This window comes from Delphinus delphis, chromosome 16, assembly GCF_949987515.2.
Source record: "Delphinus delphis chromosome 16, mDelDel1.2, whole genome shotgun sequence".
In the NCBI taxonomy this organism is placed as follows: Eukaryota; Metazoa; Chordata; class Mammalia; order Artiodactyla; family Delphinidae; genus Delphinus; species Delphinus delphis.
In genome coordinates, this window is record NC_082698.1 from 74,618,256 (window position 1) to 74,683,554 (window position 65,299).

At 39.5% G+C, this 65,299-nt stretch overlaps 1 protein-coding gene across 1 annotated transcript; it reads right to left on the minus strand.

The window, feature by feature from the left end:
• Positions 1 to 9,700: 9,700 nt before the first annotated feature.
• Positions 9,701 to 59,704, minus strand: LOC132440023 (zinc finger protein 37A-like). The gene is given in 7 exon segments (XM_060034999.2): positions 9,701 to 10,530; positions 10,533 to 11,930; positions 22,658 to 22,684; positions 23,055 to 23,150; positions 23,434 to 23,560; positions 57,664 to 57,722; positions 59,444 to 59,704. Coding segments are annotated over 6 exon segments (1,695 nt in total). The 5' UTR covers positions 57,679 to 57,722; positions 59,444 to 59,704; the 3' UTR covers positions 9,701 to 10,498.
• Positions 59,705 to 65,299: the final 5,595 nt, after the last annotated feature.

Below are 65,299 nucleotides of genomic sequence, written 5' to 3' on the forward strand. Positions count from 1 at the left end.
GGATCAAATTAGGCAGAAATATGTACCAAGTTCCGTGACCGGACAGACCACTGTCCTAGCTCTGTCAAATGGGTAGGGCCACTGGATGGGCTCTCTACTCAAGTGCTGCTGTCATCAGAGTTGCAGGATGGGCTACACAGATTCCCAGGAGATCTGGCTGGGTTTCTTGGTCAAGCCAGGCTGGAAGCTGTATTCACTTTGGGTGTGGCTATAAACGAGCATCCTTGCCCAGTTGGGGCTGCAGATCAGCCCCCAAGACTGGCAGGGCTCTTTGTTTGGGGATCAGGTTAGACAGAACTGTGCACTAAGCTCCCTGGACAAATGGGGCCACTGTCTCTGTTCTGCAGACGCAGAGCTGCTGGCCAAACTCTCTGCTCAAGTGCCACTGCAATCAGGGCTGCAGGGTGAGCTACTGAGATTCCCAGGAGTTCTGGTTAGGTTTCCTGATTGGTAGTGTTGGAGGTTGTATTCAGCAATGGGTAGAGCTATGGAGTAGCTTCCCTGCCCAGGCAGGACCACAGAACTGGATTGAGGTAAGACCACAAAAAAAATAGCCTTGCAAGGCTTGGTGGAGCTGTTCCCCCCACTCCAGCCAGGCAGGGGAGCTAATACATAGCCCCACCCTACCAGGAAGCCTGACCCGAGCGCCTGGAAAGCTGCTTAACCCAACAGCACTTCAGAGAGCATGGCCAGCAGCACTGCACATCTGCAGAACCAGGACACTGGGCCATGTCTGGCCAAGGAACTTGGGGCACAGTTCTCCCTGATTAACTCCCCAAACAAGAGTCTTGCCAGCCTTGGGGGCTGTTCTGTGGCCCTGCCTGGGCAGGGAAGCTACTCTGAGTTCTGCCCACTGCTGAGTACAGCCTCCGACTATCCTCACTGCAGAACAGTTAAAGAGCTGAATGACATCCTCATGAATCCAGATCTGTTCACTCTCTGCTCTACCACCCTCAGTCTTCACCTACTGCTCAGAGATGCAGGATATAACTAAGGGTCATGTCCAGACATGAAAAATTTCAGCTGCACAAGAAAGAAGCCTTTCCAGAAGTTTTCAGAACACCTCTGCAAACAGCTCTGGCCAGAATGAGGACATGTGCCAATCCCAAACAAATCCCCGAGGAGAAACTTTTCCATGACTGGCTTAATCTAACCAAGGTTTACTCTGAGCATTCTAAGACTAAGGTAAAAAAATACAAATCAAGGCTATGCTACCAAGGGAAAAAAGTGAGTATAGGGAATGAAGAGTTTGTAAGAATCTTTCAATTGTTTGAAAGCTAATTCAAGAAATAACAGCTAATGCATGCATAAATAGTTCATAAATTATTCTGAGCACCGCTATGAAGTAGGCACTACTAATGTCCCCATTTTATAGATGAGGGTCTGAGTACAGATAGTTAATTTGTCACAAATCTTTTAAGAGCCAAAGCCAGAGAGCATATAAACTCAAGCAATCTGGTATCTAACTCTGTATTCTCCTGTTTATTGGGAAGAAAGGAATAGGAAAAAATATATACACAACATCATAATACAGATGTAAGTATTTCCTGTTTAGCTTGGATTATACAACTTATACCTAGATGTCTCATCTGAACATTTTAACAGGATATTTTCTTCATATAATGGAAAACAATACTGTGTTGAATTGAAGTAGTTCAAATCTGCTTTCTTTAATCAACATGATAATGCTTATTTTGTTTAATTAGTATTTTCATGATACCCACTGGTAGATGCTGAGGCCATGAAAACTTAATAAACACAATGTTTAAATTCTTTATTAAAGAGTTAATAGAAAACACTGGCCATATGCACTTATATATGCCAGGAAACCATAAGAGAACGTATACTAGGTAAGGTAAACTTGACAACTGTAAAATATTATTTGCCTTAAAATGTATATTAAGAGAAATTGGTTAGCATTTAACGTGAAAAATCTTTGTCACATAGCTAAGGGGACAAAATATGTTATGTAATATATTCACATACCTTTAGCACAACACACGGGGATTCTTCACATACATACTTACTGCTGTCATCCTAATGGATCATCTTATTTGTGTTGTGTGTTTTTTAAGAACTGAGAAACTATTGGAGGGATTTCAGAGAGCCAACATTTCAGACTTTCTGTTTTTTATTAAGGAACAGTTATACTAAACTATGAGTATATATATAAATATTCACAATAACTTTTGCCAAGTGAATACACCTACAATCAATATGCAGATAAAAAACCAGAACACTGTTAACACCAGAGGAGCTCCCTCAAGTCAATCCTTGCAACTTGTCACCATCCAGGAAACTACCATCCCAACTTCCAACACCACATATTAAATTTGCCTTTTTGAGTGAAATACAGTATATACTCCTCTGTGCTGTTTCTTTTGTATGCATGCAGTTGTGGTTGGTTCATTCTCAATCCTGTAGAGTGTATCACTGAGTGAATAGAGCACATTTATATATCCATTCTAGTGTTGGTGGACATTTGTGCTGTTGTCTGTATCCGGGCTATTGAGAATAGTACTACTGTGAATACTCTTTCAGTAAAAATATTTTTATTTATCTGTTGGATATATGCCTAGAAGTACAATTACACATCCAAAATATAGGGGAATTCCCTGGCAGTCCAGTGGTTAGGACTCCATGCTTAAGATCCCGCATGCTGCGCAGCACGGCCAAAAACGACAACAAAAAACTAGCAAAACAAACAAAAAACAAAAAAAACCCCGAAATTAACATGCATGCTCAGCTTTAGTAGAAAAAGCCTGTTTCCCAAAGTGTACAATTTAGATTTCCACCAAACTTGTATGAATCCCAGTTGCTTCATATCTTCATCAGTTTTTAAAAAATCATTTTAGCCATTCTGGTGTGTAGTGGTATTAAATTTTTGTTATAATTTACCTTTCCTTGATGGCTACTGAAGCTGATCAAGTTTTCACATGTTTACTTGCCAGTTAAATATACTCTTTGTAAATTATGTTCAATTTACGTTTTTCTGCTAACTTTTCTGACTTTTTTTGATTTATAGGAGCTCTTCACACATTTTGTGTAAGAATCCTTGGTTAGAAACATGCACTGCAGTTGTCTCCTCCCAGTATGCCACTGCCTTTTTTTTTTTTTGGCGGTTCGCAGGCCTCTCACTGTTGTGGCCTCTCCCGTTGTGGAGCACAGGCTCTGGACACGCAGGCTCAGCGGCTATGGCTCACGGGCCTAGCCGCTCTGCGGCATGTGGGATCTTCCCAGACTGGGGCATGAACCCGTGTCCCCTGCATCGGCAGGCAGACTCTCAACCACTGTGCCACCAGGGAAGCCCTAAACATAACTTTTATATGCACTGAGAAAGCAGTGTGACTCGCTTTATTACAATATTTACTTTATTGCTGTGGTCCGGAACCAAGCCAATAACTCTGAGGTCTGCCTGTAACAGTCTAGTTATGTAGCAATCTGAGTCCTGCAGCTTTACTTTGCTATTTTCAGACTGTGTCAGCTATTGTTGGTCACTGCATCTGCAAATACATTTTAAATTCATAATTTCCAACAACAAAACCTGCTGTTGGATGGCAGTTAGGGTTGCATTGAATTACTCATTCAATTTAGGGAGAAATCAGTCTTCAAAGTCATCAACACTAAGTAAATCCTTTCATTTATTTTTGTTAACTGTTTTGGATTTGTTTTTGTAGGTGTTTTTTCTTCCCTTCCTTTTTTTGTTCTCTTGTGATCTGACGACTAACTTTAGTGTTGTGTTTGGATTCCTTTTTCTTTTTTGTGTGTATCTATTGTAGATTTTCAGTTGCAGTTACTATGAGGTTTTGATATAGCAGTCTATATCAAAAAAATAAGATTGTATTAAGTTGCTGATCTTTAATTTCAAATGCATTTCCAATATCCTGCACTTGTGCTCTCCTCACAACTGCTGGTTTTGATATCATATTTGTGTGCAGATAATTTACTATCTTTACTGTATGTTTGCCTTTACTGGTGAGCTCTTCCATTCATAATTTTCTTGTTTCTAGTTGTGGTCTTTTCTTTCCCACCTAGAGAAGTTCCTTTAACATTTGTTGCAAAGCTGGTCTGGTGGTGCTGAATTCTTAGCTTCTGCTTGTCAGAAAAGCTTTTGATTTCTCTGTTGAATCTGAATGAGAAGCTTGCTGTGTATTCTTGGTTGTAGGTTCTTCCCTTTCATAACTTTAAATACATTGTGCCACCCCCTTCTGGCCTGCAGAGTTTTTGCTGAGAAATCAGCTGATAACCTTATGGGAGAGTTTCCTTGTACGTTATCTGTTGCCTTTCCCTTGTTGCTTTTAATATTTTTTCTTCATCCTTGATTTTTGTCAATTTGATTACTATGTGTCTTGGTGTGTTTCTCCTTGGGTTTATCCTGCCTGGGACTCTCTGCCCTTCCTGGACTTGGGTGACTATTTTCTTTCCCATGGTAGGGAAGTTTTCAGCTATTATCTCTTCGTGTATTTTCTCAGGTCCTTTCTCTTACTCCTTCTGGGACCCCTATAATGAAAATGTTTGTGTGTTTAATGTTGTCCCCAAGGTCTCTTAGACTGTTGTCATTTCTTTTCATTCTTTTTTCTTTATTCTGTTCCATGGTAGTGATTTCCACCATTCTGTCTTCCAGCTCACTTATCCATTCTTCTGCCTCAGTTATTCTATTGATTCCTTCTAGTGTATTTTTCATTTCAGTTATTGTATTGTTCATCTGTATGTTCTTTAGTTCTTCTAGGTTTTTGTTAAACACTTCTTGTATCCTCTCCATCTATGTCTCCATTTTTTCCCCACGATCTTGGATCATCTTTACTATCATTACTCTGAATTCTTTTTCAGGTAGATTGCCTATCTCCACTTCACTTAGGTGGTGTTCTGGGGTTGTATCTTTTTCCTTCATCTGGGACGTATTCCTCCGCTGTCTCATTTTGTCTAATTTTCTGTGATTGCAGTTTCCATTCTGAAGGCTGCAGGGTTGTAGTTCCTTCTGGCTTCTGCTACCTGCCCCCTGGTGGATGAGGCTGGCTAAGAGACTTATGCAGGCTTCCTGGTGGGAAAGACTGGTACCTGCGCACTGGTGGGTGGAACTGGGTCTTGTCGTTCTGGTAGGCAGGGCCATGTTGGGGTGTTTATCAGGCAGCAGTTTATTCAGGAGGACTTTAAGCAGCCAGTGTGCTGTTAGGTGGGGCTGTGTTCCTGCCCTGTTGGTTGTTTGGTCTGAGGTGTCCCAGCACTGAGCCTGTAGGCTGTTGGGTGGGGCCAGGTCTTGGTGAGAAAATGGCAGCCTCCAAGAGGGCTTAGGCCAGTAAGTACTTGCCAGAACTGCTGCCACCAATGTCCTTGTCCCTGCAGTGAGCCACAGCCAACCCTGCCTCTGCAGGAGACCCTCCAACACGAGCAGGTAAGTCTAGCCCAGTCTCTCATGAGGTCACCACTTTTTTCCCTGGGTCCTGGTACACATAAGACCCTTGTGCGTCCTCCAAGAGTGGAGTTTCTGTTTACCCCAGTCCTGCGGAATTCCTGTGATGAAACCCCGCTGGCCTTCAAAGCCAGACTCTCTGGGGGCTCCTCCTTCTGTTGTCAGACCCCCAGGCTGGGAGCTCAGAACTTTCACTCCTGTGGGAGAACTGTGGTATAACTGTTTTCAAGTTTGTCAGTCGCCCACCCGGCATATATGAGATTTGATTTTATTGTGATTGTGCTCCTCCTACTGTCTCTTGGTTGCTTCTTCTTTGTCTTTGGATGTAGGGTATCTTTTTTGGTAGGTTCTAGCATTATTTATTTATTTATTTTTTGGCAGTGGTTGTTCAGCAGTTCATTGTGATTTTGATGGTTCCGTAAGGAGTGAGTTCACTTCCTTCTACTCTGCCATCTTGTCTTCTCCCCACAAGTCATTCTTAACACCCTTTCATTTATTTTTGTCTTTGAACTTCTCTTAATTTTGTGATGCACTTTTTGGATTTCTGGAACTGTTTTAGGGCTATTGTATGTCCAGTGACTTGAACATAATTATTTCCTTTATTTTTCTGTTTCCCCTTTCCCCAATTATGCCAGGCAGGAGAATAAATCTGTTCTTTGCCACCCTATCCAGGAAGGATGCAATTCTCCTGGCATCATTTAATTTTTCTATTGGTTGTTTATACATAAAAATATAATTTTTATATAGCCAGTTTGCTAAATTCACATATTTCTAATAATTTTTCCATAGACTTTTAAATGTAAACAATGGTATTACCTGCAAATAATGAGTTTTACTTCAATCCTCCCAGTTTTTAGGTCTTATTTTTGTTTTTATTTGGCCTTACTGACCTGACCTAGCTAAAACCTTCAGTCCACTGTTAGATAGTAGTGGTGGCAGTAACAAGCATTCTTGTCTCATTATTATTTTTTTTAATTTATTTATTTTTGGCTGCATTGGGTCTTCATTGCTGCGTGCGGGCTTTCTCTAGTTGTGGCAAGTGGGGGCTACTCTTTGTTGTGATGTGCGGGCTTCTCATTGCAGTGGCTTCTCTTGTGGAGCACGGGCTCTAGGCACGCGGGCTTCAGTAGTTGTGGCACGCAGGCTTAGTTGCTCAGTGGCATGTGGCAATCTTCCTGGACCAGGGTTTGAACCCGTGCCCCCTGCACTGGCAGGCTGATTCTTAACCACTGCACCACCAGGGAGATCCTTGTCCCATTATTAATATCAGGAAGAAATATTCCAGTATTCGTCTACTTAATTTGATGTTTGTTGTATATTAGCTTTTTACTTGTTTTTAATGAAGTTTCCTTCTATTCCTAGTGTAGTTTTTTAATCATGAATGTGTGTAAAGTTCTATCAAATGTTTTCCACACCTACTGAGACACTAATATTGTTTAACTTATTTTTTTTTTAATGTGGTAGGCTACATCAATTAACTTAAACTTTTAAGTATTGCTTGGATATGATTTCAAACTTACTAAAGTCACTAGTAGAAAAAACTCATTCCCATTTCCCCCTGTGCACTGCATTTCCTCCATCTGTCCCTTGAGCACATACTTGAACTCTGTGTCTACACACACACACTCATTACTCTTTTTCTAAAGCATTTGAAAATAACCTGCAGACACGAGACTTCGTTTCCCCTATGTACTTGAGTGTGTATTTTCCTGAAACAAAACACTTACTTACCTATGGACCCAAGTCTGGAAATAAACACTACCATCGAATTTACACACTCTTTATTGTCCCAACTATTCTATTTTTCCTTTTTGTTTTTATTTTAAAACATCTTCAGTCTAGTCCAACCTGGAACAGTCTCCCAGTCTTTTCCTTTTATGTCCTTGACAATTTAAATACAGGCTTTACATTCTATAATATAACCTTTCAAGGGGGTTCATCTGATATTTCCGCATTAGCATACTCTGGCTATGCTTTCTTGGTAAGAATGCAGCACAAATGTGTTGGCTCTTCTCAGAGCATCTCACCAGGGAGTACATTACGTTGACCTGTCCTACCATTGGTGAAGTGAACTTTGATCACTTATGTTGGTGTCTGCCAGGTTTATCATAAAAATCACCATTTTCACCTTGGTAGTTGATTAGTATTTTGTGGCGAAATATTTGGAGATAATGCCAATACCTGTTCTTCATTAAACTTCTACCCACAAACTCTAGCCTATGTTGGCACCTACTTACTGAATCAACCACCAGTATGATGGTTGCCAAATAGTGTTTCTTCTATTGCCATTATTCCTCCTACATTTATTAGTTGGCTTATAAAGAAAGCTTTCCCTCCTCTATGTATTTATTCACTTATTTATATCTGTACAAATTATTGGATTCACATTTTTAAGTCACTTATATTATGATGCTATTTTTATTTGTTTTGATCAAACTGTCTCAAATTTGGCCACTGGAACCTGTCCAAGGTGGTTCTTTTGACATGTTTCCATAATTCTTAGAACATTTTCTTATTGTCTGGTAGATATTTCTCCCCATCTCTGACTTGGAATAAGCTATCACTCCAGAGACCTCCTCCATTTTTGGTGGGAGGATAGTATTTAGTAATTAATAACCTGGTAATTGGTGTGCTCAGTGCTACTGAGCTGTCAGTAGACAGATCCATAAAATACATACAAACACACACACAATGACTACTATAATTATTTCTGTGTAGTTAAAATGAGTATCATTCCAGTCCAACACTCCAGGTGGTTTTCTACCTTCCCCCCTTTCCATTTTTACAGATACCTTTTCTAACAGTGAGGAACCTGGCTTTCATCATCTTCAATACATTTACTTATCTGCTCAATGTTACCAGTATCTCAGCCATGCTAACCATCTCTTCCATTTGCCCCCAGCACTCTTGATGCAGGTTGGCACATCACCACAACACCTTTCTCATCCCTCACGGCAGGCCTATTCTGCCTCTTCAACGCTAGGAAGGGAAGGCAGAAGAGAAATATACAAAGTGCAAAGGGAGAAAGGAGAATGAGAGAGAGGAGTAGAAGGCCAAATGGATTGAATTTGAAATACTAAATCTATCCTTTGATTCCTCTAGTGAACATCATTTAGTCAAGATATATTGTCCTTTGATATGGCTGGAATTTTTTTAATTTTAGGATTTTGTATCTAAATTCATAAGATAGTGGTCTGTAACTTTACTTTCCTGAAATGTCTTAAAGGTTTTGGTATCAAAGTTGTACTGGCCTCATAAAGTGAATAGGGAAGTTCCTATCTTCCTATCTCTGGAAAAGTTTATAAAAGTTTGGTATTATGTCTTTTTTTAATATTTAGAACAAGTGCAGTGAAGCCATCTGTTCCTATGAGTTTTCTTTCTGGTAGATTTTTAAATATGACTCAGATTGTTTGCAGTTTGGGTAAGGTACAATCTACCTCTGGTATGACCTTGTGCTTTTATTGATAGCATGCTATGTTTGCCAGGGGCCCATCCTCCTGGCAGTTCCTGAATTCTATTCATTTTTTTCTCAGTACTGAAAAAGAAAATCTACTTGTGTTTTTGAGATTAGATTTTCAAGTTCCTGCCCTGTGTCAGTATTCTCAAAATTTTGAGAAACTGGCTATGTGTTTGAAGCCTCTCATGTTTCAGAATTTTTCACTCCAGCCTTGACAGGCAAAGGTCACCATTCCCTGGCTTCTGGTCTCCCTGCACCCTAACCCCCCTTGCCCCACCAAGCTATAGCCCTCTGCCTGAGCCAAGCCCAATATTCAGGTTCCTCCCTGTAGCCAGAATTGGCAAGTGCTCCCAGGAAAAACAGCTATATTTTCCCATATACTTTCTGTCATTCACTCCCTTCCTGAATATTACCATTCTAGCCCTCTTTGCTTCTGCAATAGGTTGCAAGTAAATAGATGCTTTTTGTGAACTGCTTTTCTAGTTGTTCTTAGTGAGTGCACTGGTCTGCTGCAAACTACTGTATCTTACTCAGTAGTAAAATCTATTTGTGCTTTTTAAAGTTCCATACTTAACAATGTATATGTTTGTACATGAATGTTCTGCTTTTTAAAGAAACATGTTAAGTTGGTTGCAGTAAGTCACTTCACAGCAGGATGGCATCTGGTCAAACTGTTAAACACTGGTAAGGCAGAAACTACCTATATTTCATACCACTTCCACTACACCAGGTAGCTGCATTCAAGGAACCTACATTGCCCCTTTGATCCACCATTTCAGGACAGGCCACTCAAAATTAGTCAGCCTCACAATTAATCAGAAATCCTGCTGGCAAGCTCCTGTCCTATGTATATCACCAAGACCAGGGTATCTCTCTCTACCTGGACATCAGAAAATCTTCTTGCAGGTGGGTCCCCTTGCTAAAAATCTTCCCTTGCTTTCCATATGCCTCAGCAATAAACATGTGAGTTGCTTATAACCCCCTGGTTCCAGCTGATATCCAGTACCTTAAAGTGGAAGGAATAGCACACCCAGCAATAGGCCAAATTGTATAAATGCTATGTCTAAATGCAAACATTCTCCACATTTCCTAAATGCTAGACACTTCAGTTCAAAATTTCTGATGTATGATAAGCTTAGGTTTAACTTAAAGCTTCTACCCACTTAAATTACTATCTGATATCCACTGAAATGCTACTTCAAACATTTCACACAAGTCCAATAAAACACCAACTCATAGTAAATGCTTTCCTATAATTTGCTATATAGTTTGTGCCTTTTCTCTGGCCTGTGGATGAAGTCTTCTTTATGAATACTGATAGAGGTTTCTACCCTGTGTGATTTCTCTGATGTTTAGTGAGGTGTGGCTTTGGGCAGAAGGTTCCCTGTATTCATTCACCAATAGGTTTTCTGTACTCTGAGCTTTCTGATGCACTGTATGGTTCAAATTCCAGTAGAAAATTTTCCTATGTCCAGAATATCTTCATATTATTTTCTTCCCTCTGTAAGTTCTCTGCTGTATTACGAGAACTGACTTTAGACCAAAGATGTTCTCAAAATCTTAATAGATTTTTCTCCCTGCTTTGTGTTCTTTGTTATATAAACTCTTGACTTCACCCAGAGTGACTTCCCTCATTTATTATATTTATAGGGTTTCTTCCCAAATGTGTTCTCTGATGTACAGTAAGTTTTGACTTCACATAGAATGATTTCCTGCAAACATTACATTCATAGGGCTTCTCCCCTGTGTGTGTTCTATGATGTGCAGTGAGTTTTGACTTCACGCAGAATGACTTTCCACATTCATTACATTCATAGGGTTTCTGTCTTACATGAGTTCTCTGATGAACAATTAGGGCTGATTTCTGACGGAAGTTTTTCCCACATTCATTACATCCAAAAGGTTTCTCTCCTGTATGTCTCCTCTGATGTTCTGTGAAACCTGAGTAGTAGCAGAAAAATTTTCCACATTCAGTACATTCATAGGGCTTCTCGCCTGTATGAGTTCTCAAATGTTTAGTGAGCGTTGACTTCTCAGAGAAGGATTTCCTACATTCATTACATTCATAAGGTTTTTCTCCTGTGTGAGTTCTTTGATGTTTAATGAGGTCTGATTTTCTGAGAAAGGCCTTCCCACATTCATAGCATTCATAGGGCTTCTCCCCTGTGTGTGTTTTCTGATGTACAGTAAGGACTGACTTAAATGAGAAGGATTTTCCACATTCATGACATTCATATGGTTTCTCCCCTGTGTGTGTTCTATGATGTTGGGTGAGGGTTGACTTTTCACTGAAGGATTTTCCACATTCTTGACATTCATAAGGTTTCTCCCCTGTATGAATTCTCTGATGTTTAATGAGGTCTGAATTCTTGCAGAAAGTTTTCCCACATTCATGACATTCACAGGATTTTTCCCCAGTGTGGGTTCTCCGATGTCTTGTGTGGGCTGACTTCTTGTTGAAGGTTTTTCCACATTCATGACATTCATAGGGTTTTTCTCCTGTTTGTATGCTCTGTTGTATGCCAAAGACTAATTTTTCATTGAAAAAGTTTCCGCATTCATTATATCCAATAATACTGTCAATTGAGTGGCTTCTCTGAATTGGAATGAGATCTGACTTCTGGCTCAAAGGGTGAACATTATGTTCAAAGAGAATGGATTCCTCAAAGAAATTTTCTCCACATTCATTAAATTCATAATGATTCTCTTTTGGATGTGTTCTCTGATGAGCAAAGAGAGATGACATATCACAGAAGGTTTTTCTGTATTCAGTGTATTCACAGGTGTTCTGTCCTGTGTAAGGATTCTTATGTATAACAAAGAGTGAATTCTCTTGGAAAGCTTTCCTACATTCACTGTATTCAAAAGGTTGCTCCAAAATTTGAATTTTTTGATGCTGAACAGAGTCTTCATTAAGACAGAGGCCATTCCCATTTTTATTATATTCATAAAGTTTCTCTTCAGAGTGAATTCCTTCATGCTTTTCATCATGGAACCATTTTCTACCTTTGTTAAACTCATCAAACTTCTTTCTTGAATAGTTTCTACTGCTATTAATTAATTCTGAAATAAAGTGACAAGAAAGATTAGTTCACAAGGATATTTGGAGGAAATAGTTAGCATTAGGTTTCGGGGAGTTGATCAGTTTAGGTCTTATCTCTTCCATACCTAGAATATGACAAGAGTGTATATGTCCAGTCTTCTCTCTCTTTTCCATTCTACCCAGCAGCAAGAAATCAATATTCTAAGAGCCCTAACTCATAAAGGAACAGTACTTCTTTTCTAGCTCTGATTCATGAGGAATAAAAATAAGCAACAAAAGAGCAAACCTGCCACAGATTCAGACTTACAGCTCTATTGTAGGTATGGTATGTTCCCTTTACATCAGAGTTGGTCAGCAGTGGACCTCTCCTGACCATCAAACCCTGTTTCAATCCCTTCTGGCTTTCCCCCAGATTTCACCTTCGTATCAGTTTTCAATCCTGCTTTCATATCCATGTTTCAACATCTCTGTATACCATGAAAACCGTAAGGAATAAAATTCTAAACCTGGTCCTAGAAATTTCTTTTACCTTTACCTTATGATTATGTGTGGTTGTTTTTACTCCTCTGCTATCTACAGTATTCTATATCCTTGAGTTTAATGTCCAAAAACTGACAGTATATATTTAAAAATTTACTTTATTGAAGTATAGTTGATTTACAATGTTGTTAGTTTCTGGTATACAGAAAAGTGACTCAGTTATTTTTTTTATCATTTACATATTCATTTCCATTATAGTTAATTACAGGATATTAAATCTAGTTCCCTGTGCTGTACAGGAGGACCTTGTTGTTTATCCACTCTTATATATCCTAGTTTACATCTGCTAATCCCAAACACCCACTCCATCCCTCCCCCTTGGCAACCACCAGTCTGTACTCTATATCCGTGAGTCTATTTCTGTTTCATATGTAAGTTCGTTTGTGTCATATTTTATATTCCACATATAAGTGATGTGGTATATGTCTTTCTCCTTCTGAATTATTTCACTTAGTATGATAATCTCTAGGTCCATCCATGTTGTTGCAAATGGTATTATTTCATTCTTTTTTTTATAGCTGAGTAAGATTCCATTGTATATATGTACCACATCTTCTTTATCCATTCCTCGGTCAGTGGACATTTAGGTTGCTTCCATGTCTTGGCTATTGTAAGTAGTGCTGCTATGAACATTGGGGTGCATGTATCTTAGAGTTTTGTCTGGATATATGCCTAGGAGTGGGATTGTGGGATCATATGTCAATTCTATTTTTAGTTTTTTGAGGAACCTCCACCTCCATAGAGTTCTCCATAGTGGCTGTATCAATTTACATTCCCACCAACACTGTAGGAGGGTTCCGTTTTCTCCACACCCTCTACAGCATGTTATTTGTAGACATTTTAATGATGGCCACTCTGACCAGTGTGAGGTGGTACCTCATTGTAGTTTTGATTTGCGTTTCTCTAATAATTAGTGATGTTGAGCATCTTTTCATGTGCCTATTGACTATCATCATCTTTGTGTTCTTTGGAGCAACGTCTATTTAGGTCTTCTGCCCATTTTCTTGCTGTTTTTGAGTTGTATGAGCTGTTTGTATACTTGGGAAATTAAGCCCTTGAGAACTGAATATATATATATATATAATTTTTTTTTTTTTTTGTGGTACGCAGGCCTCTCACTGTTGTGGCCATGGCTCATGGGCCCAGCCGCGTTGTGGCATGCAGGATCTTCCCGGATCAGGGCATGAACCCATGTCCCCTGCATCGGCAGGTGGACTCTCAACCACTGTGCCACCAGGGAAGCCCGACAATATATTTTTTTAAAGTATCACTGAGACAAACATATTTTTTAGCCATCATTTTACAAATCTAGAATGACTATATTTTTCTTTGGGTAAGCCCAGCTGTTAATCCCCTATAAATTGCTCATTTTCATCTACTGTCATCTACTCCTTGCTGTTCCCCTGGTTCTGTCTCCTCTGTGTTCATCCACCCACCTGTAGATGTAATGATGTATGGAACTCTTTCTTTGGTGTCCTGGTGTGTTGGGCAGAGGATTTCTTGAGTTACAGATGGTTGAAGGGGAGTGACAAAATGAATATCTCAAACTGCCATGATGCTGACATCATTCACAAGGGTAATTTTTAAAAAACAGCTTTGTGTTATTTTGTGGCTACTACATCAGAATATGTGTGTGATTTGCACATAGGGATAGTTATCAGAAATGTTCAAGTATTTGTGCAAACACCTGGTAGTGTAAGAAAGAGACCTCAGACTCTCAGTCTGTGAGGAGTTTTACCTATAGTGCTGTTATTCCACTAGAAAGAGGTGTGGAATTTTTTCCTAAATTTAGCTGAAATGATACATGATCTCGCCTCAGCCTGGAAGGCATTTAAATCAGCTTCAACTGACTGGCCAGAGTTGTATGGATGGCAAAATGTGCCACAGACTTCTTCCTTGCAGACCAAGGCAAAGTGTAGGCAAAATATTAGTATACCCTGCTGCACCTGGGTACAGCTGGGCCAGGCAAAAGGCTAAGAGAAGAATTTGAAGAGGAAACTATCCAGCTTTCTACCACAGACCTTCATTGTTAAAAGGCTAAAACAAAATGAGGAATAGCACATAGGTAGAAAAACCGGCCAGAAGTCACCTATGGAGAAGTAAAATGAGTAGCACTGTGGGACTCTGGAAAATAATGTTACTTTTCTACACAGTTAGGCCTTTGTGAGCAAATGTTAATGAAACTTGGAACCTAAGGTCAAAGAATGAGATTGGGAGAGTAATTACTAAGGGTAGAACTCTAGAGAGATTTACATTTCAGTGCAGGTGCTGAAACCTGGGAGCCCTGATGACATCCTAGGTGTGAAGCTGGAGACAGTGGTCTTTTTTTTCCCCTGAAGAAATTTATATACCAAAAGGTTAAAGAAAGAATTCAGGATCCTCCCCAAGGGAGCAAAGGTTTTTCTTTCTCCTTTTAAAAGAGTGGGACAGCTACCTCTCCCTTCTACAGGAGCAAGCCCAGATTCATTTTATCAGTGTTCTTCACCTGCAATACCAACTTTGTGTGTATGTGTAGGACACCTAGCTTCTGTCTCACTGCACCAAGAGTAAGATATTAAGGTACGTTGGAACTACACAGTTGTTATTTGGTTTTACGTAAATAATATTTCACCATGTGTTCTGTTCCAGAAACTACATGTATTGTATTTATGATATTAATCAAGGTAAAAAATTTAACTCTGAAATTTTAAATCTCCATAAAAATAACTTCAGACTGAAATGGCTTTTTGAATTTGCAAATAAATAACTCATCTTACGAAAATAGGACAGTCTCCAACCCCAAACCTGGAAAGATTACAACAAAGGATAGCTACAGAATACACACAGAAAAACTCAGAAAAACTCAGTGATTATAAAAACTGAATACATTCTGATCAAGGATGATGTATTTCAGAAATATGAGATTGGTTTAATCAAGACTACTCACCAGTACGAACAGAATAAGTAGGAGAAGCCATATGATTTATCTCATACAGAGATAGATAGCATTTGACAAAACTGAATTCATGTTTTTTTTTTAAAAACTCGAGGACTAGAAGAGAACGTCCTTAAAATGATAAAGGGCATTTACAGAAATCCTTAACATCAAAATTAATGGTAACATACTGAACAGTATCTCCCTGAGGTCAGAACTTATGTACGACACTCTACGGGCTAGGAATGCCAGTACAAAAGGCAAAAAAGTCTGTATTCATAAATGACAGAATTGTTTACATAGAAAATTTTTACAAATCTACAAAACAACTACCAGAAAAAGTGAATTCATCAGCAAGGTTGCAGGATACAAGGTAAATGTGCAAACAAAGTTTTTCTATATACTATTTGTACTGTTTTTTCTATAATTGTTTAATGCTAGTATAAAGACAAAAATAATATAAAATATTTAGGAATATATTTAAAGAAAAATCAGCAAAACTGCTCAACTGAGAATTTAAAGACCTAAGTAGAGGTATACCCTGGTCAAGATGTCAGTTCTCCCCCAAATGAGTGATGCAATCCCAAATAACGTCCTAACAGGTGTGTCTGTATTTATGGAAATTAAATTTTAGAATCACCTTGTTAATGAAAATACAAAAGACCTATAACAGTATAGAATTGTCCAGAATGTCTAAAAACATAGATATTATTTTAATACATTGTGTAGACTAAAGATGTTCTTGGCAACATTCATGCTGTAGAATACCCAAGAATCTTGAAGAAAACAGCAAACCTAGAAGGTTAACTCTGCCAGATGTCAAGACTTATAATATTATAATAAAAGACAGTGTGGTATTGTCATAAAGATGGATAAATCAGTCAATGGAACAGTAAAGAAAGCCCAGAAACATACATATATGATCACCTGATAGATGACAAAGATAAAACTGCAATTCACATGTAAGGCCGGATGCTATAAAACTCTTAGAGGAAAACATAGGCAGAACATGCTCTGACATAAATCACAGCAAGATCTTTTTTGATACATCTCCTAGAGTAATGAAAATAATAACAGAAATAAACAGGACCTAATGAAACTTAAAAGCTTTTGCACAGCAAAGGAAACCTGTAAACAAGACCAAAAGACTGTAAACAAGACCAAAAGACAACCCTCAGAATGGGAGAAAGTATTTGCAAACGAAGCAACTGACAAAGGATTAATCTCCAAAATTTACAAGCAGCTCATGCAGCTCAATATCAAAAAAACAACCCAATCCAAAAATGGGCAGAAGACCTAAATAGACATCTCTCCAAAGAAGATATACAGATTGCCAACAAACACATGAAAGGATGCTTAACATCACTAATCATTAGAGAAATGCAAATCAAAAACCACAATGAGGTATCACCTCACACTGGTCAGAGTGGCTATCATCAAAAAAATCTAGAAACAATAAATGCTGGAGAGGGTGTGGAGAAAAGGGAACCCTCCTGCACTGTTGGTGAGAATGTAAATTGATACAGCCACTATGGAGAACAGTATGGAGGTTCCTTAAAAAACTACAAATAGAACTACCCTACGACCCAGCAGTCCCACTACTGGGCATATACTTAGAGAAAACCATACTTCGAAAAGATACACACACACACACCCTGCCCCGGCCATGTTCATAGCAGTACTATTTACAATACCCAACAGATGGAAGCAACATAAACATCCATCAACAGAGGAATGGATAAAGAAGATGTGGTACATATATATACCATGGAATATTAGCCATAAAAAGGAATGAAATAATGCCATTTGCAGCAACATGGATGGACCTAGAGGTTATCATATACTAAGCCAAGTAAGTCAGAATGAGAAAGACAAATATCGTATGATATCACTTATATGTAGAATCTAATTTTACAATGAAATGGATGAACTTATTTGCAGAACAGAAAGAGATTCACAGATCTCGACATCAAACCTATGGTTACCAAAGGGGAAATATGGGGGCAAGTGATAAATTAGGAGATTGGGATTGACATATACACACTACTATGTAGCTAATAAGGACCTACCTTACAGCACAAGGAACTCTACTCAATATTCTGTAATAAGCTATATGGGAAAAGAATCTGGAAAAGAATGGATACATATATATATTTAAAACTGATTCACTTTGCTGTATACCTGAAACTAACACAACATTGTTAATCAACTATACTCCAATAAAAAATTTAAAAAAAACTCAGCTATTGGCTTCCAGCCCACCTGATGTGAAATTATTCCTCTTCATACTCCGTGCCTGGCCCCAGTTCCCCTCTGTTCCACAATTTGTATGTGGATGAAAAGATGATGATATTTTAGAGTAGGAAGTACCTCTGCAGTGAAGTAGAAAATACAATACGTTCTTCAACTCAAAAGGAACAGTTCTTACTTCCTGGGGAATTCTGGAAATCATTCTTTGTATTTTTAAAAGCTGGAGAAATATTTTTTTAACAGTTTCACTTAGCTCCACCATGTGAAAAGAGGTAATAAGTAATTGGGGCCCATGCCCACCTCACCATCTTATATGATTATCATACAAGCACTCTTAGGCTGCCCAAACATAGAAACGTCAACTGTTTAAAACTGCCCAGCTCTACAGCAAACCTCCAACGTTGGGGAACACAGTGTGTTAACTCTGGATGTCTGACTGAACTCCCTTCATTCTCTAAGGGGGCTGTCTGTCACGGTTATCTCTTCATCCACAAACTTGGGTTCTAGTTACATAGTCGTAAAAAAAAAGGAAATAAAAGGTGAATTGCAAAAAAACCCACAATTCAGTGGAAGGAAGGACAGTCTTTTTAATAAGCTTCTGTTTATGAGAAGATATCATTAAGAAAGTGATAAGATGTAACTGAGAAGCTACTTTTCAATACATGAAATTTGACAAAAGATTCATACCCAGAATATATATATTGTTAAACATTTCTAAATCAGTAAGAGACCAACAACCTAGTAATATAAAAAAAGTAAATGACCTGAATAATCACTTCACTAAAGGAGATATCCAAATAAGCAACAAACATATGAAAAGATGCTCAACATCATTAGTCATCAGAGAAATGGAAATTAAAACTTAGTAACACACCACAATGACTAGAATGAATAAAATTAATTAGACTGACTATCAAGTTCTCAGAAGGATGTAATGTAACTGGAACTCTTACATAGCTGGTGGAAAACAGTTTAAATATTACTTTGGAAAACAGTTTAAATATTACTAAAGCTAAGTATATTTCTGGCTCTACAGCTAACAAAAATAAGACTTTAGGTCCTCCAAAAGACATACACAAGAATACTTACAGAAGAGGAAATCAAGATGGCAGCAGTAGAGGACACTTAGCTCACCTGCCCCCAGGAACCATCTATTTTGGAGCAGGTCTCACTGAAAACAATGTGGAGACTGGCAGAAAGACTCTTACACAACTGAGGCTATTAAAAAGATTCATAGATTTGGAAAGGAAGGGAAGAGAAACAATCAGTTCAGGACCTGTGCCCCTAGGAGGGGACACAGAAGAGGAGGCTCAAAGATCCTCCCTGGGGGGGGGGGGGGGGGGGGGCGGGCCGGGAAGCAGTTCCAACCCCTTATTGGGCAGCCTAGCCCTGGGATCCGACACCAGGAAGATAAGGCCTCTTGGCTGGTATGAAGACCAGTGGGACCTGCGGTGTGGGGAGCTGTGAGAAACTTGGACTCTGCTCTTGAAGTGCACACACTTGCTTGCTCAGGGAACAGGCAGAGGAAGCAGACTGAGACTGCAGAATTTGGGCTGGTTCCTGCAACTGACCCAGCACGTGCCCCAGCCCACACAAAGCACCCGCTCCAGCCCTTCTTGCTCCACAGTGCAGCTCCCCACTAGGGCAAAGGCTGTTGCTACTGAGGAGCCCATGCAGTTCGGGGCATGGAGCTAGGTTGGACCTGACACTACCTCTGAATGGTATGAGGGGGGGCCACTACCAGTGCAGGGAGGGGCAGCAGATCAGGAGTGTCCTAGAACACTGACTTGTGGGCCAGGACAAGTCAGTGTTCTGGCTCGCACTGGGCACACGCGCCAGTCCCTCTTGCTCCAACCACTGCTGCCTTCTGGGGAACGGAACCAGCTCTGACCCAACCCTCCAGGCTTCTGCTCCACTAACTTAAGACCTGACACCGGCCCTGGCCCTGGTAGGCAGTGTCGACCACTGAGCATAGGAGGAGCCCTGGCTGACACCTGGCTTCTAGCCCCTCCACCTCCAGCCCTAGCCCTCAGCAAGGCGTAGGTGCCAGAATACCCTGGGGGGAGATACTCCCACCAAAGCCACTGGGCACACATAGACCATATAGGGACCCACCCAAGGACACCACTCCAAGACCAGGATAGGTAACTGTTTCCCCTAATTTCACAAAGACAGAGAAAGTTAAGAAAAATGAGAAGACAAAGGAATTTGTTTCAAACAAAAGAACAAGAAGAAAACCCTAACAAAATCAACTAATGAAACAGATATAATTTACTAAAGATAGTAAAGCATTAGTAATAAGCATGATAACTGAACTAGTGAAAAGAATATATGAACACAGTAAGAATTTTAACAAGGAACTAGAAAACAGAAAAAAAACACTTGGAGGTGAAAAACACAATTAGTGAAATGAAAAATACACTAGATGGAATTAACAGCAGAATAGGTGATAGAGAAGGATGCAGAAGTGATCTGGAAGATAAAATAATGGAAATCTAATCAGATTAGCAAAAAGAAAAACTTAAAAAAAGAAGGATAGTTTATAAAGGACCACTGGGACAACATCAAGCATACTAATGCTCTCATTATAGGGGTACCAGAAGGAGAAGAAATAAAAAACAGGTAGAAAACATATTTGATGAAATTATGGCTCAAAACCCTGAACCTAAAGAATAGATATTCAGGTCCAGGAAGCACAGAGGGTCCCAAACAAGAAAAACCCAGAGACTTACACCAAGACATATCATAATTAAAATGGCAAACATTAAAGATAAAGAGAATTCTAAAGGCAGCAAGAAAGAGTCACGTGTAAGAAACCCCAATAAGGGTATCAGCTGATTTGTCTGCAGAAATTTTTCAGGCCAGAAGGGAGTGGCATGAGATATTTAAAGTGTTAAAAGGGAAAACCTTCCAACATAGGATACTCCACCCAGCAAGATTATCATTCAGAATTGAAGAAGAGATAAAGAACTTCTCAGACAAGCAAAAACTATAACAGTCATCAATACTAAACTGACCTTATAAGAAGTGTTAAAGGATCTTCCTTAAGTGAAAAAAGGTGGGAGGAAGGTACAACAAGAAATAAGAAACTATAGAATGGAGAAAATCCCACCAGAAAAGGCAAAAATGTAGTAAAATAAGCTACTGTGAAAGTTAAAAGACAACATTTGTAAAATAAACTACAATAAACAGTTAAGAGATAGACATGAAGATGTAAAATATGTTAAAAACCAAAACGTGGGGGAATGTAGATCTTCTAGAATGTGCCTGAATTTAAATGACTATAAGTTTAAAATAAATACAGTTCTAGGTCAACATATATGAACCATATGGTAACTACAAATCAAAAACCCACAATAGTTTGTTTTTCTAATAAAACTCCCAGCAAACAAAGGTCCAGGACTGGGTGGCTCACAGGGGAATTCTACCAAACACATAACAAACTACTAATACCTACCCTTCTCAAACTATTTGAAAAAACTGAAGAGAATGGAACACTCCCAAATTCAGTCTACAAGGTGACAATTACCCTGATACCAAAACCAGACACAAGTACAGACCAATATCTCTGAGGAAAATAGATACAGAAATCCTCAATAAAACATTAGCAAACCAAATTCAACATTATATAAAAAGGATCATATGCCATGATCAAGTGGGTAGATTTATTCAAGGGATGCAAGGATGGATCAATATCTGCAAATCAATGTGACACACCACATTAATGAAAGAAAAAATGCTTTTTCTAGACACAGAAAAAGCATTTGACCAAATTCAACATTCTTTCACGATAAAAACTCTCATCACAGTGGGTATAGAGGGAGCATATCTCAACATAATAAAGGCCATTTATGGCAAACCCATAGCCAACATCATACTCAATGGTGAAAAGCTGAAAGCCTTCCTGTTATTTCCAGGAACAAGACAAAGATGCAGACCATTGCCACTTCTATTTAAACACGGTATCAGAAGTCCTATCCACAGCAATCACAGACACAAAGAAAAAATAAAAGGTATCCAAATTGGAAGGGAAGAGGTATAACTGTCACTATTTGCAGATAATGCTCCTGGGTATATATCCGGAGAAAATGAAAACACTAATTTTAAAGGATACATGCACCCCAATGTTCACAGCAGCATTTACAATAGCCAAGACACGGAAGCAACATAGGTGCCCATTGACAGACAACTGGATAAAGAAAATTATATATACACACACACATGCACACACACACATATATATACACACATACAACAGAAGAGTACTCAGTCATAAAAAAAAAGTAAATTCTGTCATTTGCAGGAATGTGGATGGACCTAGAGGATATCATGCTTAGTGAAATAAGCCAGAAAAAGACAAATACTGTATATCAATTACATATAGAATCTAAAAAGATAGTGCAAATGAATGTATATGCAAAACAGAAACAGACTCACAGATACAGAAAAAAAACATGGTTACTGAAGGGGTTACTGAAGGGGAGACTGAAGGTGGAGGGACAAATTAGGTGTTTGGTTTAACAGATACAAACTACTATGTATAAAATAGATATGCAACAAGGATATATTGTACAGCACAGGGAATTATAGCCATTATCTTGTAATAACTTATAATGGAGTATAATCTGCAAAAATACTGAATCACTGTTGTATACCTGAAACTAATGTAATATTGTAAATCAACTATACTTCAATTAAAAAATATAACACCATTTTTCAAATACCCCCAAATGCAAAATAAATGTATTTTAAAACAAGTATGTTTCAAATATGTACCCCAATTATATTTCAATAATAGAATGGACAGATAAATTCTGGGATAGTCACGATGGAACGCTGCACAGCAATATAAAGCAATAAACAAACTACTAATGTATATGACATATATATCTCACAGACATAGTACTGATCCAAAGGCGGCAGACACTACACACACACACACACACACACACACACACATAGTATATATACACATTTACATATTGTGTGTATGTATATACATAGTGCACATATATACATAGTACCTACTGTATGACTAGTTACCTGAAGTGGAAAACAGGCAAACTTGATCTATGATAATAGAAGGGGGAGATGTTATTTACTGGGAGGAGGACACCAGGGAGCCTTCTGGGGTGCTAAAAAAATGTTCACCTTGACAATGGCTATATGGGTGTATGCATATACAAAACTTTATTTACTTGAACACTTAAACATCTGTTAAAAAAAAAGGATACCATTTGTGTATAAGAGTGACACTGGGGAGACACTGCACGATTCAATGACACTGGATATTTGAGTCATGTTAACATGCTACTTCCAAAGGTCCAGAGCCACTAAAACATGATTCCTGAAGACCATTTCAATGGCCTTAATCTCTGAACTACCCCTTTGTGATCTGGTTTCCTCCTAAACTCCGTCTGGCTCATACTCCCGGACTCACCTGGGACACTCTGGCTTGGGGACTCTTCCTCCAATATCCATGGCTCCTCTCCTTGCTCCAACTTGAGGATCACTTCTGGTTTAGGGATGCAAAACCCTGTGAATCAGAATTATATGACATGAGACAAATTGGATGAATGTCAGGGTCTTTGATACACTGTTCTCAAAGAGTATACAATAAAAAAAAAAAAAAGCTCATCTCATCCTGTTATGGGGCAGAGGACAACACATTCTTTCTGGTACCCAAAAGGGATAAATTGTCCTTGACCTGTAAATCCCAAACCTAAATATTATTATATACTACAAAAATTCCACAGGTTTCTATAAATAAAAAAGGACATGTATACTGGGAGTCTACATGGGAAATAAGCGCTACCTACCTACTGAGATGAGGTGGCTGTAGTTCTCCAGCATCACATCCCTGTACAGCGTCCTCTGAGCAGGGTCCAGGTGCTGCCACTCCTCCTGGGTGAAGCCCACAGTCACATCCCTGAATGACAGTGATCCCTAGAAAAACACACTTCGGCTCAATCTGCAGTGGTCAGAGTCAGGTGATGTGGAAAAAGAATTTTAAAGACTAATTCTTACCATTTATCCTGGTGAAAATTGACCAGAACATGTTACAAAGGACCTCTACTATATAGCTTGTTTTGTGTTATACTTTGTGATTAAACAAGAAACCATGGTAGAAATACCATTGGTGGATTAATTTATTACTTAATGGAAAAATATCTGCATGCCTTTATGTGCCTATAAGTGTCCTAGTTTTTGAGAATTCCAAGTTGAAAAATATACTCTTCCTGGCCTCAAAGAGCTTATTCTCATAAGGAAAGATATAAAGATATACCTACCATAGGACTTAAAGGACCCATATCACAAATATGTACAATGCAGACAGATCATAAAGGGGTTCTGTGCAAGTTCATGTGAGAGTATCAGCACCCTGGATTTCACTGAGCAGATAAAACTTTCAGTGCTTAAATATAAATAGTAGTTTCTTTGCAAATATGCGTCAAAACTGCAAGAAATGTTAAGAAGACCTGAAAAAACATGTGGCAAGTCAATGGACTGTACAACAGGACAGGAGAGCAGGTCTGAACCTGTGATGAGATAGAGGCTGCAGAGGCAGGGGCAAAACGTTCCGGGGAGGAAACTAGGGAGTATATTTGGCTTAAATTCTGTTGGTGATATCCAAATATTTCATCACTCATCTAATCCATAAAATTCTTGAGGAACCACCAGTTTTATTTATATTTATCTATAAATTAAATACTGTCAATTCACATATGAGGAGAGCTTAATTCTGTTCTTCTCAGATAAAAATATAAATAAGCTAATATTTTCTTCCCATGCCCTAAAGGACTGACAGTATATGATGTATGCAGAATTATCTTGCACACTCCCTTAGGGCACAGTCTCTCTCTCTTCCCCCATCTCCACTCACCCTAGGTCATTGCTGTGAACAGTATGAAGCCAATAGTGAAATGGAAATACACACTTCCGTCCTAGTTATATAAACTAATTGTTGCCGAGGAAGCAATGATCCCAAAGTTGGTTTGTTGTTTTTTTTTCAAGTGAATCATTCAATGTGTGAGGCTCAGTTTGATATTACCATAAGTATTAACAGAAGAAAATGGGAAAGTATAAACATTTCCCCTTCTATCAAAAATGGGTTTGATGCCAGGATAAACTAGCCTGTTGATTTAACATAGCTGATTAAAAAGACTAGAGAATCTGGAAGTAAAAAATGTACTTGGAAGCAATGTCCTCTGAGGCTTCATTCTCCTGAGGGCAACAAAATGCTGAAAAATTTAACTGGCTCAAAAATTATATTGAGAGATCAAAAAGAAGAGCTAGTCACAGCTTGGGAAAAAAATTTGGAGAACAGATGACACTAAATGTAGTTAGATTAATAATTCTAAAGTTTCCCTGGAGTTATAGCACTCTGAGCTAACCAAAGGGGCTATAAACTCATGCTCCTTTGAACAGAGTGGTCCTAAATGATAGATTCTGTAGTGCACCCAGCTGTATTTTCAAGTATAATTCTAGTATTTGTACCTAGCAATACAGAAGAAAAAGCAGCAGGGAGGAAGTGTCAAGTATATAGGACATGAAAGGATTTGGCAGCCCTAGAATTCCCAGTTTGAATCTTTGTCATCAGGACAATCCCATTCCAGCTCAGTCCAAGGTGAGGCTGGAGGTGGTGCTGTGGATGGCCTGTGACAAGCAGGAGGCAACAGTGTAAGTGCTAAACTCTGGCTTTCTTCCTTCATCTGCTAAAGAAACTCAAAATAAGGCTGTATGAAGAAAACGTGGGATAATACACTGCTTGCTGATGGCCTTTTCTCAGGGTCTTGTTGCAGACAGAGCTGTACCAAGCTAAGGAAGACAGGAGAGAATGTTTTTGAGGGCAGTGTTTGCAATCTGTCACTATTTACTGTGCGAGTTCCACTGGAGATGTGTACACTTTCTCCACTCCCAGAGTCTACACCTGATCGGGAACTTTTCATTCTGGATTCTGATTGAGGGAAAATACTGATATCCAGTGGGCTCTAAGGAGGACCTTTCTGTAACAATATCTGAGTCCTGTGCATGTCCTGGAAAGGTACCTGCCCACTGGCCAATTCACATGCTGTAATCCCAACGCTGTAAATATCTGTGCTGGATCGCCTCTATTAAGAGGGGAGTCGCCTATATTATTAGCAGAGATGCTAAACAGGGAACTTGCTGAGCAAAGGAAGAGAGGAAGAGTTACTCCCAGAGGGTCTGCATGATCTGCCTTGGAGGTTCTGGAAACCTCTTGTCAAGTTTGGGGAAACAGGAGGAAGAGCAGGGTAGATGCACAGTGACAATGAAACAGACGCTAGACATACAGTATGCCAGATATCTTCAGAACATGGAAGTAGAAATATCAACTGGAAGTTTGGATAGATGAATCTGGAATTTAGAAGTGTAGTATGAAAATAAGGATTTGGGTGAAAATTGCAACTCTGTCACTGGAGTCACCAGAGTGAATCAGATGGTCACAGAGGAGACAAATTGAGGAAAGAAAAAATACCAGCACAGAATTTAAGGGATCACCAATATTTGAGAGGCTGGCAGAAAAAAGAAAAATAGGCTTTGAAGGCTGAGAAGAAATTTTCTGAAATGTAAGAACAGAACCAGATGACAAGAGAATAGTGGGAAATAACAACACAGTTTCACAAATAACTGACACTTCCAATTAAAGATGGTGGACTTAAAACACACATCTATCTCTGATGCCTCCAACAATATAAGTGGAAGAAACAATAAAACAAAAGTAAAACAAACAAATGTGCCAATAACAGAATACACCAGAAAGACAATTTTGTGCAACTTCTGGATGATATAAGTGGATAGTATCAGACAAAAGAAACTAGAAGCATGGTACCTACAATTTATACAAGCACAGAAGTGGGCAGAAGCAGCAGCTTCCAGCCACAGCCAAAGACTACCAATCTCTAAGCCCTCCAACCAGGGCCAGCGGTCAGCATAGGTGCTAAGATGAATGACTGGTAAAGTAAATCACTGACAAAGTAACTGACTCCTAGGGCACATTGGTGGACCTCCACTCTGTGGAGATCCAGCAGTTAATGAAAACCAAAGCTGAAGTGCAGCCATTCTATAAAGTCAGGACACTTTTTTTTTTAAACATATCTATATACAGTTGGCCCTCCATATGCACAGGTTCCACATCCACAGATTCAACCAACCACAGAATTAAAATATTTGGGGGAAGAAAAACTCCAGAAAGTTCCAAAAAGCAAAATTGAATTTGCCACATAACAGCAATTATTTATATAGAATTTACATTGTATTTACAACTATTTACATGGCATTTACATGGTATTAGGTATTATAAGTAATCTAGAGACAATTTAAAGTGTATGAGATGATCTACCACAAAGGAGGTGAGAATATACAATGGGGAAAAGACAGCTTCTTGCTGGGAAAACTGGACTACTTTCTCACACCATAAAAAATAAAATGAATTAAAAACTTAAATGTAAGACCTGAAACCATAAAACTTCTATAAGAAAACATATGCAGGGGGGACTTGCTGGTTCAAGCCCTGGTCCGGGAAGATCCCACATGCCTTGGAGCAACTAGGCCCACGTGCCACAACTACTGAGACTGTGCTCTACAGCCTGCGAGCCACAACTACTAAAGCCTGTGTGCCTAGAGCCCATGCTCCACAACAATAGAAGCCACCACAACAAGAAGCCCTCACACTGCAACAAAGAGTAGCCCCTGCTCAACGCAACTAGAGAAAGTCTGCACGCAGCAATGAAGACCCAATCAGCCAAAAATAAATAAATAAAATAAATTAAAAAAAAAAAAGAAAACATACACAGCGTATTTCCCTGGCAGTACAGTGGTTAGGACTCTGCATTTCCATTGCAGGGGCCATGAGTTCAATCCCTGGTCAGGGAACTAACATCCTGTAAGCTGTGCTGTGTGGCAAAAACAAACAAACAAAAAATAGGCTCTCAACAAATGTGTGGACACCAAGGGGGGAAAGTGGCAGGGGGTGGTGGTGGTGTGATTAATTGGGAGATTGGGATTGACATGTATACATTAATATGTATAAAATGGATAACTATTAAGAACCTGCTGTATAAAAAAATAAAATTCAAAAATAAATAGGCTCTCTGACATCAATCTTAGCAATGGTTTGGATATTCTGCTCAGGCAAGGGAAACAAAAGCAAAAACTACCCAGTGGGACTACGTCAGACTAACAAGCTTTGTACAATGAAGGAAACTATCAACAAAATGAAAAGGCCGCCTAATGAATGGGAGAAGACATTTGCAAATGGTTATCTCCAACAAGGGGTTAACATCCAAAATATACAAAGAACTCATACAATTTGACATCAGAAAAACAATCTGATTAAACCCAGGCAAGGAACTGAACAGACATTGATCTAAAGAAGATATACAGATGACCAATAGACACATAAAAAGATGCTCAGCATCACTGATCATCAGGGAAATGCAAATCAAAACCACAATGAGATATCACCTCACATCTGTCAGAATGGCCATTACCGAAAAGAAAAATAACAAGTGTTGGTGAGGATATGAAGAAAAGGGAACGCTTACACGCTGTTGGTGGGAATGTAAACTGGTAAAGCCACTATAGAAAACAGTAATGGAGAGTCCTCAAAAAACTAAAAACAGAGCTACCATACAACCCAGCAACTCCATTTCTGGCTATTACTGGCTGTTTATCTGAAGAAAATAAAAATGCTAATTTGAAAAGATATTCGCTCACCCCCCCCCCACATGTTCACTGCAGCATCATTTACAACAGGCAAGATGTGGAAGCTACTTAAGTGTTCATCAACAGAAGAATGTATAATGAAAATGTGGTATGTATGTGTGTGTATACATACACACAGACACACATGTACACAATGGAATATTACTCAGCCATAAAAAGAATGAAGTCTTGCCATTTGTGACAACATGGGTGTACCTACAGGGTACTGTGCTAAGTGAAATAAGTCAGACAGAGAAAGACAAATACTGCATGATTTCACTTATATCTGGAATCCAAGAAACAAAACAAATGAATAAATATAACCAAACAGAAACAGAGTCATAGATAAAGAGAACAAATAGGTGGTTGCCAGAGGGGAGGTTGGTAGGGGAAGGAGAGAAATAGGTGAGGGAGACTAAGAAGTGCAAACTTTCACTTAACAAAATAAAAGAGTCACAGGTAGAAAATGTAGAGTGTGGAAAACATATTTATATAATATCTTCATATAGTAACAAATGACATATTACTGATGATCATTTTGAAACTTATGGAAATGTAGAATCACTATGTTGTATACAAGGAACTAAAATAGTGCTGTAAGTCAATTATACTTCAAAAGCAAACAGACCAACTCAGAGAAAAAGAGACCAGATTTGTGGCTACTAGACGTGGGAAGGAGGGGGAAGGGGAATTAGATGAAGGTAGACAAAACATACAAACTTTCAGTTATAAGGTAAGTGCTAGGGATGTAATGTACAACATGATAAAGATAACACTGCTGTATGTTATAAATGAAAGTTAAGAGAGTAGTAACTCCTAAGCATTCTCATCACAAGGAAAAAAATTTTTTTTTCTATTTCTTTAGTGTTGTACCTATATGAGATGATGGATGTTCAAAACACTAACTGAACACAAGCTAAAGGAATAGAGAATTCAGTGACCACAGATAAGAAATACAGACTTTGCAAACAAACAAAAGCAGTTTGGAAAAGTCATTTGGATAACTGTAGTCTTCAACAATCAAGAACAGCAAAATTTGGAGAAGAGCAAGAAAGTAATTTCTAAAATTACAACATTATGATACACAAATGTCCAGTTTCAACAACAAAATCACAAAGCACACAAAGAAGCAAAAAAACAAAGAAACAAAAAAGTATGGCCCAAAGGAAAAATATAAATTGACAGAAATGTCCCTGAGAAGACCAGACATTGAACTTCCTAAACAAAGGCTTTAAGTCAACTGTATTAAATATGGTAGGAGTCAAGATGATGGAGGAGGAGGACATGGAGTTCACCTCCCCCCAAAAACGCATCAAGACCACATCTGCCAATGGAACAGTTCTCACAAAGCACCTGCTGAACACTAGCAGAGGTCCTCAGACACCTAAAAGGACAAGAAAGAACCCCATGTAACCACATAGGACCAAAGGAAAAAAAAAAAGCCCAGAAACAGGATGGACTGCACCTCTGTTGTGGAGCTAAAGGAGAGGAGAGGTTGCCACACCCGAGAGCCCCCTCACCAGTGGCGAGATCAGTTGGGACAAAAGGGGAGCTTCAGGGGCTTGGAGGAGAGAGCAGCAATCTGTGGCAGGTCAGACAGAGTGAGACCCATAAAGGTGGTCCATGCCACAGCCCTGTGCACCCCAGGCTGAGGTGCGTCCACCAGTACAACGGGGGCTGGGTGCTGGAACAGGGTGCTTGGAGAACAGATCTGAAAAGAGGACTGCTATTGGCTGCAAGGAGACAACGTGAAGGGGTGGGAGTGAGGAGCTCCATAACTGGGAATGCTCAGGGAAAAAGCCCAGGGGATGCCACTAGGAGGGGCTCCTGCCAGAGCGGGCTTATGTGCCCCTGGTGGCCGCCTCCAGCCTCTCTCGCCTGGGCGGGCACACATGGCAGTTAGTGGCCACCTCTACCCCCTCCTGCCTGGGCAGGCTCATGCACCCCTGGTTGCTGCCTCAGCCCCCTCCCACCTGGGAGGGCTTCATGTGCTCCAGGGCAGCCCCAGGAGCAGATGCCTGTGGGTAGCCCACGTGCAGAGGTGAGGCTGAAACCACAGCAGAGCCCCAGGACCCATGCAACTAAGAAAGAAGAGCTGAAATCTCTCCTCCCACTGTGTGAACCACAGAATTACACCCTCACAACTGGCTTTATAAACTCAGAACCTCAGGAACATCTGAAGGGACAATAAGTGTTCCTGCAGCTGTGGACTTTGTGAGCAAGTACATGTGGGAGATAGGCCAGGCCAGAGTATGCATTGCCTCCACAGTGTCCACAGTGGTTCCAGATGCATGATTACTGCAGTCCTGAGAACTGACCTCAGTGGATCTATGCTGGTGGCCTGGTGAAAACAATGCCTGAGAGAAACGAGGGCCAATTGCTGGTGTACCCACGGTTAAGGGGGGGCTGAAAGCAGTGCCAACGAGATTGGAGTTTGTGAGCTCGGACAACGGGTGAAAGGTGATGCAGCAGAGCACACTCAGAAGTAAACACGTGCAGAAGAGGTGTACTCAGTGGCTTCTCTCCCAGTGGGAGTGCTCCAATACAGCCTACCTTGCACCACAGATCAGAAACACAGCTGAGAAACAGACTGGGGGGCTTCCCTGGTGGCGCAGTGGTTGAGAGTCCGCCTGCCGATGCAGGGGACACGGGTTTGTGCCCCGGTCCGGGAAGATCCCACATGCCGCGGAGCGGCTGGGCCCATGAGCCATGGCCACTGAGCCTGCGCATCCGGAGCCTGTGCTCCGCAATGGGAGAGGCCACAACAGTGAGAGGCCCGCGTACCACAAAAAAAAAAAAAAAAAAAAAAAAGAAACAGACTGGGAGCCTCTTCAACAACAACTAGGGAGCAGACCCCACCCCTGACAGGGCACTGACAACCACAGAGCAAAGAGGAGGCCCTGCTCAATACCCAGTGCAGGATCTGGTCACTAAAACATCAGTCACACCTCTTATCAAGGTGATAAGCATAAGCTGAAGAAAAAGATGGCAGACACCCATACTGAAAACAGCCCTTGGACCAAAAAATGTTAAACCCATGCAGGCTACACGGACTTTCCCACAGAAAAATAGCCCTGCAGGGCTTCCCTGTTGGCATAGTGGTTAAGAAACCACCTGCCAATGCAGGGGACACGTGTTCAAGCCCTGGTCCAGGTAGATCCCACATGCTGCGGAGCAACTAAGCCTGTGTGCCACAACTACTGAGCCTGCGCTCTAGAGCCTGTGAGCCACAACTATTGAGCCTGTGTGCAACAACTACTGAAGCCCATGTGCCTAGAGCCCGTGCTCCGCAACAAGAAAAGCCACTGCAATGAGAAGCCCACACACTGCAATGGAGAGTAGCCCCCACTCGCCACAACTAGAGGAAGCCCGCGTGCAGCAATGAAGACCCAGGGCAGCCAAAAATAAATACATAAAATAATTAAATTAAAAAAATAGCCCTCCAAGACAGTCTGAGGGTTTGACACTGGGAGGAAAAACCCCTAGAGCATTTAGCCTTGAAGGCCAAGCAGGGCTTGAGTGCAGGAGCTCCACAGGGCTGGGGGAAACAGACTCCACTCTTGGAGGCCGTGCACACTAGGCCTCATGTGCACTGGGACATGGCACAAAGCAGTACCTCCAAAGGAACCTGGCAGACCTATCTAGGGGTCTTGGAGGGTCTCCTGGGGAGGCGGGGATCGACTGTAGCTCACTGTGGGGGCAAGGACACTGGCAGTGGAGGCCCCAGGGAATAGTGATCAGCGTGAGCACTCCTGGAGGTCCCCATTTCGGCACCAAGACCCGACCCCACCCAACAGCCTGAAGGCTCCAGTGCTAGAAAGCCTCAGGTCAAACAACCAGCAAGACAGGAGCACAGCTCCACCCATCAGTAGACAGGCTGTCTAAAGTTGTACTGAGCTCATAACCATCTCAAAACCAACACTTTGACATGGCCCTGCCCACCAGAAGAACCAGACCCAGCTCCACCCTCCAGGCAGCAGGCACCAGTCTCTCCAATGAGGAAGCCTGCACAAGCCCCTGGACCAACCTCACCCACCAGGGGTCAGACACTAGAAGCGAGAGGAACGACTATCCTGAAGCCTGCAGAAAGGAGACCACAAGCACAGAAATTTAGACAAAATGAGAGGACAGAGAAATATATTGCAGACAAAGGAACAACCTAAAAACCCAAAGAAGAACTAAATGAAAAGGAGATAGACAATCTACCTGAAAAAGAATGTAGAGTAATGATAGTAAAGATGGTCCAAAATCTCAGAAAAAGAATGGAGGCACAGACTGAGAAGATACAAGAAATGTTTAACAAAGAACTAGAATACTTAAAGAACAAACAAATAGAGATGAACAACACAACAACTGAAATGAAAACTATACTAAAAGGAATCAATAGCAGAATAACTGAGGTGGGAGAATGAATAACTGAGCTGGAAAACAGAGTGGTGGAAATCACTTCCACAGAGCAGAATAAAGCAAAAAAGAATGAAAAGAAATGAGGACAGTCTCAGAGACCTCTGGGGCAATATTAAATGCACCAACAATTGCATTATGGGGTCCCAGAAGAAGAATAGGAAGAGAAATGGCCTGAGAAAATATTTGAAGAGATAACAGCTGAAAACTTCCCTAACATGGGAAAGGAAACAGTCACCCAAGTCCAGGAAGTGCAGAGTCCCATCTGGGATAAACACAAGGAGGAACATGCTGAGACACATATTAATCAAACTAACAAAAATTAAATACAAAGAAAAAAACCTTAAAAGCAAAAAGGCAAAAGCATCAAATAACATAAAAGGGCATCCCCACAAGGTTATCAGCTGATTTCTTAGCAGAAACTCTGCAGGCCAGAAGGGAGTGACACAATATATTTGAAGTGATGAAAAAGAGAAACCTAAAGCCAAGAATACTTGACCCACCAAGGCTCTCATTCAGACTTGATGGAGAAATCAAAAGCTTTACAGACAAGTAAAAGCTACAAGAATTTAGCATCACCAAACCAGTTTTACAACAAATGCTAAAGGAACTTCTCTAGGCAGGGGAAGGAAAAAAAAAAGAGGCCACAACTAGAAATAAGAAATCACAAATGGGAAACCTCACCAGTAAAGGGAAGGATACAGTAAAAGTAGAAAATCATCCACACACAAATATGATATCAAAACCAGCAGCCATTAGAAGAGGAGAGTACAAATGCAGGAAAAGGGGATTGCATTTGAAATTCAGAGACCAGCAACTTGAAACAATCTTATATAGACTACTATATCAAAACCACATGGGAACTTCAAACCAAAAAACGACACACACACAAAAAGAAAAAGCAACCCAAACATAACACTAAAGATAGTCATCAAACCTCAAGAGAACAAAACAGAAAGAGAAGAAAAAAGACCTACAAAAACAAATCCAAAAATATTCAGAAAATGGCAATAGGAACAAACAAATCAATAACTACCTTAAATGCCAATGGATTAAACGCTCCAACCAAAAGATAGAGACTGGCTGAATGGATGCAAAAACAAGACCCGTATATATGCTGTCTACAAGAGACCCACTTCAGATTTAGGGACACATACAAACTGAAAGTGAGGGGATGCAAAAAAGTATTCCATGCAAATGTAAATCACAAGAAAGTTGGAGTAGCAATAAGCATATCAGACAAAATAGACTTTAAAATAAAGACTGGGGCTTCCCTGGTGGCGCAGTGGTTGAGAGTCCACCTGCCGATGCAGGGAACATGGGTTCGTGCCCTGGTCTGGGAAGATCCCACATGCCGTGGAGCAGCTGGGCCTTTGAGCCATGGCCGCTGAGCCCACGCGTCCAGAGCCTGTGCTCTGCAACGGGAGAGGCCATAACAGTGAAAGGCCTGCGTACCACAAAAACAAACAAACAAACAAAAACCATTTAAAATAAAGACTGTTACAAGAGAAAAAGAAGGACACTACATAATGATATAGGGATCAATCCAATAAGAAGATATAACAATAGCAAATATATATGCACCCAACAAAGGAGCACCTCAATATATAAGGCAAATGCTAACAGCCATAAAAAAAAGAAATTGACAGTAACACAATAATAGTGGGGGACTTTAATACCCCTCTGTCATCAATGGACAGATTATCCAGACAGAAAATCAATATGGAAACACAGCCTTAAATGACATATTAGATGAGATGGACTTAAATGATATTTAGAGAACATTCCCTCCCAGTGCAGCAGAATACACTTTCTTTTCAAGTGTACAAGAAACATTCTCCAGGATACATCACATCTGGGGCCACAAATCAAGCCTCATTAAATTTAAGAAAACTGAAATCAGAGCAAGCATCTTTTCTGACCAAAACGCTATGAGATTAGAAATCACTTACGGCAAAAAACTGTAGAAAACACAAACACTTGGAGGCTAAACAATATGTTACTAAACAACCAATGGGTCACTGGAGAAAGTGAAGAGGAATTCAAAGAATACCTAGAGACAAATGACAGCAAAAACATGATGACTCAAAACCTTTGGGACTGAGCAAAAGCAGTTCTAAGAGGGAAGTTTATAGCAATACAATACTATCTCAGGAAACAAGAAAAATCTCAAACAACCTAACCTTACACCTAAAGCAACTAGAGAAAGAAGAACAAACAAAACCCAAGGTTAGTATAAGGAAAGAAATCGTAAAGATCAGAGCAGAAATAAATGAAATAGAGATGAAGAAAACAATAGAAAGGAGCCACAGAGGTCCACATTTGTTCAGTGGGTTAAAGGACATGGAATGGAAAACCTTGAGGAGGAAGAAAAGAAAGTTCTGTGCCAGAATGGTCATACTTATAAGACATTTCCATGCTATAACCATTTTTTGTGTGTGTATTTTATTCCTCACTACTGTATATACAGTTGACAATAAGTACTTTTTTGAAATATCTAATCATTCTGGATGTTCTGAAGTGTCTGATATATATTAAAAGTAGAGGTAATAAAAAGACATTTTGTAAATATATTTTTGTTAAAATTCATATGAAATATTGTTCTTTATTTGGAGGGGGGGGCAAGCTTGGCCAAACCACCTCTTTTTTTGGGGTTTTTTTTTTTTTTGCGGTACACGGGCCTCTCACTGTTGTGGCCTCTCCCGTTGCGGAGCACAGGCTCGGGACGCGCAGGCTCAGCGGCCACGGCTCAGGGGCCGAGCCGCTCCGTGGCATGTGGGATCTTCGCGGACTGGGGCACGAACCCGCGTCCCCTGCATCGGCAGGTGGACGCCCAACCGCTGTGCCACCAGGGAAGCCCCAAACCACCTCTTTGAACAGTATGCATTGCGTTTGTGCTCTGGTTCAAGGTCGGGTGGAGGAGAAAGAAGTGCAAAGACCTGTGCCAGTGTATTTATAGTGAGGCAAGATTAACTACTGTCTTTTTTATGTTCATGCATTTTGTTTCACTTTGCTGTGTATGAAGTGTATATGATGGACAAATGAGTCCTAATTTACAACATCTAGTCTTTCTAGATGTTATAAAGGTTGCCAGAATATGACAAAAATAGAGTTAGTAAATAGTACATTTTGTGTTAAAATTTCTGGGAAAGATTGTCTTCTGAAAACTTGGGCAGTATAGCTCTCTGGGTTGGTGGAGATGGGAGAGAAGGGAAGGGGGTTGGTCTTAGGCTGGAATGCACACATGTTAAAGACACTTTCAGATTATAACTGTCACATGTGTGTAGTTTATTCAAGACTTCTCTGTATATAGTGGACAAATTAAGTCCTTATTTGAAACATCTAGTCCAGCTATATGTTTAGAAGTGCCCAATGTATGGTAAATGTAGAGGTAGTAAAATATCTCTCTGTAAATATATTTTTGCTAAAATTCATAGGAAGTACTATCTTGGGGAATGTTAAATGTTAAATCACCTCTGTGAGCAGTACACTACTGTCTAACTTGTTCAGTGGTTTGGAGAAGATGAGAGGGAAAGAATTGCAAAAGGTAATATGCTAGTGTGTTTGTACCTGGACATTTTCAGACAAAACCATTTTTTGTATGTTATGTGTATTTTGTTTTGCTGTGTATATAGTGTATATAACGGACAAATGAGTCCTAATTTTGCAACATCTAGTCTCTAGATGTTAAAGGGGTTGCTAGTGTATGACAAAGTAGTACAATTAGCACATTTTGTACAATTTGTGTTGAAATTCATAGGGAAGCTTATCTTGTGTAAATGACTTTTGGATATGAATTTGCTCAACCACCTCTAAGATTACACATGCCTGTACTTGTCCACCGGATTGGTGGTGGAGAGAAGGAAGTGAGGGAGGGAATAGTTCAGGCCAAAATGGTCATATTTAGAAGATACCTCAGATTATAACCATTGTTACACGTGTGCAATTTTATTTAACAGTGCTATGTACATAGTGCACAAGTAAGATCTTATTTGAAATATCTAGTCTTTCTAGATATTTAGAAGTGCTTTATGTATTTAAAAGTAGAAGCAGTAGAATAATGCTTCTTGTAAATATCTTTTAAAAACTGATGGGAAATACTGTCTTCAGAAATGGAATTGTTAAACCTCCCCTCTGAACAGTGTACTCTCTGCTTGTTCATTGGGTCGAGGGAGGTGGGAGGGAAGATGGCAGAAGATGTTTTGCGAGTATGTACTAGAACATTTCAACTTACCCATTGCTCTATATGTTATATGCATTTCATTTAACTTTACTGTATATATTATGTATATACTGGACAAATGGGTCCCAGTTTTATAACATCTAGTCTCTAGATAGTAAAGAGATTGCCAGTGTATGACAAAAGTAGAGTTAGTAAACTAACAAATTTCTACACTTTGTGTTAAATAAGATTCGTTGAAAAGCCGTCTTCTGAAAAGGACCTTTGGAAGTGAAATTGTAAATCATATCTAAGTGACACACACAAAAATTAATGTACGACAAAGGAGCAAGAACTATACAATGGAGAAAAGACAGTCTCTTCAAAAAATGGTGTGCTGGGAAAACTGGACAGCTACATGCAAAAGAATGAAATTAGAACATTCTTTAACACCACACAACAAAAATAAACTCAAAATGGATGAAAGACCTAAATGTAAGACCAGAAACTGTAAAACTCTTAGAGTAAAACATAGGAAGAACACTCTTTGACATAAATCGCAGCAATATCTTGTTTGATCCATCTTCTAGAATAACGGAAATAAAAACAAAAATAAACAAATGGGACCTAATGAAACTTAAAAGCTTCTGCACAGAAAAGAAACCATCAACAAAATGAAAAAACAACCCAAATAATGGGAGAAAATATTTGCAAATGACGTGACCGACAAGGGATTAATCTCCAAAATATTCAAACAGCTCATGCAGCTCTATGTATGTAAAAAAAAAAAAAAAAAAAGGCAGAAGATCTAAATAGACATTTCTCCAAAGAAGAAATAAAGATTGCCAAAATGCATAAGAAAAGATGCTCAACATCACTAATTATCAGAGAATTGCAAATGAGAACTACAATGAGCTATCACCTCACACCAGTCAGAATGGCCATCACCAAAAAGTCTAAAAAACAATAAATGCTGGAGAGGGTGTGGAGAAAAGGAAACCCATCTATACTATTGGTGGGAATGTAAATTGGTACAACCACTATGGAGAAGAGATTGGAGGTTCCTTAAAAAACTAAAAATAGAACTACCATATGATCCAGCAATCCCACTCCTGGGCATATACCTAGAGAAGACCATAATCCGAATAGATACGTGCATGCCTATGTTCATTGCAGCACTGTTTACAATAGCCAAGACATGGGAGCAACCTAAATGTCTATTGACAGAGGAATAGATAAATAAGATATGCTACATATATACAATGCAGTATTACTCAACCATAAAAAAGAATGAAATAATGCCATTTGTAGCAACGTGGATGGACCTAGAGATTATCATACTAAGCGAAGTAAGACAGATAAAGACAAATATCATATGATGTCACTCATATGTGGAATCTATTTTTTTAAAAAGGTACAAAGGAACTTATTTATATAACAGTGCAAAATCAACACACAACAATCAGGGTTTCTTTTTCTATACCAGCAATGAACAACCCAAAAAGTAAATTAAAAAAAATTCTATTTACAATATTATCCAGTAGAGTAAAATACCTAGTAATAAATTTAACCAGGGATATGCAAAACTACAAAAAAAACTGTGAAAAGAACTTGAAGAAGACCTAAATAAATGGAAGGATATTCCATGTCCATAGATTGGAAGACTTTGTATTGTTAAAATGGCAGTACTGGGACTTCCCTGGTGGTCCAGTGGCTAAGTCTCTGCACTCCCAATGCCGGGAGGCCAGGTTTGATCCTTGGTCAGGGAACTAGATCCCATGTGCATGCTGCAACTAAAGATCCAGCCAAATAAACAAATATTAAAAAAAAAAAAAGCAGTACTACCAAGAGTGATCTGAAGATTCAATGCAATCTCTATTAAAATTCCAACAGCCTTTTCTGCACAAATGGAAAACCTGATACTAAAAATTATGGAATTGCAAGCAGTCCTAAATAGCACAAACAATCTTAAACAAACAAAAAGAACAAATTGGGAAGAGTCACACTTTCCTGATTTCAAAACTTAGTACAAAGCTATAGGTACTGGTGTAAGTATAAACATGAAGACCGGGGACTTCCCTCGTGGCACAGTGGATAAGACTCCATGATCCCAATGCAGGGGGCCCAGGTTTGATCCCTGGTCAGGGAAGTAGATCCCACATGCATGCCGCAACTAAGAGTTCTCATGCCACAACTAAGGAAACCGCATGCCACAACTAATGAGCCCTGGAGCCACAACTAAGGAGCCTACAAGTCACAACTAAGGAGCCCGCCTGCTGCAACTAAGACCCCATGCAACCAAATAACTAATATTAAAAAACAAACACAAAGACCACCAGAACAGTATAGAGAATCCAGAAATAAACACATACCTCTGGACCACTGATTTTCAACAAGTGGGCCAAGACCATTCAATGGGGAAAGAATAGTCTGGACCTGGGTCAACAGTATATCTCAAGGAAAGAATGATGTTAGACAACTATGTCAACACCATATTCAAAAATTAAATCAACATGGATCTAAATATAAAAGGTAAAGCCATAAAACTCTTAGAATGAAATATAAAATTTGGTAATGTATTTTGAGATATGACAGTAATGCATAAACAATAAAAGTAAAAACAGATAAATTGGACTTCATCAAAATTAAAATGAAAGTATCTTATGAAGAAAGAAAAAAGACAATATCCAGAATGGATGAAAATATTTTCAAATCATGTATCTAATACCTGATTATCCAGAATATACATAGAACTCTTACAACTCAACGAAAAGGAAAAACAGCCCAAATACAATACATTTAAAGGACTTAAATGGATATTTCTCTGAAGATTTTTTTTTTAATGGCCAAATCATGAAAAAATGCTCAACATCATTAGTCATTTAGGAAATGCAAATCAAAACCACAATGAGGTACCACTTTACCCACACTAGGATGACTATAATCAAAAAGCAGAAAACACATTTTGGCCAGAATTAGAGAATCTGGAACCATCATACATTTCTGGTGGAAATGAAAAATGGTTCAAGATACTGTGGAAAAAACAGTTTGGCTGTTCCTCAAAAAGTTAAACATAAAATTGCCATATGAGCCAGAAATTCCATATTTATATACACACACACACACACAGAGTAAAGTATACAAAAAAGCAGGCAAGTATGGTCCATGAAAAAGAAAAATATAAATCAACAGAATCTGTCCCTGCAAAAGACTTAATGGCAGATATATCAGACAGACTTTAAAACCACTATCTTACCAATGCTCAAAGAACTTGAAGAAGATGTGGACAAAGTCAAGAACATGATGTGTGAGAAAAATGGAAATGTCAGTGATACAGAAAACCTAAAAGGAAACCAGAAAGAAGTTATGCAGCTGAAAAGTACAATAACAGATGAAAAATTCATACAGATATTCAAAGGCAGATTTGAGATGGTAGGAAAAAGAATCAGTGAACTTGAAGATAGGACAATGGAAATTATCAATGCTGACGAACAGAAAGAACAAAGATTGAAGAAAAGTGAACAGAGCAATAGGACCTGTGAAACACCATCAGCTGGAGCAAAATACATATCATGGGAGTCTCAGAAGAAGGAAAGAGAAAGGGGCACAGAGAATCTTTGAAGAAATTCACAGAAATATACAAAAAATATTTGACAAACTAATATTTGAATGAAAAGTTCCCAAATTTAATGAGATACATGAATATAAACATCCAAGAAGCTCGACAAACTCCAAGTAAAATGAAATCAGAGGCCCATATCAAGACGCTTTATAATCATACTTTCAAAAGACAGAGTGAATCTTGAAAGCAGCGAGAAGAGACTCATCACATACAACAGATCCTCAGTTAAGATTACCTTCAGACTTCTCATCAGAAACTTTGGCGGTCAGAAGACAGCACGTCTGTATATTCAAGGGCTAAATGAAAACACCTGTCAACTAAGAATACTATATCCAGCAAAACTGTCCTTCAAAAAGTCAGGAAGAAACCAAGATATTTCCAGATAAACAAAAGTTGAGCGAGTTCATGACCACTAGATGTGCCCTGCAAGAAATGCTCAAGGGAGTCCTGCAAGGTAAAATGAAAAGACACTAGACAGTAACTTGAAGCCGTACAAATAAAGATCCAATAAAGGCAAATACATAGGCAATTATAGAACTAGTATAACTATAGCAATCATTTTTAACTGCAGTTGATCTTTTTTATGTGATTTAAGAGAGTTATACATTTTTAAAAATTTAGAATGAAAGTATTAATGTAACTTTGGTTTGTAATTCCAAGTCTTATTTTTCCTACATAATTTGGAGACTAAGACATTTAAAAGAATTATTCGTTTTTGTTTTGGAGCACACATTATAGAAAGATGTAATTTTGTGGTGGGAGGGAGGGAGACGCAGGAGGGAAGAGATATAGGGATATATGTATATCTATAGCTGATTCACTTTGTTATAAAGCAGAAACTAACACACCATTGTAAAGCAATTATACTGAAAGATGTAATTTTGTGACATCAACAACTGAAAGGGGTGGGGACAGAGATATAAAGGAGCAGTTTTTGCAGGTTATTGAAGTCAAGCTACTATAAATTAAAATAAGTAACCGTAACAAAATGAAAACAGGTTACATTCTCAATATAAAGGGCAGAGTACTTCATATTAGAATTAAAATGTCAGGATACATATTCTTTACCAAAAAACATACTCATAAAGAATATGGAAAACCTTACTAAGGTGAAATACCCCCATGATGCAAAACCCTCAAGCACATCAAAGAAAGGAACAACTGACTGGTGAGTGAGAACTTATCATTTTACAAGTCAAGTGGTTTTCAGTTACAGTCACCCTCCATATGTAAGGATGCTGAACCCGCAGATACAGAGGGCCAACTAAGGGACTTAGGCCATCAGTCAATTTTGATATCCTCGGAGGGGATCCTGGAACCAATCCCCTGTAAATACCAAGGGATGACTATACTTGCTTTCAGTTGAGAGAGAACTTAATCAGAGTTACCAGCTGATAGATCATTAAAAGTATATTTTTCTTTGTTAGATCTTTAGTGGCATATGATTTGTAGGGATTCAAAAAATTTAGAGGCATTACTATAATAAAACTCCATTCATTCATATCTACTTATTTACGCAAATTTTCTCAATGCTTACATCCATGGAATTGAACTTGCAATAGAATTAATGCTGACTATTTCTCATTTTAGTAATTCTCATCCAATGATAAACTAGTTTGTAAAAAAATCTACCCAACTCCATCTCTGTAAGATGCTTTTCCAGTAAAATTTTACTTTTGTATTTAATACTTATTCCTAAATATTTGAAATATATTCACTTTGATTAATTGAAATAATAAGACTGAGAGTTTTATCATGACAGGAAACTTTTTCAAACAACACTTAAACATCAACTTATTCATATTTTTTACTACAGGGTAGTGTGATAAGGTGATCAATAAAACAGCTGCAATTTCTTAAAAAAGAATATGAAGCAGAATTTTGTGTGCACCTGAGTTACAAGGCTTTTCAAGTGTTCTATCAGTGCGCCCATCTCCCACTTGTGCCCCACTGAGAGCGCCTCTTTTGTAGGGGCCAATATTTCATTTTTGTTAGAACCTACAGTACAGAGCAAAGGATACTTAGTAGATTCTCATAAGTAGTTGCTGAATGAATACCTGACTTAAATAAACATTAATTAAAAGATTTATTTTTGTGATGAATAAAGTTGTGATAAAATCAGTTGAAGGGTTCATCGATTTCTTATACTTTAAATATGAGTACAAGATATTTATGAGAAAACTGGAGAATTTAAGGAAAAATAATTCTAACTTTCATATGAAAAATGATCCATCTTATCCTGAGCCCTTGAGGATTCTCTGGATTCAATAACTACTTCTTGGTGATTTGTTTTTATTATTCTTTGCTTTGTAACTTTGTAAAACCCTAATACTATACCCAAATCTCCTAGTTACTTTGAGAATGTCTCCAAGTACATCTATAATATAGGTCTTTGTAAATAAGTGAGACCAGATTTAACTTAGTGGGCAAACTACTCAGTTGACAGAGGAAGGAGATCAACATAGCACAGTATGATGTGGAACTCACCTCTCCCCACAAACACATCAAACATACACCTAGATGTGGAACAATTCTCACTTAAAACTAACTGGAGACTGGCAGAAAGAATCCTGTACAACCAAGGTTGTAAGAAAGATCCATACAGAATCAGGTAGGAAGTTAAGAGAAGTGATCAGGCTGGAACCTGTGCCCCTGAGAGAAGACATGGAAGAAAAGGGAGATTAGACAGATGGAAATCCTCTCTGGGGAGCAAGTGGTCGAGCAACATATTCAGGGACCCAACATAGGAAAGATGAGCCCCTCGGCTGGTTGGAGTGCCAGTAAGAGTAATAGGAAGGCTATGGGAAACCTGGACTTTGCCAGTGAGGAGCATGCACATGCTTGCTTGCTCCTGAAGCAAGGCAGATTGAAAACTGCATTCATGGCTGACCAATTTCCTGTGACTGACCCAGCAGGCACCCAAGCCTGAGCCCAGCAAATGCTCAAGCACCACTTGCTGCACAGTGCACCTCCTCACTGGGTGAGGTCCCAGATGTGTGTAACAGAGGTGGCTCAAACCCAATATGGCATCTGAACAGAGAAGGGACAGTCATTACTGGTGCTTACACAGTTAGCACATCAGAAGCAGTCATGATCTCCATCTGCAGTAAGAACACCACAGCCCATGCCCAGACCCACACTGAGAGCCCACACGGGCCCTACTTGTTCTACAGCACAACTCCACACCAGGTCAAGGGAAGCAGAGGGCAAGGGAAGAGCCCAGCTGTGAGGGAAAAAGGAGGCTCAGACCCAAAGCAGCGTTGGAGAAAGGTGGTGGGGGGGGGCAGACATTGCTGGCACTCACACAGGCAGTGCATCAGCAGTCCAGATCTCTGCCCTGGCAGGACTGCCATGGTCTGCGCGTGGGGCTCAAGCCAAGTACCCTACCTTGCTCCAGAGCTGCTTCCCTCTGGAGTAAGGGTGCCAGTGCTGGGAATGGGAGAGCACATACTTAAAGAGAATGGAGCCAGCTTGGACCCAGCCCTCAGGGCTTGTAGACCAGCAACACAGAACCTACCCCCAACCCCAACAGGGCAGAGACAGCCACTGAGCAGAGGGGAAGCCTGAGCTCAAACCTGTATCCAGCCCTAGTCCCTACATCTCCAGCAACACCTACTATCAATGTGATAATTGCCAGCACAACCTGAGAAAAGACAAGTCAAATCCAGCTATACCACCAAAGCCACTGGGCACACGCAGACAGTATGGCAATGCTCCCACATAAGGTCACCTCTTCAGGATTGCAGTAGATAACTGCTTCACCTATTTCATAGAGACACAGTAAGTTAAGCAAAATGAGAAGACAGGAAGAATTTGTCTCAATTGTAGAGCAAGAGAAAATCCCTGAAAAAGCAACTACTGAAATAGAAATAAGCAATTTACTAAAGACTGTGAAGCATTAGTAATGAGAATAAAGCAAGTAATAAAATGGCAATAAGTATGTACCTATCAATAATTACTTGAAACATCAATGGACTAAATGCTGCAATCAAAATACATGGTGTGGCTAACTGATTAAAAAACAAGACCAATCTATATGCTGCTTAGAAGAGACTTACTTCAGAGCGAAAGCCACATACAGACTGAAAGTGAGGGGACGGAAAAACATATTTCATGCAAACAAACAACAAGAAAGCAGAGGTAACAATACCCTATCACACAAAATACATTTTAGAACAAAGTCTTTAACAAAAGACAAAGAAGGTTACATAACGAGGGATCAATACAAAAAGAGGATATGACACTCGTTAACATATATGTACCCAATACAGGAGCACCTAAATACATAAAACAGATATTAAATATAAAGGGGGAAATCGACAGTAACAATAATAGTGGGGGACTTTAACACCTCACTTGAATCAATGGACAGTCCATACAGACAGAAAATTAGCAAGGAAACACTGGCCTTAAATGACACATTAGACCAAATGGACTTAATTGATATTTATATAGCATTCCATCCAAAAGCAGCAGAATACACATTCGTTTCAAGTGCACATGGAACATTCTCCAGGATAGATCACATGCTAGGACACCAAAAAAAAAAAAATAAGCCTCAGTAAATTTAAGAAAACTGAAATCATATCACGCATCTTTTCTGACCACAACGCCATGAAATTAGAAATCAACTACAAGAAAACACTGCAAGAAACACAAACATGTGGAGGCTAGACAATATGGTACTAAACAACCAATGGATCACTGAAGAAATCAAAGGGAAATTTAAAAATACCTGTAGACAAATGAAAACTAAAACACAATGATCCAAAATATATAGGATGTAGAAAAAGCAGTTCTAAAAAGGAAGTTTATAGTGATGCAAGCTTACCTCAGGAAACAAGAAAAAATGAAAACCCTAAGCTTACACCTAAAAGAACTAGAAAAAGAACAAAACCCATAGGTAGAAGGAATGAAATCATAAAAATCAGAGCAATAAAAAATGAAATAGAGAATAAAAAAGTTCAATGAAACTCAGAGCTGGTTCTTCAAAAAGATAAACAAAATTGATAAACTTTTAGCCAGACTCATCAAGGAAAAAAGAAAGGGCCCAAATCAATATCACAAATGAAAAAGAAGTTACAACCGACACCACAGAAATACAAAGCATCATAAGAGACTACTATGAACAACTATATGCTAATAAAATGAACAACCTGAAAGAAATGGACAAATTACAATAAATGAAAATCTCCCAAGACTGAACCAGGATGAAATAAAAAGTATGAACAGACCACTTACCAGCAATTGAACTGAATCTGCAACTAAAAATGAAGCAAAACAAACAAACAAACCTCCCAACAAACAACAGTTCAGGACCAGATGGCTTCACAGGTGAATTTTACCAAACATTTAGAAAAGAGCTAACACCTATCCTTCTCAACCTGTTCCCAAAAATTGCAGAGGAAGGAATGCTTCCAAACTCATTCTACAAGGCCAGCATTACCCTGATACTGAAATCAAAGACACCACAAAAAAGAAATTACAGGATAATATTACTGATGAACATCGATGCAAAAATCCTCAATAAAATATTGGCAAACCGAATTCAACAATATATTAAAAGGATCACATACCATAATCAAGTAGAATTTTTCTCAGGCATGCAAGGATTTTTCAATATCTGCAAATCAAGCAATGTGATAGACCACATTAATAACTTAAAGAATAAATCCATATGATTATCTCAATAGATGCAGAAAAAGCTTTTGACAAAATTCAATATCCATTTACGATAAAACTCCTCAGAAAATAAATATAGAGAGAACATACCTCAGCATAATAAAGGCCATATATGACAAACCTACAGCTAACATCATACTCAACAATGAAAAGCTGAAAGCATTTCCTCTAAGATCAGGAACAAGACAAGGATGTCCCTCTTGCAACTTTTATTCAACATAGTTTTGGAAGTTCTAGCCATTGCAATCAGAGAAGAAAAAGAAATCTAAATTAGAAAAGAAGAAGTAAAACTGTCACTGTTTGCAGATAATATGATATTATACATAGAAAATCCTAACAGATGCTACCAGAAAACTACCAGAGCTCATCAACGAATTTGGCAAAGTTGCAGGATACAAAACTAATAAACAGAAATCTGTTGCATTTCTGTACACTAACAATGAGAGATCAGAATGAGAAATTTAAAAACGATCCCATATACCATCACCTCAAGAAGAATAAAATACCTAGGAATAAACCTACCTAAGGAGGCAAAAGACTGTACTCTGAAAACTATAAGAGATACTGATGAAAGAAACTGAAGATGATACAAACAGATGGAAGGTTATACCATGTTCTTGTATTGGAAAAATCAATAGTGTAAAAATGACAATAATCACCCAAGGCAATCTACAGAGTCAATGCAATCCCTATCAAATTACCAATGGCATTTTTCACAGAACTAGAACGAAAAGTCTTAAAATTTGTATGGAAACAGAAAAGAACCCGAATAGCCAAAGCAATCCTGAGAAAGAAAAACGGAGCTGGAGGAATCAGGCTCCCTGACTTCAGACTATACTACAAAGCTACAATCATCAAAACAGCACTGTACTGGCACAAAAAGATAAATATAGATCAATGGAACAGGATAGAAAGCACAGAAATAAACCCATACATCTATGGTCAATTAATGTAAAACAAAGGAGGCAAGAATATACAATGGAAAAGAGACTGTCTAGTCAATAAGAGGTGCTGGGAAAACTGGACAGCTACATGTAAAACAATAAAACTAGAACATTTTCTTACACCATACACAAAAATAAACTCAAAATGGATTAAAGACCTAAATCTAAGACTGGATACTAAAAAACTCTTAGAGGACAATACAGAACACTCTGACATAAATCACAGCAATATCTTTTTCGATCTCCTAAAGTAATGGAAATAAAAACAAAACTAAACCAGTGGGAGCTAATTAAACTCAAAAGCTTTTGCACAAAGGAAACCACAAACAAAACGAAAAGACAACCCACAGAATGAGAGAAAGTATTTGCAAATGATGCAACCAACAACGGATTAATCTCCAAAATTTACAAACAGCTCATGCAGCTCAATATCAAGAAAACAAACAACCCAATCAAAAAGCAGGTGCAAGATCTAAATAGACATTTCTCCAAAGACAGACATATGGCCAAGAGGCACATGAAAAGCTGCTCAACATCACTAATTATTAGAGAAATTCAAATCAAACTACACTGAGATAACACCTCACACCAGACAGTATGGCCATCATCAAAAAGTCTACAAACAAAAAATGCTGGAGAGGGTGTGGAGAAAACGGAACCCTCCTACACTGTTGATGGGAATGTAAACTGATACAGCCACTATGGAGAATAGTATAGAGGTTCCTTAAAAAACTAAAAACAGAGCTACCACATGATCCAGCAATCCCACTCCTGGGCATATATCCAGTGAAAACCATGGTTTGAAAGGATCTATGCACCCCAGTGTTCACTGAAGTGCTGTTTACAATAGCCAAGACATGGAAGCAATGTAAATGTCCATTGACAGAGGAATGGATAAAGAAAATGTGGTACATACATATAGTGGAATATTACTCAGTCATTAGAAAGAATGAAATAACACCATTAGCAGCAACATGGATGGACCTGGAAATTATCATACTGAGTGAAGTAAGTCAGACACAGAAAGACAAATATCATATGATATCACTTATACGTAGAATCTAAAAAAAAAATAAGTGTTCGTGAAGATATGTAGAAATTGGAACCCTTGTGCACTGTTTGTGGAATATAAAATGGTGCAGCTGCTGTGAAGAACAGTATGGTGGTTCTTCAAAAAATAAAATTTAATTACCATGTGATCCAGCAATACCATTTCTTGGTATATATCCAAAAGAACTAAAAGCAGAGTCTCAAAGAGGTACCTGTACACCCATGTTTGTAGAAGCATTATGCACAACAGCCAAAAGGCAGAAGCAAACCAAATGTCCATCAACAGATGAATGAATAAACAAAAATATGATATATACACACATGGACTATTATTCAACCTCTAAAAAGGAAATTCTGACACATACTACAACATGGATGAACCGTGATGACATTACACTAAGTAAAATAAGCCAGTCACAAAAAGACAAGTCCTGTATGACTTCATTTATATGAAGTATCAAGAGTAGTCAAACTCATAGAAACAGAAAGTAGAATGGAGGATGCCACTGGCTAGGGGGCAGAGGGGAATGGGAAGTTTTTTCTAATGAACATAGAGTTTCAGTTTTGCAAGATGAAAATGTTTTCAAGGTTGGTTATACAACAGTGTGAATAAACTTAACACTACTGAACTGTACACTTAAGAATATTAAGATGGTAAAAAAACAAACAAGGATGCCTGCTTTGGTAACTTATATTCAACTTTGTACTGGAAATTCTAGCCAGGGCTATTAGGCAAAAAAATAAATAAATATCAATAAAAGGTATTCAAACCAGAAAGGAAGGAGTAAAACTATCTCTATTTGCAGATGACATGATAGCAAATGTAGAAAATCCTAAAGAATCTACAAAGCAACTATTAGAACTAGAACAAATTCAGCCAAGCAGGATATAAGATTAACACTTGAAAATCAGTAGTATTTCAACACACTATCAGTAAGCAATCAAAAAAGAAACTAAGAAAACGATTCTATATGCAATAGCATCTAAAAGAACAAAATACAAGCCTACACGGCTCTTTGGTGGGGCCAATGGCAGACTCCGGAAGGGCTCACGCCAAGGAGTACTTCCCAGAACTTCTGCTGCCAGTGTCCTTGTCCTCACAGTGAGCCACAGCCACCCCTGCCTCTGTAGAAGACCCTGCAACACTAGCAAGTCACCTTGCAGGACAGATCCCGGACTTGAGTACATGTCTGCAGTGACCCAAACACAGGTAGGACATTCCGCAGGAGTTCTTGGATCCCAGCACGAGGCCATGTAGGGGTCAGAGGATCCATCCAGGCTCTGGTATGGTCATAACACAGGTCCTGTCCAGCTGGGCTCACCCACCTGTGCCCATAATATGCCAGAGCATTGTCTTAGCTTTCCCAGGCCATGTGGATGAAAGGCTCTTGGTGCTGCAGCCACGTGTCAGGGCTGTGCCTCTGAGGCGGGAGAGCCAACTTCAGGACACTGGTCCACAAGAGATCTCCCAGCTCCACGTAATATCAAATGGCAAAAATCTCCCAGCGATCTCCATCTCAATGCCAAGACCCAGCTTCACTCAACGACCAACAAGCTACAGTGCTAGACACCCTATGCCAAACAACTAGCAAGACAGGAACACAACCCCACCCATTAGCAGAGAGGCTGCCTAAAATCATAACAAGGCCACAGACACCCCAAAACACACCACCAGACGTGGACCTGCCACCAGAAAGACAAGATCCAGCCTCATCCACCAGAACACAGCACTAGTCCCCTCCACCAGGAAGCCTACACAACCCACTGAACCAACCTTAGCCACTGGAGACAGACATCAAAAACAGCGGGAACTACGAACCTGCAGTCTGCAAAAAGGAGACCCCAAGGATAGTAAGATAAGCAAAATGAGAAGACAGAAAAACACACAGCAGATGAAGGAGCAAGGCAAAAACCCACCAGACCTAACAAATGAAGAGGAAATAGGCAGTCTACCTGAAAGAGTTCAGAATAATGATAGTAAAGATGATCCAAAATCTTAGAAATAGAATTGAGAAAATACAAGAAACGTTTAACAAGGACCTAGAAGAACTAAAGAGCAAACAAACACTGATGAACAACACAATAAATGAAATTAAAAATTCTCTAGAAGCAATCAATAGTAGAATAACTGAGGCAGAAGAACGGATAAGTGAACTGGAAGATAAAATAGTGGAAATAACTACTGCAGAGCAGAATAAAGAAAAGAGAATGAAAGGAATTGAGGACAGCCTCAGAGACCTCTGGGACAACATTAAACACACCAACATTTGAATTAAAGGGGTCCCAGAAGAAGAAGAGGAAAAGAAAGGGACTGAGAAAATATTTGAAGAGATTATAGTTGAAAAAGTCCCTAATATGGGAAAGGAAATAATCAACTCCAGGAAACACATAGACTCCCATACAGGATAAATCCCAGGAGAAACAAGCCAAGACAATATTAATCGAACTGTCAGAAATTAAATACAAAGAAAAAATGTTAAAAGAAGCAAGGGAAAAACAAGTAACACACAAGGGAATCCCCATAAGGTTAACAGTTGATCTTTCAGCAGAAACTTTGCAAACCAGACGGGAGTGGCAGGCCATATTTAAAGTGATGAAGGAGAAAAACCTACAACCAAGATTACTCTACCCAGCAAGGACCTCATTCAGATTTGATGGAGAAATTAAAACCTTTAGAGAGGAGCAAAAGCTAAGACAATTCAGCACCACTAAACCAGCTTTACAACAAATGCTAAAGGAACTTCTCGAGGCAGGAAACACAAGAGAAGGAAAAGACCTACAATAACAAACCCAAAACAATTAAGAAAATGGTAACAGGGCTTCCCTGGTGGCGCAGTGGTTAAGAGTCCACCTGCTGATGCAGGGGACATGGGTTCGTGCCCTGGTCCGGGAAGATTCCACATTCTGTGGAGTGGCTGGGCCCGTGAGCCACGGCCGCTGAGCCTGCACTCCGCAACAGGAGAGGCCACAACAGTGAGAGGCCCGTGTACCACAAAAAAGAAAAGAAAAGAAAATGGTAATAGGAACATACATATTGATAATTAACTTAAATATAAATAGATTAAACGCTCCAACCAAAAGACATAGACTGGCTGAATGGACACAAAAACAAAACCCGTATATATGCTGTCTACAAGAGACTCACTTCAGACCTAGGGACATACACAGACTGAAAGTGAGGGGATGGAGAAAGATATTCCATGAAAATGGAAATGAAAAGAAAGCTGGAGTAGCAATTTTCATATCAGACAAAACAGACTTTAAAATACAGACTATTACAAGAGACAAAGAAGGACACTACATAATGATCAAGGGATTGCTACAAGAAGAAGATATAACAACTGTACATATTTATGCACTCAACATAGGAGCACCTCAATACATAAGGCAAATACTAACAGCCATAAAAGGGGAAATGGACAGTAACACAATCATAGTAGGGGACTTTAACACCCCATTTTCACCAATGGACAGATCATCCAAAATGAAAATAAATAAGGAAACACAAGCTTTAAATGATACATTAAACAAGATGGACTTAATTGATTTTTATAGGACATTCCATCCAAAAACAACAGAATACACATTTTTTCAAGTGCTTAAGTTCTCCAGGATAGATCATATCTTGAGTCAAAAATCAAGCCTTGGTAAATTTAAGAAATTTGAAATTGTATCAAGTATCTTTTCCGACCAAAATGCTATGAGCCTAACTATCAATTACAGGAAAAAAATCTGTAAAAAATACAAACACATGGATGCTAAATAATACACACCTTAATAACCAACAGATCACTAAAGAAATCAAAGAGGAAATCAAAAAATACCTAGAAACAAATGACAATGAAAACATGACGACCCAAAACCTATGGGATGTAGCAAAAGCAGTTCTAAGAGGGAAGTTTATAGCAATACAATCCTACCTTAAGAAACAAGAAACATCTCAAATAAACAAACTAACCTTACACCTAAAGCAATTAGAGAAAGAAGAACAAAAAACCCCGAAAGTTAGCAGAAGGAAAGAAATCATAAAGATCAGATCAGAAATAAATGAAAAAGAAATGAAGGAAACAATAGCAAAGATCAATAGAACTAAAAGCTGGTTTTTGAGAAGATAAACACAATTGATAAACCATTAGCCAGATGCATCAAGAAAAAAAGGAAGAAGACTCAAATCAATAGAATTAGAAATGAAAAAGAAGTTACAACTGACACCACAGAAATACAAAGAATCATGCGAGAGTACTACAAGCAAAGCTATGCCAATAAAATGGACAACCTGGAAGAGATGGACAAATTCTTAGAAATGCACAACCTTCTGAGACTTAACCAGGAAGAAATAGAAAAGATGAACAATTACAAGCACTGCAATTGAAACTGTGATTAAAAATCTTCCAACAAACAAAAGCCCAGGACCAGATGCCTTCACAGACGAATTTTATCAAACAAATAGAGAAGAGCTCACACCTATCCTTCTCAAACTCTTCCAAAATATAGCAGAGGGAGGATCACTCCCAAACTCATTCTACAAGGGCACCATCACCCTGATAACAAAACCAAAGATGTCACAAAGAAAGAAAACTACAGGCCAATATCAGTGATGAACACAGAGGCAAAAATCCTCAACAACATACTAGCAAAAAGAATCCAACAGCATATTAAAAGGATCATACACCATGATCAAGTGGGGTCTATCCCAGGAATGCAAGGATTCTTCAATATATGCACATCAATCAATGTGATACACCATGTTAACAAACTGAAGGAGAAAAACCATATGATCATCTCAATAGATACAGAGAAAGCTTTCAACAAAATTCAACACCCATTTATTATAAAAACCCTCCAGAAAGTAGACATAGAGGGAACTTCCCTCAACATTATAAAGGCCATATATATCAAACCCACAGCCAACATCATCCTCAATGGTGAAAAAAAAACTGAAACCATTTCCACTAAGATCAGGAACAAGACAAGGCAGACCATTCTCACCACTATTGTTCAATATAGTTTTGGAAGCTTAGCCACAGCAATCAGAGAAGAAAAAGAAATAAAAGGAATACAAATTGGAAAAGAAGAAGTAAAGCTGTCACTGTCTGCAGATGATATGATACTATACATAGAGAATCCTAAAGATGCTACCAGAAAACTACTAGAGCTAAGCAATGAATATGGTAAAGTAGCAGGATACAAAATTAATGCACAGAAGTCTCTAGCATTCCTATAGACTAATGGTGAAAAATCTGAAAGTGAAATTAAGAAAACACTCCCATTTACCATTGCCACAAAAAGAATAAAATATCTAGGAATAAACCTACCAAAAGAGACAAAAGACCTGTATGCAGAAAATTAAAAGACAATGATGAAAGAAATTGAAGACGATACAAATAGATGGAGAGGTATACCATGTTCTTGGATTGGAAGAATCAACATTGTGAAAATGACTCTACTACCCAAAGCAATCTACAGATTCAATGCAATGCCTATGAAACTACCACTGGCATTTTTCACAGAACTAGAACAAAAAATTTCACAATTTGTAGGGAAACACAAAAGACCCCGAATAGCCAAAGCAGTCTTGAGAACGAAAAATGGAGCTGGAGGAATCAGGCTCCCGGACTTCAGACTATACTACAAAGCTACAGTCATCAAGACAGTATGGTACTAGCACAAAAACTGAAATATAGATCAATGGAACAGGATAGAAAGCCCAGAGATAAACCCACGCACATATGGTCATCTTATCTTTGACAAAGGAGGCAAGAATATACAATGGAGAAAAGACCACCTCTTCAATAAGTGGTGCTGGGAAAACTGGACAGGTACATGTAAAAGTATGAAATTTGAACACTCCCTAACACCATGCACAAAAATAAACTCAAAATGGATTAAAGACCTAAATGTAAGGCCAGAAACTATCAAACTCTTAGAGGAAAACATAGGCAGAACACTCTATGACATAAATCACAGCAACATCTTTTTTGACCCACCTCCTAGAGAAATGGAAATAAAAACAAAAGTAAACAAATGGGACCTAATGAAACTTCAAAGCTTTTGCAAAGCAAAGGAAACCATAAAGAAGACCAAAAGACAACCCTCAGAATGGGAGAAAATATTTGCAAATGAAGCAACTGACAAAGGATTAATCTCCAAAATTTACAAGCAGCTCATGCATTTCAATATCAAAAAAACAAACAACCCAATCCAAAAATGGGCAAAGACCTAAATAGACATTTCTCCAAAGAAGATATACAGATTGCCAACAAACACATGAAAGGATGCTCAACATCATTAATCGTTAGAGAAATGCAAATCAAAACTACAATGAGATATCATCTCACACCAGTCAGAATGGCCATCATCAAAAAATCTAGAAACAATAAATGCTGGAGAGGGTGTGGAGAAAAGGGAACCCTCTTGCACTGTTGGTGGGAATGTAAATTGATACAGCCACTATGGAGAACAGTATGGAAGTTCCTTAAAACAATAAAAATAGAACTACCATATGACCCAGCAATCCCACTATTGGGCATATACTCTGAGAAAACCATAATTCAAAAAGAGTCACGTACCACAATGTTCACTGCAGCTCTATTTACTATATCCAGGACATGGAAGCAACCTAAGTGTCCATGGACAGATGAATGGATAAAGAAGATGTGGCACATATATACAATGGAATATTACTCTGCCATAAAAAGAAATGAAATTGAGTTATTTGTAGTGAGGTGGATGGACCTAGAGTCTGTCATAGAGAGTGAAGTAAGTCAGAAAGAGAAAAACAAATACCGTATGCTAACACACATATATGGAATCTAAGGGAAAAAATGCTCATGAAGATCCTAGGGGCAAGACGGGAATAAAGAGAGAGACATACTAGAGAATGGAGTTGAGGATGTGGGGAGGGGGAAGGGTAAGCTGTGACAAGTGAGAGAGTGGCATGGATATATATACACTACCAAACATAAAATAGATAGCTAGTGGGAAGCAGCCACGTAGCACAGGGAGATCAGCTAGGTGGTTTGTGACCACCTAGAGGGGTGGGATAGGGAGGGTGGGAGGGAGGGAGACCAAGAGGGAAGAGATATGGGAACATATATATATGTATAACTGATTCACTTTGTTATAAAGCAGAAACTAACACACCATTGTAAAGCAACTGTACTCAAATAAAGATGTTAAAAATAATTAAAAAAATTAAAAAAATAAAAGAACAAAATACTTAAGAATAAATTTAAGCAAGTATATGTAAGTTGTATACTCTGAAAACTACAAAACATTGCTGAAAGTAATTAAAAACCTAAATTAATGGAAAAACATCTCATGTTCATGGATTCTAATACTTAATATTCTTAAAGTGGCAAGATTCCCCAAAGTGGTCTACAGATTCAATGCAATCCTTATCAAAATCTCGTCTTGGACCTCCCTTGTGGTGCAGTGGTTAGGGACCTGCCTGTCAATTCAGGGGACACGGGTTTGAGCCCTGGTTTGGGAAGATCCCACATGCTGCGGAGCAACTTAGCTTGTGCACCACAACTACTGAGCCCGTGCACCACAACTACTGAAGCCCACGCGCCTAGAGCCCGTGCTCTGCAACAAAGAGAAGCCCCCACGTGCCGCAACTAGAGAAAGCCCACGTGCAGCAACACAGACCCAACTCAGCCAAAAAAATAAAACAATTAATTAATTAGTTTAAAAAATTATAAAATCTCAACAGCCTTTTTGTGTGGAAATAGGAAAGCTAACATAAAATTCATAAGGCCTTGCAAGAGACCTGCTGCAGAACACAGTTTAGCAGTTTCAAAATAAGTTAAACACAGAATTATCACATGATCCATCAATTTCACTCCCAGGAAAGAACTGAAAATAGGTCTTCAGACAAAAACTTGTACATGAATGCTCACAGCAGCACTACTCCCAATAACCAAACATGGAGTCACCCCCAAATGCCCATCAAATGATGGATAAACAAAAGGTAGTATATACGTACAATGGAATATTAATCAGTCATAAAAGTGATGAAGTAGTAATACAAGCTACAACATGGATGGGTCTTGAAAACATGATCAGTGAAAGAAGCCACCCACAAAAGGCTTCATGATTCCATTTATATGAGCTATCCGGAAAAGGCAAATCCATAAACAGAAAACAGATTAGCAGTTGCTAGGGGCTGAGGGGAATGGGGAGTAACTGTTTATTAAGCTATATAGTACTGCTTATTAAGGGTAAGGGTTTTCCTTTTGGTGTGATGAAAATATTCTGGAAGTAGGTGGTGTTTATGGTTGCATAACATCATGAATGTACAAAATGCCACTAATTTCTACACTTTTAAATGGTTGAAATGTGAATTTCATGTTATATGTATTTTGCCACAATTAAAATAGGGGAATCCCTTGCCATATTCTACAAAGATTTATATTCTGCCCAGTCCTCAGTACTGTCACATAGCCTGCCTCATCCTACTAACCAACCTAGGTCACCCTGGTCTACCCAGACTTGTCCCTTCTTTGAACAACCATGAGTCCTAATGATGCTCTAATTCATTTGAATTATTTATCACATATTTTTTTTCAACATCTCAACTTTTCCCCTGGATTAGACAAAAATCATTCACTTTATTCCTACCACTTCTTTATGCAACTGCAAGACTGTCACTAGAAGGTTCACAATGTCACTGGACATCCCTGTGGCGTAGTGGTTAAGAATCTGCCTGCCAATGCAGGGGACACGGGTTCGAGCCCTGGTCCGGGAAGATCCCACATGCTGCGGAGCAACTAAGCCCGTGTGCCACAACTACTGAGCCTGCGTGCTGCAACGAAGAGTAGCCCCCACTTGCTGCAACTAGAAAAGGCCAGCGTGCAGCAACGATGACCCAACGCAGCCAAAAATTAAGAAAAAGAAGGTTCACAATGTCACCTAATGAGGTCTATCAAAAAACTTTTTTATGGCCCAGTTTCACAACTCAGTAAGATCACAGGATCTGCATTTACCTACATGGCACCTTTGTCCTACTGTTGATCTGCTGTTCTAAATCAGAAGTCAGCAAACCTTTTCAGTAAATGTCCACATAGTAAACATTTTAGGCCTGTGAGCCACACAGTCTCTGTCACAACCACTCAACTCTGCCCTTGTAATTTGACGGCAGCCACGGCCATAAATGAATGAGCATGGCTGTGTTCCAATAAAACTTTACAGACACTGAGATTTGAATTTCATACAGTTTTCACATCACAGACTACTACTCTTGATTTATTTCTCAATCATCTAAAAATTCTTAGTTTGTGGGCCATAAAAACACAGGCAGCATGCTACATTTGGCCCATGGACTGCAATTTGCTGACTTCTGTTCTATATTTTTCCTGATGTTAACATATCTATTTCTACTATTTCATATGAATGCATAGATATTTTATAAACCTCAAATAATCAGTGTTAAGCAAAACTGTGCATAAATTAAACGACTCACCTGGGATGTGATCATTTTCTGCTGCTCCTGGAAGAATGTAGAGAACTGAGGGGCTACACCTGAAAAAGAAGGAAAGCTCATGAGTGACATCACCTGCCTAGAAAGCTCCACATAGTAGCTGGCGAAACACCTCAGAATGGGAGACACTTTGAGAAGCAGCAGAAAGGATAACAGTGAGGGAGGGAAGCACTCTGGTGTCCATGCATGACTCTGGGATGATTATGTAATATTTGGACAAGTTCGTTTTCAAATGTAAAAACATTTGGTTTCTGCTGATTTGTTAACAATGTATGCTCTAACACAGAAAAAACATAAACAACACATTTAACTAATTAACCCAATTAGGAAAAGCCAAGGAATAGAACACAATGCTTTCATTAAAACTGATGCTGAGCAAAAATATTCAGCACAAAAATTTGTAATGTTCATTACAAACCAGAGAATCTCAACAAGGTTCTGAAAAAAAGGATGGGGTATTTTTGGAAGGAAAAAAGGGCTGGTCTTTTTTGGAAGGAAAAAAAACGGTTTACTCTTAAATTGGTTTCAGGTCTCAAAAGTATTTTTTAATTTAAAAAAAACAAACCAAACCAAACTGGTTTTGACTTATCTGTTGTTAATGCAGAAAAGACCTGCCTAGACCATCAAGAGACTCCATGTCTCCTCTTGATTCTGCCATAACAAAACGTAGAATTGTAACCACTTAACATTTTTGACCCACTTCTTGCCCACCCCAATCCAACTCCATCTTTTAAGTAAAGCAGAAATAGACCTGTCTTAAGTCCAAGTCTTAACGACCTGTCTTGCAGTACCATCTCTGATTCTGTAAGATCGGGATACAGGGGGCATCGGTATATCTCTAGTTGTGCCGAGTGTGGGAACAGCTCAGAGTTCAGAAAGAGTGGAGTAAAGAGTGAAGGAAGACGGTAATTCCCTCCCCTGTGGCTGGTCAGCTCTTCCCGCCACACGATGCCTTCACAACTCCCCAAGAAGCAGTATCTTCTGTTCCTTTTGTCTTGTCCTCCTATCCCAACCACAGCGTACATCTCTCTGGGAAGTTGGCCCAAGGTTTCCACCATCACCCAGTCTGTGAGTCTGCATATGACTGGTTCCGGCAGGAGGACCCAAATTGCTTCCAGCTGAGCAACAAGCGTCTTTGCACCTGGGCTCTGGATCTCTCCTGAGGTCTCAGGCGCACTGATTGTCCTACCGGGACAATTCCCGCTCCCGGGAATCCCCCTTCCTACCTCACAAAAGCCACTTTGTTGCAAGAAAGGTGAAACCTAAGCCAGTTAGAATATTCATCCAAGATCGAAAGCTCCTGGACCTTAAGCAGGACCTCCTGTAAAAGCAAACTGGTGCTACTGAGGGCACAGGCAAAGCTGGAGGGGGTCAGAGGGGCCTGGACGCCTCCACTTATGTTCACAGGTTCTTTAGAAACAAGAAGAAATCCCCCCAAACCAATGCTGCATTCACTTCAAAACTATTTCCTTGAGGGGTTAGGGTACTCAAGCTGCTTACTGCTGCGACCGACTCATGCTCAGATTTCATGCTGGGCAGAGAACGAGGCATGGGATCTATCCTTGCTCCTTCCCCTGCTCTCTTCGCCACTTTGAATTCCTATCCCGTCTTGGAGCCTCACTGTTAGAAAGGGGACGCGACGCTGACCACAGGTGGTTGGGAGGATTCAGCGAGATACTGAGTGGAAAAGAACAAGGGTCTCCGCTGAGAAGAAAAGTGCGCATCTACTGACAGCCAAGGGCCAGTTTCCGCGCGGTCTTACCGAGGCCTCAAACGACAGGGCACCTTGGAGATGAGAAAATCAAGCGCTGGGACGTGCAGGTTCTCAACAGGTGCATAAAAACGGGGCCAGATTTACACTGAATCTGGACACAAAGCCGTTTCCTCTTTCACCCGCCTCTAGCCTGGAGCTTCATCTTCCCCCGGTGCTCCACAGCAGCGTCCTGCTCGCCAGCTGCCGGGCTCGCAGCCGCCGGAGGCTCCGCAACCATCTCCTCGCGAGACAGCGGCCGCGGAACGGGAACACGCCCAGCATCCGGGGGGAGGGGGGAGGGGGAGGCAGTGCACATGCGCAGAAGGCCCATAGTGACAGCCCCGTCCTGTGCCAGAAAGCTGTGCACGGTACATTTCCTGAAAGCCTTAGAGCCACTTCAATTAGAAAAGTCTCTGCGATGGAAATAAACTTATGGTTACTAAAGGGGAAGGGGGGAGCGATAAGTTAGGAGTTTGGGATTACTATATGTAAAATAAACAAGGACCTACTGTATAGCATAGGGGAATAATATTCAGTTTCTTGTAGTAACCTATAATGGAAAAGAATCTGAAAGTATTTTTATGTGTATGTATATAGATTATATAAAACTAAAGTTCTATATATATATATATACACACACACATATATGACTGAATCACTTTGCTGTGCACCTGAAACTAATACAACACTAAATCAAGTATACTTCCTTCGATTAAAAAAAAAAAGGGTCGGTGACTTTGGGCACATTGGGTAAAATTGCCAGATTTAGCAAATACAAGCCATGAGACATACTTTTATTCGTTGTTCATCTGAAATAAATTTTAAGTATCTAAATTACATATCTTTCATTAATTATTTTCCTGATATATTGGCTCTCCTTAACAGTTCCTTGCAGAATTGAGTTATAGAATTTCTTCCAGAGACCGTTACATTGCTCCATTTTCATTATAACATATCTTCTACAGTAGTCACATCTCTCTTACTTCGTTCTTTGTCCATTGGACATTCATTAATGAGAAAAGACATTCAACTTTAGCGTTCTGAGCAGATATAATGGCATAAAGTTAACAACTCTAGGAATTGCTCTTCAGATTTGATTTGTTGAAACAATACCATTATTCATGGCAGAACTTGCCTTTTCCATTCTTCAGGATTATGATGGATCTCTTGATTAACAAGTTTTTAACATGCTGTCTGTCCACTGATAAAAGAAAACTTTTTGTCAGTTTTTTTCCTTTCCTTTTTAACACTACACATGACAATTCCACTTGTCCTCATGCTATAAGAGCAGTTAGTAACATCCATGTAAAAGAATCAAATTCTTCAAGAGATGAAACTCATTTCAAAATACAGTCATGGCAAGTACAATAATGATTATCCACAAGTCAAAATTTATTTTCCTATTCCTATTATTCCATAAGTAATGTTTTCCCTTTTAAGAACAGTCTGACATGAAGATTTCACTAAGTTTCATTAAACAGTGGAATATTTCACTAACACTTTTTGCTCTTCTTTCAATTTCCATAATCCTATTGCTAAAAAGATATTGAAATCTATGTACAAGAAATAAGCAAATTAGCTTCATTCAATGGAATATTTAAAAGGTTAAACAAGAACTGGGAGCCTTGAGAATTAAAATATTATTTCAGTGCTTTAAATAAACTGAGAACTCTTACAGCTGTGTTTGTTAAAGAGAGTCAATGAGTTTCTGAATGCAAGAGAAATGAAAAATACTGAATGCCAATTTAAAAAATCACAAAAATCCTTTAATCACTCAATTCAAATAGTATAAGTGCTGAAGTAAGAGAACAACTTCATGACAATTACTTCAACATCAATAGAAAGAACATCAGAAGCTATTTGAACAGCAAGCATTGTGCAGAATATGGGCAGCACAGTCATCATCTTCCACAGAATCATTCATGTTTTGTTTAACCTTGGAATAAACATGTCTGCACCTTTATGCAAACATCCACCAAAATTTGTATTTTTATTACCTCAACCAAAAGCAATGTAGAAGCAAGGGGAAAATATGTATTTTCTGCATTGTAATTGCTTGCATCCACAGCAATGATGCTAAAAAGAAAAAAGATGAGGGATTTAGAGCATTGATAATCTCTGTAATCATAACTGAAGCTATTTTTGTTGTTGTTGCAGTGGACTTTATCCTGGCACTTGCAATTTGTTTTTTAAGGTTTTTTTTTTTTTTTTTTTGGTACGCGGGCCTCTCACTGTTGTGGCCTCTCCCGTTGCGGAGCACAGGCTCCAGATGCGCAGGCTCAGCAGCCATGGCTCACGGGCCCAGCCGCTCCGCGGCATGTGGGATCCTCCCGGACCAGGGCACGAACCCGTGTCCCCTGCATCGGCAGGCGGACTCTCGACCACTGCTCCACCAGGGAAGACCCTTTTTAAAGGTTTTGAACTTTTGTCTACGTTGGGTCTTCGTTGCTGTGCGTGGGCTTTCTCGTTGCAGTGGGCTTTTGTTGCTGTGCGTGGGCTTTCTCTAGTTGCGGTGAGCGGGGGCTGCTCTTCGTTGCAGTGCGCAGGCTTCTCATTGCATTGGCTTCTCTTGTGGAGCACGGGCTCTGGAGCACAGGCTCAGTAGTTGTGGCACACGGGCTTAGTTGCTCTGCACCATGTAGGATCTTCCCCGACCAGGGCTCGAACCCGTGTCCCCTGAATTGGCAGGCGGATTCTTAACCACTGTGTCACCAGGGAAGCCTTGGCACTTGAAATTTTGATTGCAACTCTGGAATTAGAAAATACTCTGGCAGCAGTACATGCAGTCATTTGAGCTGAAAGACTGGTGATGATGTATGGCGTGGAGGGTATTTACAGCTTCCGCTGCAATTACTATATCTCAATCTGAATTCCTATTAATCAAAAAATTTATTTTATTTCTTTCTATAGTACTAGCTGAAGAAATTATACATCTCTTATGCTTAGCTGTTAGTATATGCCGGTTTATATCTGACTCACTACATTTTTTTTTTGCCTTGTGGCCACACTACACAGCTTGTGGGATCTTAGTTCCCCAACCAGGGACTGAACCCATACCCTTGACAGTGAAAGCATGGAGTCCTAACCACTGGACCACCAGGGAATTACCACTACCATTTTTACATACTGTAAAAAAATCTTCAAAGGGAATTTTTCCTTGCTTAATTAATTTCCACTTTTCAGAAAATTCATCGTAAAGTTTAAACTTGCATTTTTGTGTTTTAGGATTCAAATGTACACAAATAAAAACAGATAATAGCAACCACTGCAAAAATTGAAATGACTGAACTTGATAATCCTATGACACATTAATGTGTCTGTCATTCACACGTCTGAACTCACAAATAACCACAAACAGGTTGAACCATTGAAAGTGTTGTGAATTTTCAAGAGTGGCATCAGCCTTAGCTTTAAAATTTTTTGGTAAGAGTATAAGACCTTTTGTGTACTGATAATCAGCAGCACTTAGGAGATATAATTGATTATTTTATAATTTTTTATTAATTGGACCACATCCTTAGTTTGCAGGGGGAGTTCGAAACAGATATTCCTTTCCCCTTTTTCATTAAACACTGGGCCATTGGTCTCCAGGGATGGGCCCTCCTATCTTATATCACTGGGTCTGGGATCAAACTGTGACAACAGCACGGTGGAGAACAGCAGAGGATTTTGCAATAACATAACATTTGTGGGGAGCCATGGTCTCTGTAGGGTGGGTGCCCTCAAGCTGATCGTCACTAGGTCCTTCCAATTTAAGGATGACTAACCAGGTAGCATCCTGCTACCTAATGAGACAGGCTAGTATGTCTTTTGCATACAAGGAAAATAAGGGAGAATATTGGAGCAGCCCCTACCTACAGATCAAGCTCGCCAGGTGAGGGTGGGAGGGTAACTGTTCCCATCCCTTTAGGGAACCTTTGCTCAGTACAATAGCCAATTACCCTAAGCAGCCCTGGAGACCGCATCCAGACTAGGTGCATCACAACACATAGGGACCAAGTGGGGACCTCTTTGCTCAGACTACAGCACCCTAAGCTCAGGGTGGGCTCAGCTTTCTGAGCTCTGACACAATTGTACTGGATAACCAGAAAAACCCAACGGATACAACACTACGCGGTGGCTCCTAAAGCAAGTATGTCAACAGCCAGCAGAGCCTTCCCAAGCATTATGTGCTGTCAGCTGGATCCAGTTAGTAAGCCAAAAGCCGGCTGGAGACATATTATCCTCATCCGTCACTGAACCACCCGGCTCACTGCACCAATTGTTTTAAGACGTACCTGGGATTTGTTTTAATCAGGCATGATAAAATGATAGACATGGAGACAATTGTCTTTGAAAGAAGACTTCATTACTTACAATGTTCAAGAGGATGGGAGACACCACACCATGCAGGGCCACATGGGGAAACACCAGTCAAGAGACAGAAGACATGAAGAGAAATCATGAACGAAAGCCTTTCTTACTACAGTGGTGGTGATAAACTATAGTAACCTAACTATACTATGTTAGGTGGGGAAGTGCCCTATTGGGCAGGAAGCAAAACACAGATGGTGGGGTTTTTATGCACCTGTGGAAACACAGGGATGGTATGTATGCCAACATCTTTAGCCATTAACTTGGCCCATGATTTCAAGATGCTAAACCATCAATTATAGAATATCAAAAATGACTATTACATTAATACACCATACTAACAGAAAAAACTCATATTGTTATCTCATTTAATAATATATGATTATCTCAATAGATGCAGGAAAGCATTCAACAAAATCCAGCACCCTTTCTGATACAAGACAGAACAAACTAGGAATAGAATGGAATTGCCTCAACCTAATAAAGGCCATTTTTGAAAAACCCACAGTTAACGTCATATTTGATGATGGAAGACTGAACGCTTTCCTCCTAAGATCAGGAACAAGACAAAGATGTTAAAAACAAAATCTTCCAATTCAGAAACCCTCTCCACATAGGTAGAAGGAAAGAAAAATCATTTCCTAGGCCCAGCATGATGCACTTATTTGTTTCACTTGGTGCGCTTGCCCAGCATGGTGTGAAACTGCCACTCCCTGCCATACCCCTTTTCTTTCAAAGGCCACATCATGACCAAATCAGGTGTCTTTTCCCCAAGGAGCTCCACAGCTACTCCATCCAGAGTACAGAATATGATAGCCTTTTAGTTGCACAACAGGTCTCTCCCCAATAGGTTTATAGAAGGATCAGGAGAAAGTAAGAACATGCATTCCCAAGTTAGAGGACCTGTCTGCATGGGAATTGTGGAGGAAAAGGAACAAGTAGGAGACTGATGCAAAATACCAACCCTCTGTATCGATCTGCCGCCAGATGGAAAATGAGAAATTTCTGAGGAAATTGCAGAATAAGTAGCACCAGGCTTTATTAGAGCAGGCAGAGATTAGCCTGAGGGAAAGTTACTGACACATGTGGTTCACCAGCTCCCACCTCTGAGATTCTCACAATCTGCCAATTTTGAGCCATTTGCCAAGTATTTCCTGGCTGAAGGTTTTGTTCTAGGTCCTGCTGATTCTCTTGTCCCTGGGAGTCTCTCTCTACAGTCCCCTCTCGCTGATCCCGTCACAGGCTGACTGGAGTAGGGAGCATTCCCTTTAGCAAGGAGTTCTAATTGAGCAGCCAACACAGAAGACTTTCTTTTTTTCACTTTCTCTAGATTATCCCCAAAGTGAGTCGCTGCTGCTCAGATTTGACTAACAGTCTGTCCTTGCCATCCTCCCACTTTTCCTTAATTTGGATTTGGACAGTTGGCTAGAGAGTCAAAACAAAGGTTGCTAAAACTAGAGCATATTTTGACCTGACCCCAGGTTCACATCAGGGAATTTTGAGAAAGCCTCA